Source organism: Capsicum annuum, chromosome 2 (genome assembly GCF_002878395.1).
Source record: "Capsicum annuum cultivar UCD-10X-F1 chromosome 2, UCD10Xv1.1, whole genome shotgun sequence".
NCBI classification, from domain to species: domain Eukaryota; kingdom Viridiplantae; phylum Streptophyta; class Magnoliopsida; order Solanales; family Solanaceae; genus Capsicum; species Capsicum annuum.
The window spans coordinates 151,760,426-151,831,530 of record NC_061112.1 but is presented as its reverse complement, the minus strand read 5'-3'; the positions used below and the strand labels follow the sequence as shown (position 1 = coordinate 151,831,530).

At 32.6% G+C, this 71,105-nt stretch overlaps 7 protein-coding genes across 15 annotated transcripts; 5 read left to right on the top strand and 2 right to left on the bottom strand.

The window, feature by feature from the left end:
• Window positions 1-13,846: 13,846 nt before the first annotated feature.
• LOC107860631 (homeobox-leucine zipper protein HAT5) lies at window positions 13,847-17,447 on the top strand. Its single transcript, XM_047407587.1, has 4 exons — window positions 13,847-14,457; window positions 14,937-15,073; window positions 15,513-15,752; window positions 16,932-17,447. Exons 1-4 carry the CDS (start codon window positions 14,373-14,375, stop codon window positions 17,331-17,333), a joined length of 864 nt encoding a protein of 287 aa, XP_047263543.1. The 5' UTR covers window positions 13,847-14,372; the 3' UTR covers window positions 17,334-17,447.
• A 3,347-nt stretch (window positions 17,448-20,794) lies between these two features.
• Window positions 20,795-24,937, top strand: LOC107860630. Its single transcript, XM_016706052.2, has 6 exons — window positions 20,795-21,077; window positions 22,643-22,932; window positions 23,052-23,158; window positions 23,297-23,429; window positions 23,542-23,736; window positions 24,355-24,937. The coding sequence occupies exons 2-6, from the start codon at window positions 22,657-22,659 to the stop codon at window positions 24,637-24,639; spliced, it is 996 nt and encodes a 331-aa protein (XP_016561538.1). The 5' UTR covers window positions 20,795-21,077; window positions 22,643-22,656; the 3' UTR covers window positions 24,640-24,937.
• Window positions 24,938-25,630: 693 nt separating this feature from the next.
• LOC107858398 (RING-H2 finger protein ATL56-like) lies at window positions 25,631-26,197 on the top strand. The gene has a single exon (XM_016703048.2). The coding sequence runs from the start codon at window positions 25,631-25,633 to the stop codon at window positions 26,195-26,197; it is 567 nt and encodes a 188-aa protein (XP_016558534.2).
• Window positions 26,198-28,314: 2,117 nt separating this feature from the next.
• LOC107860629 (probable serine/threonine-protein kinase At1g01540) lies at window positions 28,315-29,849 on the top strand. 2 transcript variants are annotated; one of them, XM_047407585.1, is made up of 4 exons: window positions 28,315-28,454; window positions 28,545-28,763; window positions 29,057-29,499; window positions 29,582-29,849. In XM_047407585.1, exons 1-4 carry the CDS (start codon window positions 28,352-28,354, stop codon window positions 29,831-29,833), a joined length of 1,017 nt encoding a protein of 338 aa, XP_047263541.1. In that variant the 5' UTR covers window positions 28,315-28,351; the 3' UTR covers window positions 29,834-29,849. The 2 variants fall into 2 exon arrangements, with proteins under 2 accessions (XP_047263541.1, XP_047263540.1); XM_047407584.1 differs by having other exon boundaries at window positions 29,054-29,499.
• Window positions 29,850-30,010: 161 nt separating this feature from the next.
• Window positions 30,011-34,120, bottom strand: LOC107860628 (benzaldehyde dehydrogenase, mitochondrial). 2 transcript variants are annotated; one of them, XM_016706048.2, is made up of 11 exons: window positions 33,787-34,119; window positions 33,100-33,240; window positions 32,842-32,984; window positions 32,434-32,587; window positions 32,061-32,290; window positions 31,741-31,827; window positions 31,350-31,523; window positions 31,133-31,270; window positions 30,743-30,880; window positions 30,544-30,605; window positions 30,011-30,458 (listed from the first exon to the last, which is right to left on the bottom strand). In XM_016706048.2, exons 1-11 carry the CDS (start codon window positions 33,851-33,853, stop codon window positions 30,185-30,187), a joined length of 1,608 nt encoding a protein of 535 aa, XP_016561534.1. In that variant the 5' UTR covers window positions 33,854-34,119; the 3' UTR covers window positions 30,011-30,184. The 2 variants fall into 2 exon arrangements, with proteins under 2 accessions (XP_016561534.1, XP_047263539.1); XM_047407583.1 differs by lacking the exon at window positions 30,544-30,605 and having other exon boundaries at window positions 30,316-30,458; window positions 33,787-34,120.
• A 291-nt stretch (window positions 34,121-34,411) lies between these two features.
• On the bottom strand, window positions 34,412-39,938 carry LOC107860627 (cyclic nucleotide-gated ion channel 18). Of its 5 annotated transcripts, none has more exons than XM_016706047.2 (7): window positions 39,760-39,861; window positions 39,096-39,207; window positions 38,381-38,593; window positions 37,928-38,241; window positions 36,872-36,983; window positions 36,043-36,279; window positions 34,412-35,348 (listed from the first exon to the last, which is right to left on the bottom strand). In XM_016706047.2, the coding sequence occupies exons 2-7, from the start codon at window positions 39,174-39,176 to the stop codon at window positions 34,593-34,595; spliced, it is 1,713 nt and encodes a 570-aa protein (XP_016561533.1). In that variant the 5' UTR covers window positions 39,177-39,207; window positions 39,760-39,861; the 3' UTR covers window positions 34,412-34,592. The 5 variants fall into 5 exon arrangements, with proteins under 5 accessions (XP_016561533.1, XP_047263537.1, XP_047263538.1 ...); XM_047407581.1 differs by having other exon boundaries at window positions 39,763-39,859; XM_047407582.1 differs by having other exon boundaries at window positions 38,381-38,464; window positions 39,763-39,859.
• A 21,278-nt stretch (window positions 39,939-61,216) lies between these two features.
• On the top strand, window positions 61,217-68,672 carry LOC107860626 (potassium transporter 8). Of its 3 annotated transcripts, none has more exons than XM_016706042.2 (9): window positions 61,217-61,801; window positions 62,407-62,564; window positions 62,651-63,134; window positions 63,338-63,391; window positions 65,389-65,649; window positions 65,796-65,848; window positions 66,377-66,500; window positions 66,600-66,854; window positions 67,463-68,672. In XM_016706042.2, exons 2-9 carry the CDS (start codon window positions 62,526-62,528, stop codon window positions 68,509-68,511), a joined length of 2,319 nt encoding a protein of 772 aa, XP_016561528.2. In that variant the 5' UTR covers window positions 61,217-61,801; window positions 62,407-62,525; the 3' UTR covers window positions 68,512-68,672. The 3 variants fall into 3 exon arrangements, with proteins under 3 accessions (XP_016561528.2, XP_016561529.2, XP_047263535.1); XM_016706043.2 differs by having other exon boundaries at window positions 61,234-61,644; XM_047407579.1 differs by having other exon boundaries at window positions 61,637-61,801; window positions 62,174-62,564.
• Window positions 68,673-71,105: the final 2,433 nt, after the last annotated feature.

Genomic DNA, 71,105 nt, shown 5'->3' with positions numbered 1-71,105 from the left:
GATGAAAATTACTACTCCTATTTGCTAACTAAGAACTTGTATAATTAATATCGAACTAGTAATAATGCATTTTTTCCTACACATACAATCCTTATCTACTTTATCCGATAATGTATTAGTAATATCTTTAATCTAACGGTTAGCTTTGGAATGTCATCCTATCAGCACTAACGCATTGGATTCCATCAGAACTCTGAAGTTAAGCATGCTTGGGCGAGAGTGTATTACTAGAATGGATGCTCGTGTTGCATCACTTTGTGGGAATATACGTGATTTGTTGTTGTTGTTATTGTAATGGATATGGCCTTATGACCCAAACTTACTTGATGAGAAATCCTTTTTCGCGAATAAAACACAACCCTTACACACACTTAATTATAAGGATAGAATCATATCCACACGCACACGCAAATTAAATGATCATTGTAACGATCTCTTGAACTCAATAGTCCTCAATTCTCCACATCTCAACTCCGCAACTGTATCTATATTAAAGGCTACTTAAAGACGTGTGAGCATTTCTATATGAAGCTAGACTTTAACCACCAATATTAATAAAACTTCTGCTGGTAGTTTACACAAATTGATGTGTTTTATGGGCGTTATAAAGATGGATCTTGAGCTAACTCAACCCTAAAAGTTAGCTCATGGGGGGATAATTTTTCAAGTTCATATAAGGAGACCAGTTGTCTATCGTGCCGGACCCAGGGATCGTTGGTGCCGGGAGGTTCTACACACATATTGATGTCCAATGCCAATGGCGGAGCCAGGATTTTTACCAAATACGAACTAACCGAAGGAGGTTCGACATCTATTATATATACATAAAAAATAATTTTAACCATGTATATATAATATAATTTTTCGTTGAAGGAGTTCGGATGAACCCCCTATTCTACATGTAGCTCCGCCACTATCCAAAGCATTAAGGTTCCGCCTAAACCTAAAGGTGCTTTTTTTGATCTCATACCATTTTTTATATAATTATATCGAATCTATGTGAGGTTTAATGAGTGCCAGAGTACCATAAAATTGCACCTAGGTCCGTCCATGATTGTCCATCCCTTTTCTGACGTGAAACTCTTAACAATATCCTTGAATAAACAGATATAAGTCCGTGAACCTATATAAATATAGACGAAATTCGAGAGAGCTTAAGTTATTGATGATGATCCGTAATCCGGACAATACCTCTTTCGTGCTATCATATACTTCACTTTATCAAACGCAAAATTTAAATGCTAAAATCGCAGCATAATAATAATTAATAAAATTCTTATTTTTTAGTACATATTTTCTTTTCGAAATTTTGGTTTGCCCACTTATGCTTAATATAATAAGTGTTATCTCCCACAGTATAGTCGGGTAGGCAGAATCTGTATATTACAACAACAACTTCAACTCGAGTTCAAGTATAAATAAGAACACAATGAAGTATCAAATACCCTCAACACAAGATCAAAATGACCTTTCCAAGAAGTGTATTTATTTTTTTAGAAAAATAAAGATGAAACAGAAAATAGCCAAGTCGTCTGAATTCACGGATTTTCCTTAAAGAAAAAATCTCCCCGAGGTTGTGAAATTTTTTCTCCCAGGATAAAATGGCTAACCAAACCAACAGTAGCGGTAACTCAAACGGTTGGAATTTCTTCGAACTCGCAGAACGTTTTGAGTGATCACACAGAATATTTTTGAGACAAGAAGAGAGTTTTTAATGTATCCAAACCTGTGGATGAAACCAGGTTTTTATAGCGACAAGTTGCCTCTTCTGAAAAGTAGCAAAGGTTCATTTAAAAGGTGTAACCTTTTCTGAAAATTCATGTCTATTCGTCCATCGACCAAATCCAAATCCAAATCCAAGCCGGGCTAGCGACGACGACATCGCGAGACATCTCTTATTTCTTGCCTCACTTACCAAGTGAAGTAAGTGTTCATCATTATAAACACTCCAAAGTTCCTTTCTCCCACCAATGTGGGAGAATTAGTGAATTTTCTAATTTTTGGAGTACACTTTTCAAATTTGTATCTCCTCTTCTCCATCATTTTTTCTCCATTTTCCATTCACACTTCTATGAACCCAACAATAAGAAATACTACTTGTTGCAGGGTAGTGAAAAACTCATTAATTCTGTAAAATTCTTAAAGAAACCATCTTTATGCAACCCTACAGAGCCATAAAATCCTATAGAGAGAATGTTTGAATTGACTTTTTAAAAGCAATATATAAAACTAGACGCAGTTTGATCATTATACAACTACCAAAGCTAATTTATAAAACATTATACAATGTTTGACCAACCTTTTCCCAAGTTAATTCCTTATATTGTCATTTAACTATTGATAATATCTCACAAAAGTTATTTTTGTTTTATTTATGACAAAAATGTCACTAAATTATTACTTTATGGCTCATATTGTCATCCTAACATTTTAACCTACTAAACTCACTTAATTAAGTTTAAATTTAATAAAAATTCATTAGATTATACCACCCCAAGTACATAACAAAAAATGAATCTAATATAAAAAGCAATAAAATCCACCAAAATGAAATATAAATTTTTTTAAAAAAAAAAATTAGACATATTGAGATTTAAAAAAAAAAAAATACTTGAAATTTTATAAGACCATTTAAAAGAAAAGTATACTCTCTCTATTTCATATTATTTATAGACTTTTCTCTTTACATGTTTCACTTATGGAATCAGAATTTAAAATTTATGAATTCTGAATTTTTTATTAATATGTATGCATTTAATAAATTTTTAAAATAAATATAAAAATTTTAAAACATATACATTAAATTATCTTAATTTATATTTTGCTTTTGTTCACTTATTTAAGAACAAGGAGAGTATTAATTAATCTTTTTGTCCCATATATTCTAAGTTACTTATCGATTTATAGGACTAAAATTAAATTATTATTCATCATTATATTAATTCATTTGAAAGTATAATATAATAAAGTTCCCAAAAAAATTCTTATATTGTTAATTTCAGTATTTATGAAAACACTAATAGAATGTATTAAAAATTACAAGGTAAATTAGTAAGTTATCTTTCTTATTTATAATTTTTTATGGAACGTGTAGAGAAAAATAAATAAATAATATGAAACGGAGAGAGTGACTCCTTAAAATTTTTTTAAAATGGGTCCTATAAAATCTCATATATTTTTAAAATTCTTAATAGTTTTGCAATTTATGGACCTTTAGATCAAGATTTAGAGATTTCTTTTTAGTAAATTGAAAATCTTACGAGAAAATCTTAGATCACGATCTTCAAGTACGTTATTGTAAATATTAGATCCTAATCTAAATTTTTTTTCTTTTAAATTGAGTAATGTATGACCAATCATTAGACCAGAGGCTAACATTGTCCAAAAGATAAATTTTTAATAACAACATTTGCCTACCTTTTATAAACAAGGACAATATCTAAATGATGGACTAATTAAAGAAGGGACATTTGGATAAAATAAGCCACAAAAAGGGAAAGAAGAAATGAATTTTCATTTAGGTGTCGTTTGCATGAATGCTCCTATTTTGAGATCATCTTAAATTTTGCCCTCAACATTTCAAGTTATAAAAAAGGTGGCTGGAATATTTTGAACATTAAAAAAACGAAAAAACGCAAATTTCAATTTTAGAACCCACCAAAGTTATTTCATAAGGGCATAACTTATTTCTACGGAACTTTTTGTCTTGCAAAATTAGGTCAGAATTAAGGATACTTGATCGGCACACAATTTTTCGTTATGGAAGAACACCGATAAAAATTAAAACCAATAACATAAATATACACCTTAACTTATTATATTTACACAAATTTCACTCTTACAAAGTAACTGTAAAAATCTCAACTAATTATGTATCTTCGTTGGATATATCGAAAGTTAATTATGTATCTCGACAGATCCAAAATCGAAAAAATGCATTGGAAGCTAATTATCTATATTTAGAAATAAAAAGATATATCGTCGTTGGATGTATTATGTATCTCGATGGACTCAAAATTAAAAAAAAAATTGTCGGAAACTAATTATGTATCTTTAAAAGGGAAAAAATGTGTCTTCATTGGATGTCTCGGGAGCTAATTATGTATCTCGATAACTAAAAATTGAGATTTTCAGTAATTATACAAAATATCAAAATTTTCTGTAATTAAACTCCAAATTATTGGATTTTATTTTGTATTTCCAAAAACTTAACGACCGGCCCGAAATAATAGCACTCTCTGCAAAAACTTGTTTATTTGGGCTCTGTCATGGGCCCAACTGGAGATTCTCACCTATCGATAGCCTAGCCCATCGGCATTCTGGCTAACAGTTGGGCTGAACTTAATTTGAATTGGGTCTTAAGAGGAGGTTACCAGCCCAATTAATGTACAGTTAATATGAAGTTGTGGTTATTTGTCAGCATTCGAGCAAAGAGGATAAGGTTCCATCTCATTCATTAATGATGGACGAAAACGAATAAAAGAATTAAATGATCAATCATTAGACTTAACATCTTTGCAAAATTTTACTAAGATTGTCTAGAAACAATGAAGGGGAGCGTTAGGATAACTGATAGAGTGAACTTCATGTGATCAGAAGGTCACATATTCAAATCGTGGAAACAATGTTTACAAAGATATTGCTCAAACCTTATTTATGCATTAAAAATATACTAAATATGTAAAAGAATTAAATTTCAAATAATTGTTGGGTATGTCAAAAACCAATACAAATGGATGCATAAAACTCACTAAAGATAACATAACAATACTAATAATAATGAAATATATACCAAAAAAGAATAGGGTTCCTATTCTTCCTCTCCCAACTCCCAAGTCTTACAAAAGAATACGTGCAAGCCTTTAACTCTCCTAATCCATCACCTTTTTTTTTAATAGTATTTGTCTTCTTATTCAAAAGTAGTCGTCAAATATATAATATATGTGCAATCGTTGTTATGGATCACTAAGCTATTAAAGTTCAAAATACTTACTTTATTTCATTAAAATTTAGATTGAACGTTCAATTTCTTTTTCAAATGTCATTCTCATTTTGCAATAAAATATTTACAAAATATCTCGTAATTTTAAGAAGATGTGTGCACGCCAAACAAGAATAGTGATATTTATTGTGATCATATAAAGATTCTTTGGTCAAAAGGTGTCTCCCATATATCAATTTATCCTCCACATTCTCTTCACCTTAACATATAAGCAATTAAAGTATTACTTTAACATAAAGAGACCCTTAAAGTTCTCTTTAAGCCTTAACCTCTCGTCCACACCTATTCCTATCACACCCACTATACTCCATTACCCTTGGTTCTTTTTCGTGTTTTTTCTTTTGTTTAGAAAATGCTCTATTTCACTCTTGAACTACATCTAAAACGATTGAGATACACCTCAACTTTAAGGGGTCCTATTAATATTCCTTGAACTAATTAAAGGTGTAATTTAATTTTGATACCCTTAGTGCTTATATGGCACATACGTGGCACAACACACTGAAGGATCCACATAGGCACACGTGTGTTCCATGTATGTGTCACGTAGGCACTAAGAGTGTCAAAATTATACTTTTAATTAATTCGAGGGTAATAGAGCCCCCTTTAATTAAGTTGAGGTGTGTCTTAACCGTTTTGGGTATAGTTCAAGAGTGAAATAGGGTATTTTTTTATTTTTTTTTTTCATTACAGGTATTAGGTTTATATATATATATCATGCATCAAACTAGTAATATCTAAAATAAGAAAAACATAAACATATCTTTTGGCCATCTTGTTTATTAATATGCACGTCTTTACCTATATACTTCAGCTATATATGATGGGTATATGTTCTGTATAGATATGTATAATATATGTATGCATTATTTATACACTCTGTATTATATACTTTGTAAACTAGATGACTCAAATTAAAGGTATGCATTGAAATGTAATGTAGTTTGATTTTATATGGAATTAAGTCGCTTCCTTTTTGAAACTTTTCTTCTTAAAAATATCATAATATTCGTAGGAGTATTAAGGAGAAACATATTCAAACTTTGAACTTAATGAGTTCGAGCTAGGAATTCTGCTGTAACTTGAATATATATATAACTTATTTACCATAGAGCCACTAGGTTCGGACAAAATCAATAACATTCAACACTACGTACATATCCACATATGGATATAAAACGCTTAAAACTTATATCCTTAAACATATTGTAATATTTGTGAGTATAAATATTTTTCAGTAAGGTAGCAAAATAATGAATAAATCGTGCTTTAGAAATGGCCAATGGGGATCGTATTACTATTATTTTTTTTAACAAACTAATAATATAAAGATGGCATTACATCTAGGGATGGGCATATTTTGGTTCAAACCGAAAAAATTGAAAAAAGAAAATGAAATTTAATTTTGGTGTCGTTTTTTTGTTTTCTGGGATCGATTTCGATTTGAAATTTTAGAAATTCGATTAAATGGTTTGGTTTTCGATTTTTTCATAAATAAATTCGGTTAAACTGAAAAACCGAAATTCTATAATATATATATATATATATATATATTCAGTATAAATAATATTTTTCGGTTAATTCATTTCATTTCATCCATGTTGAGTTATTTATATTTAGGAATGAAAATTAGGTTTAAAAATAAATTCTAAAAGAAATCACTAATTTTAAATGTCCAGTCATGAAAAAGAAAGGCTCGCTACTTTAATCTTCAAAACCGAAAGAAAAATCTGAAATAACCAAACCGAATTTGTAAAAATTGAACCAAACCAAATTTATTTTGGTTTGTTTAGGGTTATCATTTTTGTCAATCCAAAAATCGAAAAACCCAAACCGATATTAAATAATCAAAGCGAAGAAACCGAATGTCCAGCCCTAATTACATCAACCAAAACGAAGTGCGTACACTTTTTGTTGAAAACAAAAAGAAAAGGGAAAATGTACTCCCTTCTAAGGTAAAGTTGTTCTTCGAGCCTTCATTGAAATATTTCCATTTCCTGTGCGAAAAATATTCTTTATATTCGCCAAAAAGCACATCAGTACAAGCTTAATGTCATATATGATCACTAAAATATTCTTTATATTCCCCAAAAAGCTTGATTTCATATATGATCACTATGCATTAAAGTTATTTTTATCATGCTATCTATAGTCACTGTTCTTTACTTACTGTGATAAGTATTTTTGTCATAATTTTTTTGCATTTTTACCCTTATAGTCGTAATAAAAGTAGAAAAAGTTGTAGTCATTATAACAATAAAGATACAAAACTTTATTGTTATAACAGTGAACTTTTACTTTCTATTCTAATATAGAACGATGCATACATATATAATTTGCATATGCATGGGGAAACAATAATTATAAAATACTTACTACTAATAGGATTGTCCCCTTGATTCCATTAACACAATTAGATGCCCGGCAGAATTTGCGTAAATTAGAAATTAATGATTAGATGTATTAAATTACAACATGTTCAGTCTTTATGGAACAGCTACAGCCTACAGGTTCTTAAATGTTACTACAACTCCTTCCATATGGAGCAGTATTAATATTTGAATACTAGTATATAGTAGTATTATTTGGTGTTAGCTATATATGCTATCTTCTAGGGATGTGTGAAGATCCATTTCCCTTTATCCCATTTCTAAGTTGGGTTTTATCTTAAAAAAAATAAGCTAATGTTTTCTTTGACATGCAAAAAGAAAAGAAGCTAAGCTGGTTAATTAAGTTCGAGGATAATATAACTTTCATGTTTATATATATACACATTAATTTTAAAAAGGCAGCTCGGTGTACTAAACTCTCACTATGCATAAAATTTAAAAAAAGATTCGATCATAAGAATTTATTGTACACAGTCTCATCTTATATATCTACAAGGAGTTATTTCTAAGGTTTGAACGTAACCTTCTGAACACATGACAACAATTTTATCAGTTACTGCAAGACTTCCTTTCAATATACACATTGATAAGAAAAACATATTATTACGTATTTAATTGACCTCATGTCAGTCAATTTTTAAATAGATTTTTAATTCTCTGAAAATTCCCTCATAAAAGAGCATGACCACTTTTCTGGAAAAAAAAAATAATTAAAAGGAATAAAATATGAGCGAAATATCTAAAACATGATGAATTTTTGCAGCTTAGTTGGTTGGCAAACCACGTGAGAATTACAATATAGGAATTAAACCCTCATCAATCAATAAGGTGAAAATTTTAATCTGTTAGTTAAATGAGATACTAAAATTCTCCTCAAACAGTTCGAATATTAAGTTGAGAAAAGGAATTGTTTACTTAGTAAATTAATTGACCGCTAAAATGAAAGATGGCATGGTGCAATTTCATGACCAGTTCTGATAGGTCTCACAGGAGAATATATTTCCCGAATGTTTACTAATTGAGGTTCTCCAACTTTTTTTTTTTGTTGATCGATCAAATCTTCTTATTAAAATTGAAATCATATTTCAACAGTTAAGAATATTAAGAATATAACTATTTATGTCTTCTAGTTTAATCGATCATAAATTATAAGAACATTAAAAAATTGAATATGGTCTTAAACTAAAATACGTGTACTCTTAATTAAATTTTAAGAACAGATCTAAAAGTTGGATGATCTAAAACTTTTGACTTCACTTATCATGAACAGAACTTTATGTTTAACAAGTTTTGACTTTTGACCTTGAAGGTTTGTTCAAGCGAAACTTAAACGTTCAAGAGCACCCATTTTAATATTAGTGGGTGTTATATGTTTAGTCATTTAGATAAAGGATGAAAAAAAAAATCGAGAACATCATAACCAAAACAAAAATGTAACATACGCTCTTTTGAAATTTATAGAAAAAGTAGCAGAACATACAAATGGAAATAACTAGTATTTATAATAATGCAAAAATTGAACCGAATCTCTCTATTGGGGAAGAAATACGAAAAAGTTGGGTCGAAAAGCCAATTTTCCAATTGCTCGAAATGTAATTTGAAAATAGTCATTTTTAAGATAAAAATAATATTTGAAGAAAAACATCTCTAACTAAGGGTGTGTTTGGTATGATGGAAAATATTTTCCATGAAAAATGTTTTTCTGGAAAATAAGTTGGTTTTCTTCTTATTTTTTCAAGTTTGGTTGATGAATGGAAAATATTTTTCGAAAAATATTTTATGGTGTTTGGTTAGTGAGTAGAAAATATTTTTTAGAAAAATCTTTTCTAGTATTTGATTGGTGAGTGAAAAAATATTTTTTGGAAAACATTACTAACTGTTAACTAGTATATTAGTGCCTCTAGCAACTCAACAAATTTATAAGAACTAATTTTAGTATAGCAAATAAGATCAATATCGAATATTAAAATATTACAATCACTAAATTTAATCAACTACTAATTAGCAAATATAGAAGACATTTTTCGATATTTTGTTAGGACAATCTCAAGATACTACAATCAATAGAAATACAACGGAACGACAAGCTTATTCAACCTTGTGAAACAAGCTACATCGATGACAAAATGAAATATGCAGTTAGCAAAAGTAACATAGGTAAGTCTTCTTCTATGCATATGGAAATAACAATACATTCAACGAGTATTGGAAAAGAAAAAATTCGGGCTTCACTATTTTTTATTTCAAGCAGTGAAAAATTGAAGCAAAGTACAGTGAAAAATATTTTCGAGTAATGTGATTTTTTTGAGAAATGTGAATATTAGTGTTGATGGGGTGGGAAAAAAGGGTGGGGGTGGAGCATAAGTCACGTTTGTCATTTTCCGAAAAATAACTTCCCTTGGTCCATGAAGGAAGTCATTTTTCCTCAAATGAGGGAAAATAAATTGTTATGAAAAACATTTTCCCAACATTTAACTACAACCAAACAAAAGAAAATAAGAAAACATTTCCCATTATACCAAACACACCCTAAAATACAAAACAACTTTAGTACATAAGGTTGGAATTTAAAACTTTGAAAATTGGACTCCAATACAATGCGCTGGAGTTTGATAATTTTACAAATGTTTCAGTGGAAAAAATTTACACGCACTCAGTGTATACATAAAATTAATGTTCTTTATTATAGTTATATAATTAAATTAGGTAAAATACATATTGATTAATCATAATTAAGTAACATGAACACTGAATTCAAACACACGACATGCATGTATTGGCTTGGTGTATACACCGACTGCGTATAAGTTTCACTCTGTTTGAAACTCCATTAGCATTCATGAGTTCTAGCATTCATAATTTAAATGTAGAAAGTGAACTCAGTTTCACAATTTAAATAGGTAACTCCATTTATTTTTTTGTCCCCTTTTTTATTTTGAAATATCCTATAATATACTTTTTTGATCTATATAATCAATAAATGATTTATCTATTTTTACTCATTTTATACTTATATTAAATATGATTTATTATCTAATTTATTTTTCAAATTACTAAATTTATTATATGTAAAATATAATATAATAAAATTACTCATATACTTATGAATCCTTGCGACAATAGAAAAATGGATAACTAAAGATAAACTAGAGAGTAATTCCTAGAGTCTAATCATTTATGAATGTGAATACCAAAATTAATTTATGAAGTTTAAAGTTTCATAATGTAAGTATAAAAAATTATTGGAGTGGCTATCCAACAATGACAACTGGATAACACATGGGAAAGTTCACATGTCCCACACATGGCGTACCACGTGTCACTTCCTCCATCTGGGCCTTTTGAAAGATCTAGCTTTGGCCCAAAAGCCATGTGTGTTAATCCAATTTATGAACAATTTTCAGAATTAAATTAAATTGTTTAATATTTTAAATTATAATTTATTTAAAGATCATATAAAGATACTTTAAATATTGTATTACTCTTCTTATTTAATATGAAAAAATATATACTATTTTTAAATACCAAACAAAAATTTATGTAATTAAATTTTCAAAAAGTAAAATATAATGTGTATTTTGAGACGAAAGGAGAAAAAAGAAAAACCAATTAAGCAGTAGATTCTTCTTCCTGTCTCCCACATGGTTTTCTTTCTTTAGTTCCATTAGAAAGATCCACATCATACCTCCATTTGGATTTATAAATTAACTGACCCCATCTTCATTCCCAAGCATTTCTGAATTTCATTCCTCCATCATAAGTAACACTTTTTTTTTTTTTTTTAGTGAGTGACAATGTAACAGTGGCGGAGTCAGGAATTTGACAGAGGACGTGCATATTTTATTCTCAACTATGTTAAGAGTGTGCAAAATTAAATATACACTCATGATGGTTAATATTTAACCTCTATTCACCACATAATTTTTCAGCAAAGAATGTGCATCTAACCACCTTTCGCTAAAGGTGGCTCCGGCCATGCACCGTAACAGCGGTAAAATGTGAATTCAAAATATATATTTTATAGGTTTTGCTGTAAAGTTTTTCATTCTGCATGCACTAAATTTCAAAATTATACCAACACGAAACTTATTATTTATTACCAAATTTAGTGAAATTTTATATATAAATTCACATTTCATGTTAAAAATATTGAATTTTCATTAATCAAGATATAAAATATTGAACTTGATCATAGCATATCTTTAAATCTTTACAAAATAGAGACAAGGATTATGTATATTATATTTTTAGTAGACTCCACTAATGAAGTGCACCAGATATGTTGTATATTGAATATCTTTAATCGTTCTTCACAAGTAAAGTAAATAATTCAAAGTAAAACTACTTTTCAAAAATCAATTAAATTCAGAGCACAGCATCATGTTAAAAGTTTTGCTGTTGGTCACCTTTGATTTCCCAGTTAAGGGAAATGGAAAGGTGTGTTTGATTCCCTGGGTCCCAGTAGCAAAACAAATGCCAATTACTAGCAAAATTGTGTTTTTTGATCACCTGTAACGCACTACTATATATGTCATCGTTGCAACCTCCCCTAGCAAAGAAAAAATAAATCATCTTCTTTTCAATAAGTCTGACATTAGCTACCACTAGTTATTTTTTAAATTGCATGCTTACGTAATTTTCCTCTTGTTCTTGGAAGAGGAAGTTTTATTGAAGATTCTGTATCGACATAATTGTCTTTTACTTAAAGTGATTTTGTAGGATGAGCATTTTGAGTTTATTATTAATTGAGTAGCTATCATGTTATAAATTAAAGTTGAATGACTTTTTTCAGGTAAAAGTTATTAGTAAAATGATTATTTGATCAAAAATTAACTCGATACTTAATACTCACTGTGTATCATTCTAATTGGTACTGTTTTTTTTAAATCCATCCCAAACAGAACGTTATATTACAATAATTAGAAACGATTTAACTTTAAAACTCCTAATGAAATAATTTACAACCACACAAATATCTAAGATTTATTTCAGATCATAACTTATTTTTTTCGTAAATACTTATCAAATCAAATAATGCCACATAAAACCAAACAGAGTTGGAAAGAATAAGTTACACTGCTACAACCTTGGCTTGCCATTATTGTTAATTAGGAACGTATTACGTTTATATATTCGTCTCGTACATCACTTGTCACTTTGAAATTAATGAATACCTACTTCAATATTTCTCCTTTTTTTTTTTCTTTAGTAAATCACTCACAAAATTTCAACTTGAATGTTTTAACTTATGTCCCGATTTGACCGTGAAAATATAATTTTTCAATGTTAGAAATAGAGTTGGAATTAAAGTTGTGTTTGGTCATGAATATAAATTGAAGTTGTTTTTGAAATTTTGTGAGAGAAGTAGGAGTGAAAATGACTTTAGTCTTAAATTGCATTTATAATCTTTCAACTTTGAATGAGTATAAGTAAACATTTAAACTTGTATAAAAATAAATAAATACACATACATATCCTATGTAACATAATACATGTGAAATATCAAATAGAACACAAATTAAAGACGTTAGACATCACATAAAATACATACATCTACTTATTCAATTTATATAAATTAAATGGTTATGTGCATAATCAAATTAAAGTGCATAAATAAAAATTGAACTCAAATTAAAATATATATTTATGTATTATGTCGATATAAATGTTGATTGGTAAAATAAGGATGATGTAGCAGCAAGTAAATATCACATGAGAAAAATGAATTGTAAGGTAAATAGGAAAGACAACCGTTCCACGCATCCGACAAACTCCCGACCACGGAGAATGGCTCCTCTGGGAAGACACAATCAACAGTATTTCTAGAAATTATATTAAAGATAATAAAATTAGCTTTTAAAAATATAATTTACATGATCTATTTTAATTTGAGTTGATTATTAATTCGTCAATTTAAATAATTTGACCATAATAACCTATATATTCAGGTATAATAAAAAACAATAACTTTTTTTTTAGTTTAGTAAGTAGTCAGTTGACCATGAAAATTTATTTTTTTCGAAAAATTATTTCATTTTAGTGAAAAAATGAAACAAAATGTATTTGACCATGAAAATTTTAAATATAATTTTAAAATTATATTTAAAAAAGTGAAAACAAGTTACTTCTTCCATAAAGTTTTAAAAATAACTTTAATTAATATTCATTGTAAAATAAAATTCCAACTTCAATTCAACTCTAATTTCAAAAAATTATAATTTTTATAGCCAAATAAAGCCGAGTTGGGGTTGAGCTATATGTCTTATTAACTCAATCCATTTTAGTCTGCTAAATTCAACTCCAGCCCAAATTCAGCTCGATTTGATCCTTTGCCACCCATGGAGCAAGTTAGTGACACCCCCATTAATATCCTGCTTCATTTTACTTTACCTAAAATACCCTCTGCCATACGCCATCATCCCTTGGACAATTCCGTCATTTCAATGCAGCTAATTCACTATAAAATCCCCATCGTTCACCTCTATCAACTTTAGTTGCAAAATATAAACTTAGAACACAACATTATAAAAACAAAACCGCATAATATTCCCTTACCGGAATCTCATTTCACCATCACCGGCCGTTTAAACTTTCACTTATTGATTTTCCTTTTTTTTTTTTTCAGCTCGGAGGTCATATAATTAACCTCCGATCTGAAGAAGTAGTTAATTTTAACTGCTTCTAATTTTTCAAAGAAAGAAAGAACTCCTGCTGAATTTCGTGATGGGATTTTGTATTTGTCCTTTGGAAACTCCAGCTAGATTGCTGTGGAGTACTAGTTTCTTTCGCCATAAGCTTATGCTTTTCTAAAACTTAGTCAACTCTCTTTTTCATACACATTCCTAATAAAAAAGAAAAGAACTCTGTTGTGGAGTTTTTTTTTTAGCTTTTCTGTTTCGCCGGACACATACTAATAATAATATTCGGTGTGTAAATATAATTTCTACGGCGATCTTTTCCAGATCAATATTATTGGAAGTATGGGATCTGGTCATATATTTTTCGACCCGTCGTCATGTCACGGCAACATGTTGTTCCTTGGCAACGGAGATCCTCTTTTCCGAGGTACTGTTTAATCATTTATTTTCTCTATTCCAAGTTCAGTTTTTTTTTTTAATCCGCTTCATTGTTTGCTATCTTGATGACTCAAATCCACGCTTTTTAAGTTAATTATTGGTTGGAAATTAAGTAACACTGTCTCTAGAGAGTAAAAAAAATATTGTGTTAATAATTGACCGTGCTAATTAGTACTAATTCTAAAACAAATGGTACAAAATGAAACGGAGGGAGTAACTTGTAGGAGAGGTAACCAGCGATGGATGATTTCACGTACAAAGAGAGACGAACAGACGGATCAAATTATGATGCCTAAATTCTCTTCTCTGAAGATGTTGATTGTGTCTATGACAACTGTGAAAATAGTGGTATAGTCCCAAAAAAAATAAAAAATTATATTGTAACACCATTTTTGCATGTAAGTTGTAAAGGGTGGTCTTTTATAAAGTAGTACTATTTAGTCTTATATATATATTACTAATACACAGGACCAAGATCGTCGATGCTGAAGATGGAGGACTCCTCGAAGAGGCGACCCTTCTTTAGCTCGCCGGAGGAACTATATGACGAGGAATATTACGATGAGCAGTCGCCGGAGAAGAAGCGCCGTCTCAGTCCTGAGCAGGTTAGCATGGAGTAATTAAGTTATTTGAAATGCACTTTCTTTAACAGTTAGATGAAGTAAGTGCACGATTCAACATACTGTAACGTGTATCTACTAGATATCAAGCCAGTCAAATTTTCTTGGTTCAAATCTCAATTATTTTGCCGCATGTGAAAAGTTTGTCAAGTATAATTAGTTTAGTAATACAAGAAGATTCTCTCTAAAGTGTTTTTTAATTTTTTAATTGTGTTGGAACATATATATTTATTCACCACTATAGCATCAAATTCTTCACAATATTTTATCCAGGATATATTCGACCTTTAAAACCTGAAAATGAGAGAATTTCTTTTTAGCAACGAGCGTTTTCTTTAAGCAAAATTTTATACTTTTGTGGATTCGCGCTATTAGTTAGTTACTGAGCAATAAGTGTCCTTGGTTGTTGGGTACGTAAATGAAGGTGCACTTGTTGGAGAAGAGCTTTGAGGCAGAGAACAAGCTGGAGCCTGAGCGCAAGACCCAGCTAGCCCAGAAGCTGGGGCTGCAGCCCAGGCAGGTGGCTGTATGGTTCCAAAACCGCCGTGCCAGGTGGAAGACCAAGCAGCTCGAGAGGGATTATGATCAGCTCAAATCCTCTTATGACTCTCTTCTATCTGATTTTGACTCCATTCGCAAAGACAACGATCAGCTCAAGTCTGAGGTATTACCATATATATAGTAGCGCCTTCATCATACTATATATGTTATTTTTCTACTTTAAATCCTGTTGTAATCGATATTAGTGATACATGTTTTTCTAAACTCTGCCGATCTCCTGAGATCAGTTTTCTAGATATGTTTCTGACATTTTTATTATTAGGATGTCCTTAAGGCCTTAACTTGCAATAGTACTCCGTAAGGAAGAATTAACAAATCATGGATACCGGCCACCTGACTTGAAACAATTTGATCATTGATTATGTCCTAGTTCTCTTGAATCCTGATTAAAAATAATCATAACATAATTAGGGAGTCGGTTACCGTGACGATATCTGTTAGACAATTTACTATAGAAACATATATGCATAAAATAATATGATCTTATTCACTAACTAGCTAGCTAGGGGGAGTGCATGATAACCTCTATATAGAATATGAAGGTGTATGTTTGTTGACAATTTTTGTCGTCGGAGTAGGTAATTGGTAGCAATTTTAATGTTAATCTGACTTTAATTAGAGTTCATATTCTGTGTAACACCTGGACATCAAAATTAGTAGTGGGGAACCTCACATACAATATTCTTCCTCACCTAGAGAAGACAATTGTTTCTGTCAATGTCCATCCGAGTCACTCTTGCATCAAGTAAAATAAATAAAGTAGCATCTGTTCTAACCCCCCACTTTGTATGTTTTTCAATTACTTGGATTTCAATTCAAAAAAGAGAATATACTTTTGCTATATAGCTGAACTTGCTTTAAAATATGCGCAGTGATGAAGACCTTACTATAAGATATATAGTGGGTGGATGTATCACTATCAGTTACGGTACTGTTATTTGAAAGTATACTAGCTTTTGTTCTATTATTTCTTTTTTTCAACTTTGTTTTTTTAAAGGGTTATTAATTTATAGGAGTAATGGAGTTATGTTCTTTGAATTAACAACATATAGTTTTTTCTATATATTACGCCTAGTTGACTTATAACAATATCAACTCTTCATAGTTGGATGACGAGTCAAGATGCTTTTAAAATTTAAATTTTATTGACTGATGACTCTTATTCAAGGTTACTAATCCCACTTCTAATAATTGTGACATGTAGTTATCATTTTAGCTGACATGATAGTGTAAAATCTATAGAAGGTAATTGAACTTCACGATTAATTGGGAAAAAATGCAGATTGTTTCATTGATGGAGAAGTTGCAGGGGAAAGTGGTTGGAGGATCGGTGGTAAATGAAAAATCGGAGGCATTGGAGGTAGATGCCTTGACGACCCTTCAAGTGAAGGTGAAGACTGAGGACCGGCTAAGCAGTGGCAGTGGTGGGAGCGCGGTGGTAGATGAGCATAGTCCACAGCTGGTGGACAGTGGGGACTCATATTTTCACAGTACTATTGATCATGAGGAGTATCCAGGGCCTGGAGGATGCAATATTCCTCCACCTGTGGATGGTTTACAGTCAGAAGAAGATGATGGTAGTGATGATGGCAGCTGCCATGGCTACTTCTCTAACGCCTTCGTGGCATCAGAGGAGCACCACCATGAAGAAGGAGAAGAGCCTCTTGGATGGTTCTGGTCTTAATTGAGTTTTAGAATATTGTATTTCAGTTTTTTCGTATCTACGCGCTCTTTGTATGATGAAATAAGTGTTGTAAGTCCTACTTATAATTCAAACGTCTATTAATATGCTTTTGTATCTTTTATTCTCTTGATTTAATTCTGGTTCGTGATGTTTCTTCATATATTTCACATCTAGTACTTAAACAACGTTCCAACGTGCTTCATGCTTTAATACCAGAGAAGGAGCTCATATACTTGTAATTGATAAGTAGGAAGTACATGTCTAATTAACGTTAGGGATTCAACAGTTTATAAATAATCAATAGTGGAGTAGAATTTTTCCCTATTTGCAGACTTGTAATAATGTTTCAATTAAGTAGATTCATCAATTGAACCCTTTGCCTCCCTTTAGCTCAGCCCTGCTATTTTTTTATTATGCCTAGACAAAGTATTAGTGTTAGCTAAGTTGCTCGGACTCTCCAAAAATGTTACCTCACCCGTGTCAATCCGACATGCACCCAATGACATTTGAAAAGAGTCCGAGCAAAATAGAGTGTTAGTGCCGAATACTTTAAAAGCAATTACAGAAAACAGAGATCACTGTTCCATCAATTACTGTTCTGTATACAGTAGCAGCAGTTCCATGTCACCTGTAGGCTTCAGTTGTTGTCTAAATTAATGCTTTACTCACAAAATAACTACTATTGGAATATGGGTGCAGCAGTTGCTGCAGAAGCACTAAATTAGACCTTCTTATAGCCCATGTCATTTTGTTTTTGTCATTGGACCGCGGTTGTGAAAATGATACTACATCACGTTTACATACTGTTGAATAGATAACTAAGATCAATAGGTTAAACTTGTAGTCTGTAGATGAGATTATCACACTTTTCATCGGTACTAACATCCGGGGCTCTTAAATAAATAAATAAAAAGTAAAGATCTGGACAAATAATATGTATGGTCTAAGGTCTTTCTCTCCTGCAATAGCACACCTATTTTCGCCATTGAAGGATATCCTACTATCTTTTCTCAAGTACACAATGTTCTAAAAACAAAAGAACAAAACTGAACTGACTATCAACTATTGCAGCGTCCATGTGCAATGCTGGTATATAGTATGTGAGAATATATGTACTATGTGCCTACTGCCTATATATGCTTGATAAATACTACTGTATCAAATAGTCAATAGATCTAGGATGTGCTTTCTTGGCCAAATCAAAGTTGTTGAAGATTGGCCTAATTTGTGGCCAGTGAGGCATCCCATGTGGTGAAGCTGAGTGCTAAGTCACATATTTTTGTCCAATCATCATATATTATAAGATTAAAATAAGATGGGATGGGACATCATTCATGTCCAGTATGGTTGTAGGGTTGTTGAACTCACGTCTTCAGACTTCAATATCATGTCATCTGTATTATCGATTTATGATTAAATAAGCCAGCAAGACGGTTTATGAGGTTCTACAATTTTTTAATTTTTTTTTTTTTTTTTTTTTTTTAAGTATTTACATTAAAATGTCTGGTTGTAAAATTTCCAACATTCAAAGTACAAACATGGAAATCATCAAATGGCGAGCACCAAGTTGGAATTGGTCGCATCATTATATTAAATCAATCATGACATTGGTAATATAGTGTATTAGTTTGCAAATAACAAAAATCTTTACAACAACAATAGAAATTGACCCAATCTCACTCAATATCATAGTAGAAAAATAGTTAGTACTTATATAATTATTCATTTGTGGATCTCAACATTTACGATCAGATATATAGCATCATGTTGGCATTGGTGCCTGAGAGTATAATCAAATGATCAACGGTCAATGAAGTAAATTGAGAATTGTAAAGTATTTAAATTAGTTGAGATGTGCGCAAATTGCTTTTAACATCATAAATATATTTTAGAAGTTCATCATTGCAGCCTAGTTTTGATTCCCTAACGATAATCGGTAACTATATTTATTACAATACATAATTATCATTTGTGGATCCGAAAAAATGAAGTATTTAAGTATTATTTATCATCAACATTGTATATAATAACATCACGTACAGAAAACTTATATAATTATCATTTGTGGATCTCAACTATCCAGATTATGCCGTTGAATTACACAAACCTAAAAGATAAAATAAGTACTCCATCGTTTAAAAAGAGAATGACCTACTTTCCTTTTTAGTCCGTTTAAAAAAGAATGATCTATTTCTCTTTTTGTAATATTTTAATTTCAACTTTTCACATGACATGTTTAGGACCACAAGATTAAAGAGCATTTTAGTACATTTGACACAACTTTAATTTAAGGCCACAAGATTCAAAAGTCTTCTTTATAGAAATAGGTGATTCTTTTCTAAACGAAGGGAGTATAATATTGGCAGTCCGACCAATTTTTGACTCCTTGCCCTTTTAAACAGTAGACATATTTATCATGTAATCATTTTATTTTTGCTAATTTTAACAAGATCCATTAGTTCCATCACAATTCAAATTCGAATCCTAATGATATGCGAGAATTATTGTCTAATTAAAGTCTTTCCTATGTTTGGTAATTTTTCAATAAATACACGTAGCAGCAAATTAATTAGCGGAGAAACAGTCCTAATTAAATGATGTGGCACCAAATTCAAAAATTGCTTTTCTTCTGCTGAAAGGTCAGTTCAAAATGAAGTCCCAACTTTCATAAGCGGTAGATATATTCCCTCGGTTTCAATCTATGTGACATAATTAATTTTTGAGAGTCGATCAATTTTTTCTAATTAAAGTCCCCTTATGTCTTTTTCCTTTATAACAATAACATATCCAGTACATTCTCATCAAGCGGGGTCTCGAAAGGGTAAGTGTACGCAGTTCATACCACTACCTCAAATGTGAGATAGAGAGGCTGTTGTCGATAGATATTTTAAATTATTAATTATTGTGACTTAATATAATTGTGAAATATATAAATTTTATTTTAAAAATACTCAAAGCCGCTATGTCCAAATTTACAATCAAAAATTTAGAAAATTAAATTTTAAAATTCAAATATTGTCACATAAATTGAAACAAAAACAATAAGTTCCTTTAGATCCATTCTAACTATTCTTTTAACTCAAAAGAATTTATGTGAAAACAATTATCACTTTAAAAATTCAATACTAAAAGTTAGAAAATTTGTTTTCTTTCGTATCCTTAATATTAAAAGTATCACAAAAGAAAACTAGTCTATCTTTACACAACAATAATATATCATGTATTTTCATAAAGTGAATCTATAAAGGATAAAATGTACATAGTTAATATCACTATCTCAAAATAAAGTAGAAAAATTAGTTCTGATCGACTCCCTACTCGATAAAAATAACAGTATAACAAAAAAAAAAACGTAAACAAATTGTTAGATAATATTAAAAAAAAATAAAATTGAAAACGACAATTGAAACGAGAGGGATAGAGAATAAGAGCCCGTAATAATGAGCAAAGAGAGGGGTAAATTCGTCAACGTGAAATTTGCGAATTTATGTCCTTGAAGTCCCTCTGCTCCGCGGTCACATGTACATTTCCCGTGCTGCCGGCCCAAGTTGGGTATATTATACATACATATCATCAAATAGCGCCGTCCCATTCTCCTGTTACTCGCCTGTTACTAATATCTCTTTCTTTTATACTCTCTCTACTACTCACTCTACTATACACATCAAATTCTCCATTGTTTTACTAGGTTTAATTACTGAAGAGAAGAGTTATAAACCCGATCACTTCTCCGCATTTTTTCTGGTATCGTTAATCTTTACTTTTGTATGTTTATTTACTGTTTTGTGAAAGTTAGTGTTGTACACTCGATTACATTGCATTTTTGTGAATTTGTATGTAGTTTTATTGATTGTGCTTTGCTTTGAAGTTGCTAACTGCGATCTGCGAATGTTCGTTTTGCTGCTGAGATGTTTGTTATTCTAATTTAATACCTTTTTTTTGGATGGTTTTGTGTTGTAGTTAGTGCTTGTTGTAGTTGATTTTTCTGATCCTGTAGTGTAGATCCCTGTAGCGATTTCGTTGCTGTTAGAGATGTTATAACGAGGAGTTTTTGCGATAATGATTAGTGAAAAGGAGTTTTGGAGTTTGATGTTTATAATTATTGTTTGAATAGTGATTCAATGTGCTATGTTGCTAACTTGGATGTACAAAATTAAGCTAACTATGTAATTTGGGCTTAACCTAGGGTTTGGTTTTTAATTAATGTGTTTTCCTGTTATTTTTCGTAAAATGTGTTTGCAGCATGATTTGAGTTAATAGTTGTGTGATTTGTACATTGGCGATAACACTCTACTTAATTTACTGGCTGAATGATTTTCACACTAATGCCTCCAATTCAAAGTTAAGTAATGTTGTGCAACCTTAAATGTTGAAGTTCTTCAAATAAAATATTCGATTCTTCATTTAGAAACATTAGATCACTATGTTTGTTGTTCTTGTTGTTCTTGTTTCCTTCTCAAGGAATTAGATTACTGTGTTCTCTTTCCATTTCTCCAGTTTATGTTACATCTTTACTTGATAATGTGAGTGCCCCTATTTCATTTTTGGAATATTGGTTATACTAAATACATGGTTGCCAGGTATTGATCTTTAAAGAAATTAGTATTTTAGTCGTCATAAAACACAATTACCCATATTGATTTACAAAAGGGATGGGGAATGTGATGCTCAAGGTACTATTAGAAGAAAATGTATATCCTATTACTGTTGCCAGGTGTTATCCAATATCGACATTATTAATAAAGAGACATGATAATACGTTACTGATATCTTTTCTATAAAGTGCTAGATCTTGGTAAATTTTGCATGAACTTGGAAACTTCTAGTTGATTCTTCTATGCCTAAACTATCCGACTATCTCGTTGGGACAACATAGATGGTTTTTTTTTTTCAGCTTCAAATCTTTAATAAAAGCCTTAATAGCCGTGTTATCACTAGCATACTTTTCCTCTATGAAAATTCTCAATTCTCATTGAACCCCTGGGGGATGATTGAGAATATCTTCCATCTACTGTCTTTACCCCCCAAAATAATGATATCTTCCATCTACTATAATCAAAAACTTGGACAGAAGGACAAAGTCTCGATATGCCAATTAGTCAGGGGACCATGGAAAAAAGGAATAAGTTACTCAAGTGACCAAAAATATGAGAAAACGTTGTTGAGGTCCAAAAGTTGGTTCTAAAATCTCTGGAGTTCAAATATCTGCTTATTATGTTGCTTTCTCATCTTCTATTCCATGAGAAATGATTTCTTAAGTGCATTGCTGACTTGGCTCTTAATAACCCCCTATGCTGCTGGTGTTTCAGAAGCTAATCCCTATATGATGTCTGAGGAAGCTGCTAGAGATCTCATTGCAATACCTGAAGCTGGGAAGAACAACGAAATTTCCAGTAATGGAAGTGTTCCCGTGACTGGGGTTGAGAGCATTGATAAAAATCATAAAGACAAGGAAAGAGATAAGCCTGCTTTACCGGTTGGACCTGCCCTTAATGGAGACAGCAAGGTGGATACTGGGGCAGATGTGGGAAATTCCGAAGTGGAATACATCGAATCTGAGAATTTGAATGATGTAGAAGATGTTGACACAAGCCTTAAGGTAAATGATTCCTGATATTGCTTGATGTTGCATTGTGGTATTTTGCATCTGTCTGCCTTCTTTATATTAGTTACAGAAGTATCTTTTCAATGTCTTTGCCTTTCCTTTTTCATTTGTAGACACTGTTGACTGGGCTAGACTCCAAGGACTGGGTTTTAGTTTGTGAGGCACTCAATGACGTTCGGCGTCTGTCCCTATTTCAGAAAGAAGCAATGGTTGATATGTTGTAAGTCTAATTTGTCACTTTGGATATAACCTGAAAGATGTTTGATCCTTATGTTCTAGCTGGTTTAGACTTATCTTTCTATATGCTTTCCTTTTGTTTTGTCTGATCTAACTTATGTTCGCTACTTAAAATGAGCAGGGGAAATGTAATCTCCCTTGTTGTGAAATCTTTGAAAAATCCGAGAAGCGCTGTTTGTAAGACTGCTATTATGGCATCAGCTGACATTTTCAAAGCATACTGTGACAGCATTGTTGACTTGATGGATCCACTGGTAACTTTAACTTCTGTTCTCCCTTGTGACTTGTGAATGTCTTGGCAGTATATTTTCTCATAATTTTACCTTGTCCTTGTGCTCATTACGTGACTGTGTCCTCCTTGATTAGCTTGTACAACTTCTTCTGAAATCTTCACAAGACAAGCGATTTGTATGTGAGGCAGCCGAGAAAGCTCTAATAGCTATGACAACATGGGTTTCTCCATCACTGTTGTTACCCAAGCTGCAACCAAATCTGAAACACAGAAATCCTCGAATTCGAGCTAAAGCATCAAGCTGCTTTTCTCGAAGTGTACCCCGTCTGGTGAGTTCTAAGTTCTAAATCTCTTCCTTACTAAGATGCACCCTGACCTGTGAATTTTAGTTACTCTTTTCGTTCTTGCAATTTAGTCCTGCTATTTATTATTTACCCAGTTTGTTTGTTCATCTCCTGACTAAAATCTGTACCTTTGCCTATGTTTTTTATTGATATATCTTGATACAAAACTCAGCTCAAGAAAGAAATACTTCTTGAAACTGTTTTAATAATTACTTTACTGGTTAAGGAAATGACTAGGCAGTTTCTCAGTCGTTTGAGTGTATTGCTTGATAATCATAGTTAAATAGTTAATTATGGTTTCACCAACCAGTATGTGTTGTTCACAATGCAATAATTAGCCTCTTTCGTTAGACTATCCCCTCTTGGTGGTTTGTTGGTAGTTCAGCAATACATATTTGTTCTTGTTGAATGAAAACAAGAAAAGACGCTCAGTAAGTGAGACATTTTATCAGGCATTTGTGTCTTTTTATGTATGATCATATCACTCAAATATGATAGAGGAATAAGCTTTGTTTTGTTCTTAGTTTTTGTTTTGTAGGTGTTTCCCCTATTTCCTTTTACTACTAGATGTGGCCTTTACTAACGGCTTTGCATGCTTTGCAGGGAGTAGAGGGAATCAAAGCATATGGAATTGAAAACTTTATCAGAATAGCTGCATCCCAGCTCAGTGACCAGCTTCCTGAGTCAAGGGAGGCCGCTCGTACACTGTTGTTAGAGCTGCATAATATCTATGAAAAAGCACCCAATGTTGCCCCGCCAGACGTGAGTGAAGACCCAGAAACAATTTCCTGGGAGCATTTCTGTCAATCAAAGCTCTCGCCTTTGAGTGCTCAAGCAGTTCTTCGTGTAACCAATCTCACCAGGGAGGGTATTGTCTTTGGTTCATAGTATTTGTGCAAGCAATGAGCTATATAGTTCACCTTTGTACTTCCCGATTTTTTGGTTTGGTTTCTTATACCTGTATATACCATGAAAGGTTTGAGCTGTTTGCGAGGCAGTTAGACCATATATAGAGCTATAGATTTTATAGTGTCTTGAATATATGGTTTAGATTACATTACATTATACTTTTAAGTGGTGCACGAATGCTTGCTTTGCAGTATGCTGTAAACGTGCAATTGCTCGTTCATTGGTTCCCGTGGTATGTTTATGGTTGAAAAGTAAAAATGCATTGTTGTGAAGTCAAGGAAGTTTTTCATGATGGCTATGTTAGTTTCCCTGTATCTATTGCTTTGGGAGTTGCGACATTTCATCCACGGATTCCTTGTAACGATTATCTGGAGATCTCTTCGCTATCATCTTTTGTTGGATTAATATCTCTAATAGATTTGAAGATTTTCTTTGTCAACTCTCTTCAATTTTTTAATTTCGTGATGTATAAAGCTATGCTTCCGAGCTTTTGTTCCCTATGAAAAGGGGAAGTCTTGTTTGAACAGACGTGATAGATTTGTAGCATTTCTCCTTGTTGAGGTGATGGAGCCTTTAGGCAAGAGTTAAACGGCGTACAAGTGTGCTGAGATTTAGACAGCAAATGTGAGGATCAAGTGATTAATGTAGTCCATCAAGCGTCATATTCAATTAAGACTCATCCTGGATTCCAGGTCAACTATGCAAAAAGAATTATTTTTTGTTTTCTAAGGAACTCTAATTGGACCAAGTGCGTTGAAGTACTGTCTGTACCTTCATATGTTACGGGTCAACTACCTATGCCGTCCGAAATTCTTTTAGCTGATAGGTCTATTGTATATATTTTATATAAAAGTTCATCTCAGTCCTTAAAAAAATAATCATTCAGTAATTGTAATGTGTAAGTAATCTCTTATCTCCGTTCATCATTTCATATTTAGATCATGAATTTTCTGAAAGTATTTACCTTATAATGAAAAACCATGGACTAGGCGCTACCACCCGGGTTATAGTCTTGGCAATGGTGATATCAGTGATATTGCTACTTGTTATAGTCGTTGTTCTTGTCCTGCTTCATATCTGTGTTGTATTGAGGGAGTACAACAGAAGAATCGAGAATGTTAATATGGCAGAGAGAGAGAGCAACAGCATGTCCCAGGAGGATATAGAAAAGCTTCCTTGCTTTGTTTTTCAAGCCAAAGAGAAGGGAATTAGCAGTAGTCAAGTGGACTGTGCAATTTGTTTGGATAACTTCAAGGTGGGTGATAAGTGCAGAATGTTGCCACAATGTAATCACAGTTTTCATGCTGAATGCATCGATTCGTGGCTCTTGAAGTCCCTCTTTTGTCCAATTTGCAGAACTAACACTGATATTCTGACGGACTGTTCAATATCCATAGGAGAAAGCAGCGGATGCCATGAAAGTGGAAGGAATGCTGCAACAAATATTCCAGGAGGGCCTAATGAAAATTTAGAAATCCGAGGTTTAGACAATGGAACAGTTTCTGGAGATAGTCAAACGAGACAAGAATTGGGTTGAGAGAGGACCAAGAAATTGATAATTTTAATTAGTTGATAGCAAGTTAGCGACTATCTGGGCGTATAGAACTCATCTTTATTCTTGGTTTACCCAAACTGCAAAGAGATCCATTCAACGCACCAGATATTCAGTTCTCTACTTAGGGGACTCGATATTGAATTGGTGCTTAGCTAAGAATTTACTATTACCAGGATTGACACAAATTTTCTGTGATTGCTTGTAGTTTCTTAATGAAAAATTATGGTGTGTAGAGACTGGAGAGTGATGTTCTTTCTTTTGTATATATTCAGATACATTTAAACATCATATTACACAATTATATTGCACTAACTTGTGAGCTATATATGTGGAAAAGAGTAGTAGTAAGATGAATAATGATGAATTTGGGTGGTTCAAATTTGAGTTTATCTCTAATATGGTCAACAGTTCCCTCATAATCTTACCCATGCCGATGGTCACCAAATTAATGTTTATTACAAAGATTTACTTATAATTATCTTATAAATAACTTGATTGTCTAAATATTTGTGAGTGCATAAAATTACTTAAATTTGTGAACATATATTATTTTATGGCTTGACACCGATCTCTGTCCTCTAGTTATTGGCTTCTTTCTCGAATACAAAATGAAAAACTAACAGCGAAAAAATTCAAAGTGACAACATAGTACAATCTAATACAAACCTCCTTACATTTTTATCATACGTATGAGCAAACGTTAGCCGGCGTTCGACGACTTCTAGTTTGGTTTAAACCAAGAATATTCTCTTCTTTGTAATTAAACAACTACACATCAAAATCCTACCTCGTTTACCTTTTATGTACAATATTGAAACTTTTTTATGTCACATCACGCCCCCTCACTACTGGCCACCTAACACGTAAAAATACCTCTGACTTTTTCATGTTTCAAACACGTGAAATTATCGTTTGTTTTTTCGAGTGACAATGTGAGTTGAACCCTGGACCTCTTGGCTAGGCTGACATGACATCATATCGCATTGGGTCACCACCTCATATAAAAGCTCACACAACTTTCTCCGTGAACTGACAGAAGAATTTCTAATGGGAACTATACATTTCAATGCGGTTACTGCTATCTGCATTTTATACTTGATCAACACAATCTGCCTTGCATTTTCACAGCCTTCTACTGCTGAATGCATCCTTCAACTTGGAAAATTTTCAGCAGCTGATAACGCGGGGGGTGAATGCGGAAACTGGGGTAATTTCTTAAATAATGAAGCCTGTAAAGGATCATTTCAAGACTACCTCTATGCAATGGGAATCAGAGCAAATGAAACAGGAGAAATGTACCTGAATTCGACTCAGCAAACGAACTGCTTGACTAAGATGAATGATGAAGGAAATGGAGTTGATGTTTTTGGCTGCGGGATTGAGAAGCTCACAAAAACTGGTGGCAGGTGCTCAGATTTTTCTTTTGATGATGTTAACATGAAGTTCGGGAACAAACTCAGAAGTTTGAGTTATAAATGCCAATTTCAGGACACTGCTCATGACAGCGGTCATTTGTGTGAGTCCTGTGTAAATAGCTGGAACGATATAAAGGAAATGCATGCGGAAAATGACAAATACATGGAGGTTGAATCAGATATATGTAGGTTTTCAGTTTTGGTATCACTAATAAGTACTACAATTACCGATCAAGCATGGATCAGAAAGCTTTACTATTGCCTTTCGAAACAACAGCAACCTGTGAACTCTGCACATACGGAAGAAAAAGATCAAGAGGCAGAAGAGCACTCCGAGCTGACAGAAAAACACAAGCTTAGGTCTGGTTACTCGACTTGCAGAATACTGTTTTCGTCATTAGAAGATGGATTAATTCAAGTATAATGTACTATTTGGACTTGAAACAGGCATATCAGTTCTAATTGGAGGAGTCTTGGGCCGTCCTGATAACTGTATTTATCTCTGTGTGGACTTTCCAACGTAAGAGGGCCAATGTAGATGCATATGAGAAGAAATTTGGTAATATTCTTCCTACTCGGTCTAACTTCTAACAGTGTAAAAGAATTTTTACACTATCAGGTCACTTAAAAGATAATTGCCACCTTTTTCATTTTGCAACTCTTGAACATGTGGCGTATAACAGACTGAAAAGGTTGATAACTTAAATTGGCAGCTATAGATATGACAATGCCGAAAGGTTCTAGTTTGGAAGTTTCCATTGAGGAGGTCTACTCTGCTACAAACTATCTAAATGAATCAAACTTCATCGGTGAGGGGACAGCAGGTTAGCACCTGTATTAACTTTGCTCTCCATTTATACGGCCTGATTTTTACTGTTGGAGTTTGAAAATTTCCACTGATTATATTCTTGTAGGAAGGGTGTATAGAGGAATTCTCTCAAATAATCAGGAGGTTGCAATCAAACACATAATCCATGAAGAATGTATTGAAACATTCCTCAGGGAAGTCAGAAGCCTAACTAATGTCCGACATCCAAACCTTGTAGCGTTGCTTGGCTATAGCAAGAATGCAAAAGAATGTTTCCTAATTTATGAAATTTGTCCCAATGGCAATCTCTCTCAGTGGCTCTTTGGTATGTGCTGTTCTCTCTGCTTGAAATGTCAATTTTTTTGATTTCTTACGACTTCCCTCAACTGTTCCGCATAGCAGCTCTCTTCGGTCAACACAAATATCGGGTAAATCTACTCCGCAAGGCTCAAGTAGATGGATAAAAATCAACTTGCATTTTTTGTCTTTGCTAGGATTTGAATGCTAGGTCACGCCATTGGGTGCTATTGGAAACGTTATTTGATTTCCTTTTTTGCCTTATGCTTTCCCTCTATTGTGTACTGATGAATGATGAGATTAGCTTTGCGGAAACAGCAGATGATAGAGTACTATCGTGGATCCAAAGGCTTGAGATTGCCATTGATAGCGCTAAGGGACTCTTGTTTCTTCACACCTATCATGAAGGAAGTTTAATCCACCGCGATATAAAGGTAGAAAATGGTTATGAATTCACCTCACTGGACATTCCTGAAATCAATTGCTTTGTATTAACTCCACAGCCTACTAACATACTCTTAAGCCAGAATTTTGAAGCTAAGCTTTCTGATTTCGGATTGTCCAAGGTGCTAGACATTGATGAATCCTACATGATCTCAGAAGTGAGAGCCACCTATGGCTATGTCGGCCCTGAATATGAAACTAACCACCATGTAAATTCAGCAGGTGATGTCTATAGTTTCGGAATAGTACTTCTGCAGATCATCTCCGGAAGGAAAGTTATCAATATGGACATGGACCAACCAACGCGGTTGGACAAAATTGTAAACAATTATCCCTTTTCACGAATCTATCATCATTACTCGTAAAAATTATACAATTGTTAATAAATACCAGTCATTTCAGGCGAAATCACTGATGAGGGAAAGAAGGGCTATGGAATTTGTTGATCCAAAACTTCATGGAGATTACTCATCAAACGCTTTCCAGCTTACGCTGGAGCTAGCTATTTCTTGCATTGCACCAAAGCAACAAAGACCCTCCAGTGAGAAAGTTGTTGACAAACTGGAGAAGGCCTTGGCTATAACAAGAAGGGAAAAAACATCAACACCTCACTCTACACCAGTGTGTGGTTTTCATACTCTAGGAACAATGTAGAACAATAGTCGAAAATGTTACCTAATCTGTCTCATCCTAGACAGTTCATTGAACAAGATATATACCGTAGTAATATAGATTTGTAACATTAAAATCTATATACTAATTCATTACATTCCAACAAAACTCAAAAACAAGACCCTCTTTTGCATTAGAGCTACAGAAATACCAGAAAGATCTCACACAAACAAGATTACATATTGTATCAGATAAAAAGAATGTTACTAACAAACAACAACACAAAAACAAGAGTGTTTTGGTCTTATCTATGAAGTATGCAAGTGACCTCAAAAAAACAGGATTGTCGTGTTGCATGGTATCTCAGAAGTATCATAAAACAAGGTGAAGGAACTACAGCCATGCTGGATTCTTCAGAGGGGTAACAATAGCTTTGACTTGCAAGTAGTTACTAAGGCTGTAGACTCCCTTTTCTCTTCCATGTCCGCTCATCTTATAACCACCAAAAGGAATGGCAGCATCAAAGATGTTAAAGCAGTTGACCCACACTGTCCCTACTCTAAAGGCTCGAGATATTGTGTTGGCAGCATCTAAGTTCTGGGTAAAAACACCGGCAGCCAATCCATAATGTGATGAGTTTGCCCTTCGAATGACCTCTTCAACATCCCTGTTTGTTACAAGGTCAAGTTCAGAAATTAAGAAACGAGATACAAGAACATCTAGAAAACGCAAAAAATGAAATGTAGTCTCACTTGAATTTCAAGAGGGACTGGACTGGTCCAAATATCTCATCTTTGGCAATCAACATGTTATCCTAAATAGTTGGAAAATAATTTTGAACAAAACCATTAGATGTCTCACTACCATGCTAACCATTAGATGTCTCACTACCATGCTAGTCTTTTTTTCACCTTATGTATGGATATATTCTATAGACAATGGCAGTTGTACCTGGACATTTGAGAAGACAGTAGGTTGGACATAGAATCCCTTGGAACCCAATTTTTCCCCTCCAGACTCGAGAGTAGCCCCGCTTTCAGCACCAGACTTTATATACTTAAGGATCTTCTCAAATTGCTCGGTATCAATCTGTTGATATACAAAAAAATCATGTTACAACTAGTCCAGAAATGTAAATAGAAGTCTGCAATTACTATTTTACTTTGCTAGAATTTATGATTTAAGTTTATGTATAAACAATAAAGGTACCATTGCCTGAAAAGTTGGCTGTCTAAATTGGTAAAGCTATATTATTCTCTCTTGTCCTTAAGAAGGAAAAGAACTTACTCTTTTTCTTTCTTATCCATGACAGAGGGGACAGAGATACGCGAAAAATAGTACCTGAGGACCTTGTTCAACTCCCTTCTTGAAAGGGTCTCCAACTACACGTTTTAAAGCACGGGCCTTGGATTTCTCCACGAATTCATCATACACCCTTTCATGTACAAATGTCCGAGATCCAGCACAGCAGCATTGTCCCTGCAGATACTTGAAAATTATTCCATTCTGGACCAAACACCAGAGTATGCAATTTTTCGAGGGTGGACAGCTAAGCTACCTGATTATAGAAAACCGCAGAATGAGCCAACTCAACAGCTTTATCAACGTCTGCATCTTCACAAATGATGAAAGGAGATTTTCCTCCAAGCTCCAATGTCACTGGCTTCAGGTTGCTCTTTGCAGCTGCACCTAGTACAGCTTTACCAGTTTCTGTGGACCCTGTAAAAGCAAGCTGTAGGCACCGAAATGAGTGGCGTAGAGATACATTGCATTTAGGCATCACAGGAAAAAGTTCAAAAAGAAACAACATAATATGCAGGGAAACATATATAAGAAGTAATGTCGAGGGCCAAACTGTTTAAATCTATACAAAAACAAGTGCTAGTATGTTATAGGGTCATAAGGTCCTTTCTTAATATCAGGAACTAAAGCTGAAACTCAGAAAATACCTTATCGACATCCATATGACTGGCAAGATCTGCACCTGCTTTACCGGAGCCAGGAATGACATTCAGGACTCCAGGGGGAAGTCCAACCTGTCAGACGGAATAAAGCACAAATAAACAGGCTATAATCTTTTATAGATGGAGCAATCTTCAAGTCGAGCTGTACTAGCCACTAACGGTGAGAAAGTTTCCACTCCTATGTTTGAAAATACTGAATTGTGAACAACTGATTCGAAAGAACTAAATGACAAGTACAACTGAGGACAATGCTGTGAAGTCATGGCTGATGCAGACAAAAAGTACAGTTACCCTCCGATACACACCTCGTGGAATAACTTTGACACATACAGGGCAGAGAGTGGTGTCTGTTCTGCAGGTTTTAGTACAACAGTGTTCCCACAAGCAAGTGCAGGGCCAACTTTCCAAGCAAACATTAATAGCGGAAAATTCCAGGGTATTATCTGTCCTGCAACACCAATTGGCTCATGCAAGGTCTGAACATGGTGCAAAGTATCAGCAGGAGCCGTAAGGCCATGAATTTTATCAGCCCAACCTGAAAACAAGAATGTAATCAGAAAAACAAAAACTTAGAAAATCATTTGTGCGATTCAGCAAACATTAGAACTTCACTGGATATACAAAAAGTGGTTATTAAACTGTCGACAGGAAACATGACACTTTTAAAATTTTCTTAACCAGCATAGTATCTGAAAAGACGTATGAGCAGCGGTATTTCTTCATTTGCAGCTTGTTCATAAGGCTTCCCGTTATCCCAAGTCTCAAGTGCTGCAAGTTCATCACTGTGCTTCTCAAGCAAACCAGCAAAACGCAACATTATACATGATCTTTCCTGGAGAAAAATGGTAACTTAAGCACATTACAATACATGCTTATGTAAGACAAGGCATATAAACGAGCAGCAACTGTCGGCCGAGGGGAGTGGACCACATGATACAGGACAGATATATATATATGAAAGTTACTAAAATGAGAACCTTAATGTTTGAACATATCAAGTTTAAATTTTGAATTCACTTCTGATGATTGGACGAAGGGAGAGGATATGGAAAAACAAGAAGGCTTGATTACTGTACGTATGCTTACATAAGCAGTCATTTTAGGCCATGGTCCTTCATCAAATGCATTACGGGCAGCAGAGACTGCACGGTTAACATCTTCAGTGTCAGCCTCTGCAACAGTAGTAATAGCTTCTCCTGTTCGAGGGTCAAATGTAGGAAACGTCTTTCCTGGTGACATAGTATATATTCTCCATGTTACTCTTTTAAGGTTATCAAATGGAGCAGAAACAACTTTAGATTAACATATAAACTGAAAGATTTTAAGGGATATTAAAAGGTCAACCTGAGGCTGCATCAACAAACTGTCCATTAATAAGAAGCTGATTATATTTAACCTCAACCGGTGGAGTGATTGGTTCTTCGTGCACCGCGGCGCTGCTACAAAATCTTCTCATTCCATTTTTCCAGTACTTGGAGTATCTACCTTTAAATTGAAATTTGAAAAATTTAAAATTAGCTAGCTCTTCTTCAAGAAAATCAGAATTAAACAAACAAAAGGTATCTGAAAACATTGAAGTCCAAAAAAAAAAAAAAGCAAGAGGATTAATGTTAAGACAAAATTAGCTTGTTCAATCATCAAGAGTTCAAAACTGTGACGTGAAAATAATTCTTCTGATTAGAAAAAAGACTACTTTTGATCATTAAAAACTTTTTAATCATAACATTTCCTTTTTATCCCTAAGGAAAATTGTCGAAGAACGTAATTTTGGTATATTAGAGAAGTAATATATATTTAGCTTACGTTCAAAATTTCTTCTTAACTTTGTTTAGCCACGTACAATCACGAGTTTAACTTCGGTAAATTAACATATTACTCAGAACTCGTCATATAACTGATTAAATTTTAGTGTTGGTAAAAATTATTTACACTGTCAATATATATAACTGCGAGAGTAGAATTAAATGTAGCGAAGCATCAAAATTATTTTGTATTGTACACAAACAAAAGTTAAAGAGGTATTATATATACTTGAAGAGAGAAGAGAAGAGGAAGGACAAGGACACAGAGATAAGAACCGTCGAGTAGCAATAGCCATGCAGCTGGAGCAAGGGAACACTTTTAGTAGAGAGAGGAGATGGCTAAGAAAATATAGCAGAATCGGTTATACAAGTAGTAGAGTGATCGGCGACGGAGTCAAAATTTTTCATCAAGAAGATTCAAAAAATATAAAAAAATAAACGCACCAATAACACAAACACAAAAGAAAAAAGTTAAATAAGACAGATTTGCTGGTGTTATCATTTGAGAAAAATTGCAGGCATGCAGAGGTAGCATGTCCAACTACTTGCACGTCATCAATTGCACAGAGCCCTCTATTAGATGATTCATTTATTAGAAATCTACAACAACCTTATCCCTTTGAAGTTTTCGTCTGTGGCTCAATTCCACTATTCCTTTCCTGACCCCTATGAAATGAAAATATTATTGTACCAAACAAACAGGAGAAATTATTGTTTAATAAAACTGGAACTTTTCTTTTCTTTTTTTTTTCCTTTTTTTGATAAGGGAAGTTGTTCGATAAAACTAGTTACATAAACAGATTTGACAATCGAGTATATATGTACCTTTGAAACTGCACAATTTTTAGGCACAATTGACTAGAAAAGAAGGTTGATTGAAAAAAGAATGTTGTAATCAAAATTGTCAAAAGGTCTATTGCTCCTGAAATTTACAAAAATATGAAGAAAAAAAAAAAATGGATACTAGCTTTGTCATTACTCACTAGTACCTTTCAGTAATGTAGGGTGTTCTAACTAATTAACATAATGCTGTCTTCATTCTGCAGAAAAATCAGGCTCATCTGGCTTAAACAACTTGGGCATTTTTAAGCTGGAAGAAGAATCAGACATTTGAATCTTCTGTTGTTCTATTCCTCGTTTCGTATTATGAGCAAATCTTTTGGCCAAAATTGTAGCTCCAAGTTGTTGGGAACCACGAGAACCACTGTCTACTAATGGTTGCTCAGGACCAGCATCTTCAAAACTTTGCTCATCGTAGTAATCCTCATCGTTAGGATCTTGGGTAAAATAATAGCTCTCTTGTAGAGACAACTCGTTTTCAAGCTTTTTCTTCCTATACCTTCTCCATGCAGCCTGTATAAAGCAAGCACCCCATGTTCTCCACTGATGAGAATAGTACCTAAATGCATGCTGTAGCTTCATGCTGTGAAGACGTTTAAATTGAACTGCAAAAAATTTCAGGTCTTCAGCTCGAAGTGCAAATGCTTCGACTTCAGTAAGTGTTCTCACAGTTCGAGTTGAAGCAGGCAACTGCGTTGAGTTAGGCAATAAGGCCCAAGTCAGTAATTCTTCACCACAGAAGTCATTAGGTCCGAGTGTGATAGAATTGAAGAATCCAGATCTTCCTCCATTTGTTGTGGAACTCTCTAGTTGTCCCCTGATGATAAAGAGCATCTCATTCACTTGATCACCTTCTCGAACAATATAGGTGCCCATTATGCTCAAGGACGAAACTAGGCGTTCACATATTGCACCAAGCAGCTGGTCATCCATTTGCGCAAAAAATGGAACCTGCACAGTCGGAAGATTTTGGGATCTCTAAAGCTTAGCAAACAAAAGTGGATGGCTTAGGCATTTACAGAGTAAAATTTACAAGTCCAAATATGTGGCTGATGCAAATACAAAATGTAAGACGCATTACAAGTCAAAAACCTAAATTGATGGACTCACTTATGCTACTTATGCATTTCTTTTGCTCAAATCTTTCATTTTTGTTCAACTTGTGGCCAAATGTTTCTGTCTGCAGCTCTTTTCCTCTATGTTTGCCTCTTGAAAGTATTTCAATTCCAAGAGAAGTGAAATACTGCAAAGGCCATGTATTACATCTTCAGGCTATCCCATGACAAGGGTAACTTTGACAGGAAATACTTGTCTTATAAGACGTCAACAAGAGCAGAGGCAAATGGCATAATCTATGCATAATGATTATTTCTCATTTTCGAGTTTTAAAAATGCAACTTAAATTATGAAATGTGCAAATATTTTATCAAGACTTGCGAAAGTCGGTATGTACCATCAATATCAGTTTTACCAATTTAGGAAAGGATTTCCTGGGAACCAGTGATAGAGTTTCTGCGTGACACAATTCCAAACCATCAAGTGTCAAGAAGAAAAGAATGCCGCATACATAATATGTCATCATAGTCCAATATATAATGAGCGAGCCAAGCAAAACAATGATATATGTAGTGCCAGAAAGACATACTCGTCGGACAAGATTGAGGCATAGGTGTCTTTGGATTTGGTGTCGAAGATCCAAAGGCAAATCTTGCAAGATATCTTCTTCTTTAACTCCTCTTGTTGCAAGCCATTTATATTGATCAAAACGTCGAACACGTTCTTGCAAGTCTTCAGGCAACTGGCGGTGCTTCATCCATTCTTCTGTATCTCTTTTTCTAATTCTCCATTCCTCAATTTTTACGGTCATAGATTTACAATAAGTCTGGAAAGGGCAGAAATTCAGGAGTATATCAAGGACAGAGAAGCATGTAATGTACTAGCCACTAGGTGAAACAAATGAAAAATGATAGCTCAAATTTTAAACAAACCTTACCAATCACCGACTAACCTAACCATAATTTAAAAACAGACATCACAGCATTCAACTCAACCCAGAATTAATGTTGATTAATGACTATACTATTAATCCCATGGACCTATGCTGCAAATAATTTGAGAACGTTAGGGAACATATCCTGAGTAATGGCACATAGCAGGAATATTAACTTGAAAAATGAAATTGAAGGTTTCTGATTACTCTTGAAGGAACTGATCCAACTCCATAAGATATTTAGCTGGTAACTAATGCAAAATTATGTAAATCAGTTATCACAAATTAACAATGTCATATCAACAGTGTTATCACGCTTAACATTGTTCTAGAGGTGAATAATTATAACAACGTGAAGGGATCTAACATAATATTTATTGGTGACCATTCATGTATATAAACAATGATGTAATTGCTCCAGATAAATGCACAAGTTGATAATAATAATGATCAATTCTGACTAATATCATGCTCAAAGTCTTACCTGTATGTTCCCAATTAACTGTGCAAAGAGAATTAAACCAATGATGCATATGGCAATGCTGAATAAGGTTTCGCCAAGGTAAGTGCTGGTATTCAAATTCTGTCCATATGAACTGCAAGACAATATTTATAAAGATAAATATAAGATTCTCTACCCTGAAAAAAGATCTGAAGAATATGCTGGTATCCTAAGCAACAAAGGAAACAAGAAATTCATTTTCATAAGATCATTTATGTAGTCCAAAACGACTAAAATCTTCACTGTTACATTTTATGTAGTAGTCATACATGATCCAAAACAAAATCTTCAGAGGATCACTATGAAGTAGCAGCGAACATACTTTATCATTTGCAATGATTAGCAGCAGTGGAAGTGATTGCCAAAAATTACGTAGCTGAGATAAACAATGGTGAATATTTATGAAATCCTAGTCCAATTCTTAGCTGCCTGAAGAATTAACCAAACATAAGAGACTGGGTACCAAACAGACAGAGTGACTTGCATATTCAGGATGCAGGCCTAAATGCAAAAAGCCCTTTAAAAGCCAGACTAGATTACATAAATTCTAACAGTTGTATAAGCTGTACCTGAAAGCAGCTAAAGTGAAATAAATATACTTCCTCGGTTCCATCTTATATGACATTCTTCCCAATTTCCATTTCAGGAAGATTGACACCTTTCAATATATGGAACTCCTTCAATTCTGATGCTCCCATAATATCCTTAATTATACTCTTTTATTATAGGAATGGCATGGCATTAAGACAAAAAGAATTAAGGATTTCTTTTGGTATGTCAACTATATATAGCATATGTATAAATAGTATTTCTTTCTTAAATTACATCTTGATTAAGTTATATACTGTCATATAAATTAAGAAAATGAAGGAGTATATCTGAAGACAAATGTCTCTGCAATTATAGCCACAAAGGGGAATTACTTTGAGATACCAACCTTCAATTATAATCACCAACAACATGGATTATGTAAAACTGACAAGGAATGAAGGGACTGAAGGAGAAGAAGAAGAGTAAGATTGCAGTTTAAAATCAAACCTCATATTTCTTAGACCCCACCATAAACAATACAAATATTTGTCCAAGAATGTTGATGTAGCCACATTATTAGTAAAGGCATCAGCAAAAATCCCAAACTTAAAACCAGTATCTTTATCATTAATAGCATCACACTTTGCAAGTACTTTCGTGCTGTTTCGCCAGTAATTGCGCACATAACCATACTCAGTACTGCTACAGTCTAAAAAATCAATTATGCAGGGTGGAACTGCATCATGTTCCTTCTGACATTCATTTGACCAACAAGAGAACTGTCTTCCTATAGATGCCACATACCAGGAAGCTCCCGCCACCTTCACACAGAGAACAAAAAAAAAATGCACAATTCTCAAATCAGGTGATTTCCGTCTGTGTTTTTGACATCAAATTCCAGCAAATATCTTGCGTTGGCCTAGGTATATTATTACGAAATGAAAGGGAATAAGTGCTTACATGACTCGCTAACATGTAAAGGAGGAGATTGTAAGCTGCTCCTGCCCATGCTGTTTTAGCAATAAAACCAGTAGTTTTGATAATCTGCTGATTTAGCGGGAAAATAACGAATAACCTTGGAATATATTGGATGAGAACGATGAGGGCAAGTGTACTTTTTGAATGACCAGATCCTTTTTTTTTAGCTGCGGGGATTACATACTTAATGACAATCTGAAAGTAACAAGGTCATTACAACAATAACATTACCAACTTGAAAGAAAGCTATATATGTTGGTTACCATTTACACTCCACGTATGATACGCTCTCCAAACATTCCCATTTAATTATAACTACTGATTCCTGTTCAAAAAGTACCATTTATATTTCTACTGATTTCTTACTAGTTCCAAAATATTCATATTTTAAACAAGTTGTGCTGATCATTTCCCACACTAACTAACTTTCTAACTATTGATTTAACAATAAAGTAACATACTCCCTCTGTACCAATTTATGTATTCAAACTTCTAAACTTAAAACGTGAATCCAGACATAGAAATTTTTAAAGTTTTTTCGAACCAAAATCCATACTTAAAAACTACATTATAAAAAAAGATTCCAATCAAAGAAAAACTTGGTCAAATCTCAAATTCCAACCGTGCCACATAAATTAGACGCACATTAACTTTGTGCCCGATGAAAGTGCGTACAGTTTAATGGATATGCTCTCACCTGAGGCAGGGGAAGAGCAGCAGTAAAATCAACGATGAAATCCGTCTTAAGATATCGTATAGCAATTTGTCGAGGATCCATAACAAGCTCGCCCCGACCGAAAACTCTGGAGCTGGGAGCAACAAAAGCAGTACGGAACTTCATAAAAATGTGTAGAAAATAAAATACATCGTTTAGAGAACGAAAGACGGTAATCTTATTAGCGGCCTCATCATCAGTAGACATACAAGCTTTGTCACTGACGAATGGGACGTAGAAATAAAGAGGATCGATGAAAAGAGAAACGAGACATGTTAAAAGGAAAACGTAATTCCAGCGATTGACAAAGTCGCTGCTTGGATCGACAATTTGGTGGCTCCATAAGGAGGCTTCGGTTTTGTTAGTGGAAGAAGATTTGCTCTTTAAGGATTGCTGAAAATGGCGGAAGTGAAACGCTGGTTTTGCAAATATTGTAGTCATCTTCCATCGCGGAGTCCGATATCGTTATCGGATTCCGGCTCTGAAAAACAACAAAAATAATGACCAAAATGCAATATGATTCAAATGTGTTACGAATATTGTGGTAGTAAAAGAGGATAAGGAGAAGAAGGAAGAATGAATGAAGAGTGTTGTTGTTGTTCCATGAGTGATGAATGAAAGTCGGTTTGATCAAAGCTTTGTTTACCACCATTGAAAATTCTGTGAGGAAAACCTCTGTTTCCGGAAATTTGTAAGATCTCCCTCTCTCCGTTACATAGAGTGAACACATGTCAATATTTGTCACCATCTTTATCCTTTTAGTTTGTCAAAATGGTCGACGGATACTGTACTCTATGATTTTATAACTCGGACATTTTTATTTTCATATTTGGATCTCTAATTCATTAGAAAATAATATTTTAAATATTTTTTTTTTTTTATGTGTAAGTTAGCTGTCACATCTGTTACGTCATCTTTCATATTATTTTTATATATAAAAAATAATATAAAAAAAAAAAAAAACTTTTTATCTTCTCTTTTTCTTTTTTTCTCGATAAAATATATCTATTTTGTAATGTGAACACTTTTTCTTATATGATTATCATCTGAATTCTTAAACCCATTAAAAATTAATATTTTAAACTCTTTGACCGTTGATCAAATTTATGTGGCATTAAAATAGTTGATTAGGACGAAGTGCGTGATCCTTGAATTCATTAAAAAAATAATATTTTAAACTCTTTGATCATTGATCAGATCTATGTGGCATTAAAATGACTGACTAAGACGAAGCGTGTGCAGACACGCAGGTGCGAGTGGAGATTAATTTTATATTACGTAAAATAATTTTAAAAAATCCCCCACCTACAACTTTTAAATTTAAATATATTTTTAAAAATTAAAAAATAAGAAATTTAAAAACAATAAAAAGGCCCCTCCCGCAACCCCCTCCCCGTCCAGCCACCCCCACCCACGCCCTCACCCCGTACAGCCCGCCTCCCCCAACTCCCTCCTCCCGTCCAGCCACCCCTCACCCTCGTCCAGCCCCCTTTCCCCCGTCCAGCGTCTGCAACTCCGAGCACGTCCACGGTTGGGACAAGACGCCGGTGCATTTTCAGCTCTCGACATCAGACGGCCAACCAAATTTCCAAAATCTAAAGTCCCCTTCTGTAAAAAAAATCAAACCAGCAACAGTTAAACCCAAAATCTTCTATACCCAATTTCTTCAAAATTCAAGTACACTTACGTTTGCTATTATTAACTTCATAGCACAGTAGATAAGGTAAAAAAAAAAAAAATCACAAAAATCTCATATTTTTTCTTGAAATTTTCAAACCAAAAAAAACGGAAATGGTAACTTATTCATTCAGATCTCTTTGTTTTTTCTAAATTTTTTTTATATATACACATTCTTTAACCCCGTTGTGTATTTGGGCGGGTCTCATTATTTTTTTTGCCTTGACCGACAACTGTAATCTGCAATAAAGAAAAAAGAGGGCGCCTTTTTAATGTTAATTTGTTGTGTAAGTTATAAAGATGGAGAAGAGAGAAGACGGAGAAGATGAAATTAAAAATTCACTTCATTTTCTATTTTTTTTTAATTTAAATTTTTTATTTTTTTAATATTTAATTTGTTATGTGGATTTTAAAAATGATGTGAAATTTAATGTATTATTTAAAATCATGTGGAAGCTGGCGTGGAGTGAGTGTGTTACATTCACCAAAAAAGTATTTAAAATATTATTTTTTAGTGGATTTAAGGGTCAACGTGACAAACGTGTAAGTAGGAATATCCACATTACAAAACGAACATAATACAAGGATCCATCGAACCATTTTGCCTTCTTTCTCTATGCCTTTCTTCTTCTTCTTTTTTCTGATTCTTCTTCCTCCTCTTCTCATTCTTCTGTTCCTTTATCACCTTATCTTCTTATTCTTCTTGCTCTACCAAAAAATTAAAAAGTGAGGAGAAAAAATTTAAGAAGTATGAAAAGAAGAAATTTTTGGAGATTTTTGTGATTTGGGTGATTCAAGAAACTTAAAATTCAATGTAAAAACTCATTTTTTATACCTTCTTTAGACTTTTTATCATTTGGATAATTCAAGAAAGTTTGAAATTCTTAAAATTCAATATAAAAACTCAATTTTTATGAATTTTTTGTGATTTGGATAATTCAAGAAAGTTGAAAATTCTTGAAATTCAAAATAAAGATTCAATTTTTATTCTTCTTAAAATTTCTTGTGATTTGGGTAATTCAAGAATGTTGGAAATTCTCGAAATTCAATGTAAATATTTTTGTGAATTGGTTAAAATTCAATGTTGAGAATTCTTGAAATTTTTGTGAATTGGTTGAATGAAGGTTTCTTTGTTGAGGAAATAGTGGTAGGCAGCAGGGGAGAAGGCTGGGGTTGGGGGAATGGGGGGGTGTTGGACGAAGGCTGGGGTGGGGTTGGGAGGGGCTAAATGGGGAGGGGGGGAAGGATAAAATTTATTATTTTTAAAAATATTTTTAAATTAAAAAAACTGGAGGAAAAAAAAGACCTTTTTAATTTTTTAAAATTTTAATATTATTTTTAAAATTATTTTAATATAAAATTGATCAAAAAATTGACCCCACTCGCACCCTAGGTGCGTGCCTACACGCGCCTCGTCCTAGTCAACGTTTTTAATGCCACATAATCCTGGTCAACGATCAAAGGGTTTGAAACATTATTTTTTTGTGGGTTCAGGGGTCCAGATAACAAACATGTAAGTAGAAGTGTCCAACTTACAAAACCGACATAGTACAAGGGTCCATCGAACCATTTTTCCTTTTAGTTTTACTAGTTTAGGTGTAGCGCCTGGCGCGTGTATTCAACATCTTTATTTATTTATTTATTTACTAGCTTACAATAAATAAGATATTTATTTAAATAATAAAAATAAATATAATAATTAAATTTAATATTTTTTAAAAAATTTATTTAATTAAATCTAACATTTACCAAAAAAAATTGTTTAGCCGACTGACATTCATCTATCACCTGTAAACAATAACAAAAAAATACGATAATATAGATATCAAAGTAATACAACTAAACTTAATCATTACACAAAAATATTCTCCAAATAGATATATAAATATAATATAATTAAACCTAATCTTTATTTAAAAAAATTCTTAAAGCTGACTGACATTCATTCATCTACCACCTATAAATTTATCCACGACCTGTAAACTACAACAAAATAATATAATAGTGATCACAAAGCTTCAATTTTGATGAAAATAATTCTTGTCTAAGCACAAAAAATTGATTTTAAAGAATGACTTGAATGAAAACAAAGAAAACATATATATATACACACACGTTGAATTCTATTATGTTGACAAAAACAATGAAAAAGTTGAGGGTTAGAAAATTAAGCATCCACCAACCTAGACACACAACCGAATCAAGTTAGATGGGCATCAATCATATTTTTTCAATAAGTAAATTATCGGATTCTTCTCTAGTTTAACATGCATCTCAATATTTATAGAAGTATTTCCTTAATAAAGTCTTATTTTAGGAATATTTTTCTATCTTATTTTAAGAGTATTTTTCTAATTGACCAGTACAAAGAAGAATATTAATTGATTCTCCTTCCATATATTTTAGGAGCCCCATATATTTTACAAGTCTAGTTAATAAAATAAAAATAATTAAATAATAAATTAAAGAAAATAGTGAAAAGGCAGTCTTGTCTAAAAAAGAGTCTTTTAATAAAGAGCAAAAAGTTCAAATTACTATATATATATATATATATATATAGATAGATAGATAGATAGATAGATAGATAGATATTATAGATACTCAAAAGGCTTTCCTATCTAAACTATCATCAATTAATCAGTAAAACACACCTAAACTATTAATGACTCACATTTTCTATTAAAAGTTCAGTATAAAACTCAAACAATTAATAATTTAAGTGTATTTTACTAACTAATTGATGATAATTCAAGTAGAAAGTTCATACGCACGATAGTTCAGATATGCAACTCAAAAAATTGGAATAATTAGGTGTGTTTTTCACCTTTTAACTCATGTTTAAAATTAATAGTAGTAGTTAAAATTTAATTAATCTAAATAAGATACTATTATGGTTAGGTTTAATATACATTCATGTATTTTTATTTGTACAATTTAAAAAATCAAGGCAATTTAGGCACAAAGCATTGAATTTATTTTATATACAAGACGTTTATCATTCTATTTATTATTCTCCCTCAAGAGTGTTTTTCTGTCACGCCCCAAAATTCCATCGGGCCGGACTGGCACCCGAAGCCGAGAAGGCCCGAGAGAACCCGTTCAAATACATGTACTTTCACTTATATGTCACCAAAAATTTGGACAGCACTTCGTTGCATATAGAAGGGTCTAATTACCTGTATCAGCACAACACGCACAAATATATATATATATATATATATATATATATATATATATATATTACTTGGCCGTTGGGGCCACCACATATACAAATATAACATCACTATATAAACTTCCATGACTTTACCCTTCCTTATGTCTACAAAGCCTCTAGGATATACATGACATAACTAGGGTCGGGACAAACCCCCCGCCCACATATGACTCCTGTACAATAACAAAACATAAGGAACCGACTCGGAAAGCTCCGAAGCAAACTGGAGCTCACCAACAATAGCTGTATGACCTGGCTCCTATCTATGCTGTGAATGAGCTGAGGTACCTGTGCCTGCAGCATGAAATGCAGGTCCCCGTGGGGGATGTCAGTACGAAATATGTACTGAGTATGTAAAGCTGTAGATAATCACATATGATATAGGAGCTCAATAGAAATCAGAAACAAGTGAATAAGTCGTAATAGGAGTGGACCACACTTACTAGAACTTGTGACAACCTGTACATTGTATTTATTCAATCACTTTACCTTCGTTCTTATCGTCTTTGTAATCATTATTGTACTGTACTGTGACCATTAGGCTACCTCCAGTACATATCAACTAGGATCGACCCATGCTAGGCTTATGCCCCTGGGATACCACCCATAAACATATAAATAGGGATCGACCCATGCTAGGCTTATGCCCCTGGGATACCACCCGATAAGAGAGAACTTCCATCACTTAGTTCAATTAATCTTTGAGATTGTTATTTCGGTCGCCACCACATTTTTGATACTTTGAAACAATGATACATCAATAGGAACTAAGTAATAGACCTTCTACATAATAACGATGTAATAAAGACTCATTGGTACATCAACAATGTGTTTCAGAATCATCAATATCACAACAATGAAATAGGAGCCTTTTGGTATATCAATGAAACATTTTGACACTTTATAGAATGGAAACAACTTCGTTGGTAACGTAGAACAATATATGTTTTTGGACAACCTCGGAATCTTACTTGATGGAACATTGGTGTTTTCATGCCAAAGAACATTGTTAGAGTATGCTTTACATACCTCGTCGTAGATTCGGATACCAATTCAACACAACTTCCCGCCTTTACAAATCACTTAGCTACAATGAAATGTTTGGCATCTAGTATTAGCAACCCAACACCACAGTTCTCTTCCATAATTCCATACAACCAATATTTGCAAAGCATTCCAAAAACCAACTTGAACAATAGGTTTATGTGTGTATATATATATAATCATCATTTCAATACCACATCATCACACCAAATTCCTTCACAATTCAACATAATCCAACCATGCACAAGAATAATCCAACATCATTTCGAATCATCTTTCAACAACAATCAAATAACACACTTCTTATGCTCACATGCATATATATACATATCCATATAAATAACACCAACATAATTTACATCCTTACCATAAAATGGCCCTTTTGATTTCGAAGTCCTGTTGGCACAAATAAAGGGTGCTTCTCGAAGTCCTCGAGACGGTGAACACAACTACGGAATCAATTTGGATTTTCTACGGTTGAATCACAAGATAATTGGAGTTGAAATTTGGCTAGGGTTTCTTAGTCTTCAATAATGGATGATAAATAATGGATATGAGGCTAAGTATATGTATATAATAACCAATTTTCGTTCATGAGGTGATGGAAAATGACCATATTGCCCTTAAAATTTTAAGTAAATCCGAATCTGTCCATGGTGGACTGTTTTGACAAGTTAAAGTAGATCGATCATAACTCTTTGCTCCGATATCGAATTTGGGTGAAATTGGTATCGTTGGAAAGATAATTCAAAGGAATTTCATTTCATATAAAGTAGGTCACCCAGTTCGTCCTGTACAAGGAGTTATGATCGTTTGAAGTTGACCCTAAAAATCTGTTTTGAGAGGTTAAAGTAAAACGAGTATAACTCCTTACTCATACGTTGGATTTGGATGAAACCAATTGCATTGGAAAGAAGACTCAAAGATCTTTCTTTTGATAGGTCGTATCTCTCCCAGTTCATTATATTAAGGGAGTTATGAGCATTCAAAGTTGACCCAAAAAACTGGCAGACCTCAGTAGTTTGTGTGCAGGAAATTTTCCTGCACATTTACTATTCACCATATCCCGGCCACCGTTTTATAGTTTCGAACGTGCTCGATTATATCCGAAACTTATCCCTTTTTGGAAATCTTTATATCGTTGGAAAGCTTATTCAATAACCTTCGTATGGAACCATCGACGGGCAAATTCCGGTATAAATAAAATAAAAAATTAATTCCATATAAATAAGACCAATACACGTACTTGAATACGCCAATACATGTACTTGAATACGGGGTGTTACATTTTCTATCTTAATTATGATAAATATCTTATTTTAGCTTATTAAATTTTACTAATTTTTCTATCTAAAATTTATATATATACACTAACTAAAATTACCTAATTACATTATATACCAATTTGCTAAAATATTTATACATATCTCAAATTATTTATATAAATTCCTTTATTTTTAACTTTCTCTCTCTTAAACATTATACATCTCACAATTTCAATATCTCTTTCGTAATTTACTCTTCATATGCTCCCACATAAATTCCTTTCCTTTTAACTTTCTCTCTTTTAATCATTACACATGTGAAACACGATTTTGAGAAAAAAAAGTAGTACAATATGTTTGAGGTATTCTTCTTCCTCCTCTGTATAATTATTTCTTGAAATTATTTATTTTTCTGTGGTAAAGTTGAGATCTTTACTGGGATTTGGTGTTGATTTTTTATATGGGGTTTATTCTGTTATTAAACTAATTGTATTTGATCTTTGGATTTATGTAAATATTTAAGCTTTTGCTTCGCTAATTTTCCTGCTCCGCTAAAGGAAGTGAAAGTGGAAGTGGTTGCCCCACGGAATCAGATTGAGCCAGATTCTGTGGTGGATGATGATTATAGTGATGAGGAGATTGATGTTGATGAGCCTAACTTTGATGTTCATGATTAATTCTATTTGCTGAGCTTATATTCTATGGTAATTTGCTCTTTGATGTTTTGAAGGTGTGTTTGTTCTAAAGTTGGTTTGTTTGTTGTTGTTCCAGCTAAATATACGAATGTATAATGTTTTATTATACTTGCATGTCAATAATGTCTTTTGAGGTTTAGATGAAGTGTTTGTTCTAGATTTTCAATATTACATTTGCTTCCTTTTTTGTATAATATGTTAGCATACATTAAAGCTGAGATATAATATGAAACTGTGTCATTCCAGTTAACTTACGAATGTATAATATGTTGTTATACATTAAAATCATTGTATAATAAAAATTGTGCCAATCCAGTAAACATTCGAATGTATAATATTTGATTATACATTCATCTATGTGTGTAATGAAAACTGTCGCAATGACAGAAATTGTATTTTTTCTTGTTTTATTATTTTTAACATGTTTGTTTAATCCACTGACTCAGTTAAAAAAATTTATGCAGCTATGTACTGATTTGTCGTAACAAAGACTGCAAATGGGTGTTAAGGGCGTCTTCTATGAATGAATCGGAAATAAATGCTTATATGAGAAGTGGGTGTTGAAGGCGTAGGCATCTTATCCTTATTCATACTCCTTATACATATATTGTGGGTGTGTATATACTATGTAATTTGGCAACTATTATAGTAAATAGTTGTTGAAACGTAATATATATTACACAATTATATACATTAAACTTTCATATATATATAATGTATGATATACTATTATACTTTGTTAACATGCATGATGTTTTATTGACAACAATGACTTTTAACTGACTGCATGTGTTATTTTTTGTTTAAACAATATAAGAAATGACAGACTTATGTAACATAATTCGTGATAATTTAATTTGCCTTTTCCATTTTGTTTTATGTGTATGGTTATAGATTATACTTTCATGTAAATGTATGATACGTTCACAATGTATTTAATGTAAAAAATACATTAAAAGTATGTTAATAATGCATGATATAGTGTTATAGTTTATAAATATGTATGACGTTAAATATTTTATTTATTTTCTATTAAGTCATGAATGCTTAACAACATGTATGATGTTATGTAATACATATGTTTTAACGTATGGGACACTTGTTCAATGTATTATTAACTTATAACATAATTTACCTACTGTTAATATGTTGATATACAGCAACACATTATTTTGTAATTTAGTTTTATACGTAATATATAATAAAATATAAGGCAAACTCAATAACTACCAAACTATATTAGTAACATTACAATATAGTGTAAGTAATTGCACAACATTTCTTCAGACTTTATATATATATAATAAGAATAAGGACATCCATAAAATGTGAATTAACATCCAAAAAGTAACATTGTAACTGTTTAACATCAACTACAAAATCAAGAATTAGTTGTTTCAATGCCGACTATTATAAAAAAATGCTACTCTAAAGCAACAAGTGCACTTTCATCAATTGTTTGGAGATAACTATTCCACGACCGATGACAATCCTCATTATTACTTGTGTACCCACTTGTAGTCTTTGTTACGACAAGTCAGTACATAACTGTATACATTTTTTTAAATTGAGTCAATGGATTAAACAAACATGTTAAAAATAATAAAACCAGAACAAAATACAATTTTTGTCATTGCAGCAGTTTTCATCATACACATAGAAGAATGTATAATCAAATATTATACATTCGAATGTTTACTGGATTGACACAATTTTCATTATACAATGATTTGAATGTATAACAACATATTATACATTCGTAAGTTAACTGGAATGGTACGGTTTCATTCCAAAATCTACAGATTATTCTATTTTCTTCCAATATTCAGAGTAGAATCTATTGAAATCTATCCAATTACATGCGTCTGCAAATAGGTAAACAAGTAAATCTAACTAAACATTTTCAGAACTGAAATAACGCAAAATAATAAACAAGTGGAGTTCAATCAAATCTGCAAGAACACACCAATCATCAAAAGAAGCATAAATGTGCACAAATGAGAAAGAGTCTAAGATTTTCTTAGGCATCCCACTTTCTTTGAAGCTCAACAAAAATGTTGTACAAGCTATCTTCAACAAAAATCCAAGAATTTGGCATAATTTTCTAGATCTAAAATATCAAAAAATACAACGCAAAAAATTAACCAAACCACAAAATTGTTTCTTCAACTTAACGTAAACCCTCACTCCATTGTTGTTTCTTATGACAATTGGAGAAAAATTTCCTTCAACCACATATTTAACTTCTATTTTTTTCGTACTTCGTCGATATCCAATTGCATGGCGATCGTAGAAACCAATTTCAAGAAAGTAATACTTTCCGAAACAATTATTGCGTTACTTTTGTATGACTCATAACTTATTTTTGACTCCCAAATTCCAGCATATCGCAGCAATATGGGGATATTCATATTGATTTAAGTAGTACTAAAAAACGTATGTAGAGAAAATTTATTGTTTTTTCCTTCCAAATCTTGAATCTAAGATTACAAAAAAAAAAAAAATTGAACTTTCAGAAAAGTTTTGAAATTCAATATCAAGATACTACTTTTATCCAGGAAAGAGTTAAAGTTGCCCAATTATTGCCTTCAATTAAGAAACTTTAAAATAAGTAATTATTTCAATTACCTTAAATTTAGAATTAGCTGTTACATCGTACAGTCGACTAATGTATAATACGTGACTGAATGTATGAGTATGTTTGCAAAAAAAGGAAGAGAGAAAATAAAAAAAAAATTTGTGTAATTATTTCATTATCTAGAGGATTTATATTGTTTACACTTCTTTTTAATCATGACACGTGTTTTATCATTCAACGAAAAACTTGGGAAAGTGAGTTCAATGAGCCCATCCAAATTTGTCTAGGTCATGCAAGAGCGCGGGAAACTGAAATGGGCTTACTATTGATAGCACAAAATGGGCCAGGGCCCATTTGGATTCCTTTTCTTTTAGGAAATTTTTGTTGTTAAGTCATCTTTGGGGGAAAAAAAAATCTTAATATATAAATATAAAATTAGATTCATATTTACTAAATATTTAATAGTATTATTTTTTCGTTTAACAAACGTAATAGGAATTTCATTTAAAAAAATATAGTATACGGTAGATAGGTAAAAGTTGTTATCTCCGGAGATCACTAAGCTATTGAAAATTATTTATCCAAAGTCCTGTTCTTTCTTTTGTAACGAATAGGTTAACCTAACCAACTTTGTTTATATCACTTCAAAAGTTATTCTATTAAAATTTGATCAGTAAAATATGACGTGATATTTTATTTAATCCACATGAATCTCAACCACATAACATTAATAATTCAAAACTTAACATAAAGAGAAAAGATATCTTTTCCAACTTGTACTCCAAACTCACTTTAGCACTTAAAGTTAACTTCTATTTATTTACCCCCTTAACATCTTTAAAGTGTATTTGTTTCACCCCTCAAAACTGAATATCACTTTCACAACGGAGAGTGGATTACACATATGCCATGTCAGCGCCAAATCAATGCCACATCAATTCCAGGTCATTGCCACATAAGAAATTAGGATTTTTTTTAAAAAAAAAAATTCCATACGCATATTATTTTTATGTATTTTTGTTTTAAAAAGCAAAAAATATATATATATATATATATATATATATATATATATATATATATATTTTAAATAAAAAATGCCCCCACCCCACCCCATTTTCATTTAAATAATATATATTTTATATAATTATTTTTATGCATTTATATTTTAAAAATAAAAAATATCCATGTACTATTTATATATATATATATAATAAAAAATTCAAACCCCCCCCCCCCCCCCCCCCTTCCTTCCCCCTCCCCCCCCCCCCCCCCCCCCCTCCCTCCCACCATTCATTCTTTCTCCCCTTTTTGCCCCACCTCTACCCCACCCTTCCAGCCTCCCACCCCCGTTCTTTCTCCCTTTCAGCCCCCCACCCTCCTCTTTTCTTTCTTATTAAAACACAAAAATACTTTCATCAAGTTAAAATTAATTTTTTCAAATTGTCTTATTAACAAAAAAATTCAAAAGTAAAAATCAAAAGAAATCTAATTAATGATAAGTGATTCAAAAATAAAATCATCAATTTAATTTCATTTTTTTGTAAATTTTGAGGGAGTTGGATTGAAGGTTGGGATGATGTTCCATGGAGAAAATTATTTAATAGTGTTTTCATGTTTGTTCTTGGGTGGTGTTAATGGAGGAAAGTGAAAAAAATTAAAGGAAAAGGTTGTTCTTGGGTGATGTTGTTAATGGAAGAAAGTGAAAAAAATTAAAGAACAGTGTTGTTCTTGGGTGTTGTTGTAAATGGAGGAAAGTAAAAAAAAATTAAAGGAAAGTGTTGTTCTTGGGTAGTGGTATTAATGGAGGAAAGTGAAAAAAATTTAAGGTTGTTAATGGAGGTTTGAGTGTTGTTGTTGATGATGATTTGAAGAAGAAAGAAAAAAAAAAGTGTTCATTTTTAATTTTAATTTTAATTTTTTTTAATTATATTTTAAATATAATATTACTGAAATTAGGTTTTTAAATAAATAAACGCACTCCTTTTTTTAAAAAAAATGTCACGTCAGCTTTAGGAGTCAAACAAATACACTTTAAAGATGCTAAGGGGTATATAAATGGAAGTTAAGTTTAAGCGCTAAAGTGAGTTTGAAGGACAATTTTAGGGGGAAAAAGATGTCTTTTCTCTGACATAAACCATCGATCCAACCCGACCTTAACCATAATCCAAATTAACCCGACTTTTGGGTTTGATTATTTATAATATTTTTCAAGTAATTTTTTAACTATTTTTTTTTTTTAAAAATCCTATGTTAGAATTTTCAAAGAACATTAATTTGTTTGACCCTCTACTTCGAAAGAAATTAAAATAAAAGGAGTATTCTCCCTTAATCAGAGAACAAAAGAAGTTTCCTTATGTATAGCTGCCAATTTTTTAATTTATTCCAAACAAACACAGCTTATGAGTTTAGCTTCTATATATATTATATTCCACGTTTTCACTTTTTTCTTAAAAGAGAAATCCTTTAATGAAGAGGGAAAGGAGGTCAGCCTCACCTTTGTACTTTAGAAAAATATTTATATTTATCTTTTATTTAAGCTTTTGAATAAATTTTCCTCATTAATATTGCTTTTGGATTACTTATTAGGGTAAACATATTCAAAATTTCAATTGAAGGATAAATATAAGGAATTTCGTAAAATGCAGGATTGAATTTGACAGTTCTTCAAAAAACAAAAATGGGGACAGATATTATTTTATTTCCAAGCAGAAAGAAGAGAAAGGAATCTGATAATGCGAATCTAAAAGATATACAAAAACATGAAATGGATTTATTTGCAGAAAATAGGTAGGCCACTTGATTTAATAAAAGTGAGAATTAATGATGGAAGATATTGTTTGGATACAAAAAATAAAATAAAAATAGAGATGCTACACGTTTCCTACAACTTTGTTTCTTTCAATCCTCATAATAATTCGCTGATAGCGATCGATGTGATTTTATTATATCCCTTTCCTTCTCACGTACAAAATACAAATTGTTAATTGATCCTTGTTGTTTATCAATCCAATAATTGATCGAATTATACATTGTTGTTTTCTAATAGAGAAATTTTCATCAATAGTTATACATTAAATTAATTTAAGTGTCAGTAAAACGTAAAAAATAGTTGAATCAAGCTTATTCACACTTGTTTAATTTGCCAATATTATCTCGGTCACACCTTTTGAAACAAACAAAAAGAATAAGAAATGCAAGTTTGGTGCATGTACTTATTGTGTGATCGCAAATGATTGAATCTATAAGTAGAACTGTAGCTTTGTTTTTAAAGTAAGTACTACTCATTCTTATACTAGTAATATTTTATTTACTATTAATGCAAATTAAATATCAATGAGAATAAGGTATGGAATCGAGATCTATTGATTAACTCGAACTCTTATTCCAATAATTTGATTTGTTCCACAAAAATCCTAGGAAGATTAACAATGTTACGTTATTGGTTTTAGCAGCCAATTTGAACTTCTCAAGAGTCGATATTCATCATAATCATTACATATATATTCTTCGCCGTGTTTCTATTTTACATGTTTTTTTAAGAAATTAAGTGCTCTCTCGTTTCAAAACAAGTGCTATTTAACGAAAAAAAATTATCCCAAAATAATTATCTCTTTAGGATTCAAGATAATGACCAGAAAAACTATTTTTAAGTACACTATATCCTTATTTTAAAGGACTACTTCTTGATAGTGCTTATTTTTAAGAAATAGACAGGGACAACTTAGTAAATAATACTTTGTCCGGATAGTGCTAAATGACCACAATAATAAAAAGACTATATTATCCTTTTCTTTCAAATAGAGTATTTATATCTTAGAATATAGTCTCTATTTATTTATGTGCCATCTTTTTACAATTAGTTAAACTAATTACTTATTTAAGATAAAATTTTTAAAATGATTAATTATATCTTAGAGCAGGGATTAGAGGTGCAAATAATTATTTGGTGTTGAGTGATGGATGGTGATACTATTATTTTGCATTGATTTGACACAAATAAAATCCAGTTGGGACACGTTACTTTTAACTCTGTGGACCAGAGAGAAGGCACTACATTTATCCGTTCATGGCGCTATTCTCCCACGTAAGCTTTTATTCCACCATATTATTATTAAAAAATAAAAATAGATCAAACAACAGTATCATAAAGTTGATACTCTCATCTCATCATCTCCAAACTCTCTTATAATAAAATAATTTCAATTATTGCAAACTGGATTGGTCATGCAACTGAATGTTTCCACTAACTCTTTCTTTTTCCTCCTCTTCTTTGCCTTTCAAAAAAATAAGTCTACTAAAGTTTTCGCTATATACGGGGGCTGGAGAAGGCTGTTACCACGACTTGAACCCGTGATCTCCTTGTTACATGACAACAAATTTATCAGTTTCTCCAAAATTCTCATTCTCCTTTCAGAGCTCTAGTTATGATGCATAAATTATTTTGTTTTACAATTTGGACTATGCCAAGGTTTGAGTTATTTCATGTTTCATGCCAATTGGGAACACCATTAAATTTATCGTGGACGAGTTGTTGACGTCAATATACAAGAGCGTCAAATTTCTAAAATTTGCTTATTTTAAAATCAAAACTATTTTTTGAAAAAATACGTTTGGAGAGTAAAAGTTTGTGTTTGACAAATCAATTTTAAAAAATACTTTTATCAATATGAGACAATTTTTAATTTATGCTTGACTAGTATTCCAAAAATGGCTCTTCATACTATTCAAAAGCAATTATTTTTAAAATTAAGCACTTGGTGAAATAAATTATTAGTCACTAATTTCTTAGGTCAAAAAAGTTGACTTGAATATTCACCTTTGTCAAGAGACAAGCATGGTATCTTTTGGGGAGATGCTAGCTAGTAATGAGTGTATGTAAATGGGAATAAACACATTGTTTTTTACTTGCGTTTACGTAATTAAAATATTTAGAAAGTTAGTATTATATTTATTTGTGAAGATTAAGATTCAAAAAAATAATACTCCCTAACAAAATGAAAAAGTCTTCGACAGGATTAAGGTAACTATATACAGCAGCAGGCACTCGACAAGATTATAGAGTTGCTCTGCTTTCTTGGAGTCTGCTTTAACCACCGGCCGGACATCAACAGATACAACATATTTAAGTTGATTACTTGTTCGCTTTTACTTGTCCGGTCACTTTAAACTTTCCACGACTCTTAAGAAATACTCTTTCCATGCATCTTAAGAAATACACTTTTTTTAGGTCGTATAAAAAAAAAATATATTACCTTATCATAATTAGAGAAAAAAAAGTTACTTCAAAATTCTTCTTTTATATATCCTTAAATAATTGATTTACAACCACACAAACAAACATTCAACAATTATTTTTGATCATAAATTTTGAAAGCCAAGAGTGGAGTAATAATCTTAATTATTGATATGAATGTTATGATGATATAATCATATTTTGTCTCGTATTCTGGCTTTTCTTTGAGCTAACATAATTTTGTGGAGCATGGGACAACATTCTTGCAAGTTGAAACACCACTAGAACAAAAAGAGAAAAAGAAAAATCCCACCCACTTTTTCAAAAGCTGAGTAAATGGAAAAGGATGAGAGAAACACTACCAAATATGTAAAGCCTAGATAATTATTTTTTCTTTTGTGGCCAACAACCTAATTTTTAAGTTTTGTTTGTTGATTTCCTCCTCTCTTAAATTTCAATTTTAAAGCAAAGTGTCCCTAACAACTTTTGAGGTCCTAAAGCCATCTCTACAAAGATTTTTTTCCCTCTATGTTCTTGTTCATGGTGAAAATAATTTGTTTGTCCAAATACGTAAAGGAGAATTTCAAAGTGTTAGGTATTTGCAAATATTGACAAATTCAACTTATCAATGTTCATAAATGTGGTTATAATTTGGCTTGGTTAGTATCCTAACTTTCAATCTACAGGATAAGACAAAGTTTTTAAAATTTATGAATTCAGAATTTACTACGAAGTTCGTAATTAGTTTTAATTACTGAATTCACAATTATGTATTTAAATATTGTTATAAAATAAGAAAGAATAAAGAAGAAGAGTAGAGAGAATAGAGAGAGTGATTCTTATTTCTTCTCTTGAGGGATGAGAGATCATCAGATTGTCAATACAATGAACAAAACCCCTCTATTTATAGGGAAAATTTACTCCTAGTCTGAGTAAAAGACGGATGCTTCAAATCCAAATAGATATCAAAGTAGATCTTGATAGACATTCACTATAATGTAAATACATTTATAACACTCTCCCTTGAATGTCTAATTGGTAGATAATGTGCCTCGTTAAAACTTTACTAGAAAAAATCCAGTAGGAAAAAAATCTAGTGAAGGAAAAAGAGTACATATCTCTAATAATAAGCATTTCGCCTGTCTCATTAAAAACCTTACGAGGAAAACTCAGTGGGACAAAACCTCATAAGGGAAAAAGAGTACAACACTTATTAACTCCCCCTAATGAGAACATTCTTGAACCTTTGCATCCCGATCTTGTGTACCATCTTCTTAAAAGTTGTAATTAGAGAAGACTTGGTGAATAAATCAGTCACATTGTCAGTTGAACGAATCTGTTGCACGTTAATATCATCATTCTTTTGTAGCTCATGTATGTAAAAAAGCTTTGGCAAAATGTGCTTCGTTCTATCTCCATTTATGAATCCTCCCTTAAGATGTGCTATGTATGCTGAATTATCTCTGTATAAAATTGTGGGTAGATTATCATATTTTACACCATATTTTTCTCGAATGAGATGTATCATAGACCTCAACCATGCACATTCTCGGCTTGCTTCATGAATAGCTATTATCTCAGCATGATTCGATGAAGTGGCTACGATAGCCTGCTTTGTATATCTCCAAGATATGACAGTATCCCCACATATGAACACATTGTATGTTTGAAACCGAGATTTATGCGGGTTAGATGAGTACCCAACATTAGCATGACCAGTAAGATCGGGACTGCAATATTTAGAATAAAATAAACTCATGTATCTTATCCCACTTCGATGTCTCCTAGTAGGAGTAGAAATATACCTTGCTAACAAATTGAGCGAAAGACTATATTGGGTCTTGTAATTTTTTATAAGATACATGAGTGCACCAATTGTACTAAGATATGGTACTTCATAACCAATCCAAATTGGTATACTTCTCATTTCAACAAATAATCTTATTGCTTTTGAAAACTCTCCAAGAGTTTCAATAATTTTCAAGCTATAAGCTTATACAATATAAAGATTATCAATAAGTTTCCCAGAAACTTTTATATTTTTGAATCCTTAAAGAAGTTTTCATACAAATTTTGTCAAAGTGACAATATTCAACATTTTATGTGTGACATCTTCAAGTGTCTGGACTGCAAATCAAATAAGTTTTCACTTACCAAGATGCATCCTTTCATGTCACTTGATAAATGTTTATACGTCAGCATACTTAAATTAACGTAGAATTAAGATCCTCGTAATCTTTCACAATATTGCATCAATATTGTGTCAAAGATATTGATGATATATCATTTAGTATCGGTTCACAATGCGACATAACATTTTGAGATCTCATCACTTCATTATTTTCAGGTACATGAACCTCTTATAAGGTTTCATGAAGTGTTATGTCGTAGGTTCTTCAAGAGCTCATTGCCTTCTTATTATGATTATTTGCTCCTTATTTTTCAAGGACTATTTCATTTGGAACCGATTAGTCTACCACACTTCACACATGCATAGACTTTGTCCTTTAGGAACACAAAATAAGAGCACTTGCGCTTAATATAAGATGCATTCGGCATTTGACTTAAATTATCTTTTGGATGAGGATTTGTTGATAATTCCTAACATATTTCATAGCACTTATAATCTCCCCCTTATGTTAGGAAAACTAACATACATCCTCTACTTCATTGAGGAATCTATTTTTGTGTATTATGGTATATTCATTAATCGTATATTGCACATCAAAATTATTAGATAGAATAATTGGTTCCCGACCTTGAACCAATTGAGAGGAAAGAAATAATCATAATTTATTGGTCTAATGCATACAAGTGTTATTGTATTCAAAATATCATATTTCAGACCAACACATGAAGTTTTGTTCTCATTAGCGATGGTTTAGCTATTTATAGAAGGCATTCAATGCTAAATCATTATTATCAAGATAACTTTCTTGATTGTACAATTTGAAAATTATGTTCTTAACTCAATTTTATTGAGCAAGCAACTTTATGAATGTCAAATTGCAAGTTGACAATGAATGTACATGTGATCATCTTATTGATGCATCTTTTCAACATATCACATAATAGGTGAACGGGTCCTTATTCACCTTTTATAGTTTTCAGATTTGAAGGGATTCAATCCTAATATTAGTTGATCCAACCAACTTATCATGAGAACAAACGACATAAATAATTATTGAAGAATCTTCTAGTTCTTCAATACATACACATCTCATCTCGATCGTTCATATCAATTTATGAACTTTTATTCTAGTAAACTCAAGTTTACCATGACATGTACTTTTTCTTTAGTAAATTTCAGATTTACTATTACATGAATAAATTTCAGATTTACTACTTCAGAAGTAGATTTCAAAATTATTCAACTTCTTTGGAGGTGAGTTGTGATACAATCACAGTCAAGTACATGTTTGCATTAATAAGTTTCTCATTCCCCAGGAATGGAATGTAATCGTGCCTTAAGCCTATCAAATCATGATAGCTTATAACCTCTTTCAAGATTTTGCTACTTCAGAAGCAAATCGAGGCATACATATGATGTAGATATTTTTTTTTCTTTAGCATATCTTATAATCATATAAGCGTGTGAAAATATCATCACTTTTGATGATCATTATCATATTATCTCTCCATGCGTATATTCGTGCATTCAATCACTTGTCTTCTTTCAGACATATTATGCACTGCTACCACATACACCTCAAGAATGAAGTAAGTTGTCATATTTCAGACTTATCATATATTGCTACCACATTCACTTCATGGAATGAAGCATATTCAATGGATTGAATTTCATGACTTTTCGTCAAACACCCATTATTTTGTTTTAGCCATCACAATATTATCAATATGGTGTTTTGAGATTCAAACTCAATATTTGATTCATATAAAAGTGTCTTAGGCATGAATCAATGGGACTTGAACCCAACATATTATCATCGTTTTTGATAATATTGTTCTTGAGGAATAAATTTAAAATATAAATGGTTCCAAACCAATTATTTTTTCTCAAATTTAATAATAATTATATTAGTAGTAGCAAAAGAGATATATCATAAAGAATTACTAACCTTAAAATCCATTTCAGATTTATAATCTCATCTTGTTTGGCGGAATTTCGTGCTAATAATGTGTTATAAAACAAGAAAGAATAAAGAAGAAGAGTAGAGAGAATAGAGAGAGTGATTCTTATTTCTTCTCTTAAGGATGAGAGATCGTAAGATTGTCAATACAATGAACAAAACTCCTCTATTTATGAGGGAGATTTACTCCTAGTCTGAGTAAAAGACGGATGCTTCAAATCCTAATAGATATTAAAGTAGGTCTTGATAGATCTTGATAGACAATCACTATAATGTAAATACATTTATAATAAATATGGTATTTTCATAATTTTTTAAATATAAAATTTAAATAAAAATTACTAAAACTTTTACAAAATCATACCTAATAATCTAATATTATAGCTCTGCCCCTACTTCAAGAGTAGCTCTTCTTCATTTTTTTTTTTTTTTTTTTTTTTTTTTTGTGATTATAATTTTATTTTTCAAAAGAAAAGATGATAAGTAATCAAGTGAAGCTAAAGCTACTTTATAGGTAGGGGATAGTTGATAGCCTCCTTTCCTTCAATTTAGTTTGTCAATTTTCTCTCTTGAAGTTTCCGATCCTAAAAGTTGTGGTCCACATTTTACATAAGCTACCAAATTTTGCCCCAATTTTATTGTCATTTCGCATTCACATATTTCAACATCCGAATTAGTCCATGACAAACAATAAAATGACGAGTATAATTTGCTTTATTTGTGGAACTCATGTCACATTAATGTCAAAAATTACTAGCCCAACACTCATTAAAACGTTGGATAAATTATTTGTGGTATGATGAATAACTATTTCTTTTTATTTGTTTGTAAATTAGTGATTCTTTTTTTTTTTTTTTGAAGTTTTTAAACTAATTTTTACATCGATATATAAATTCCTATCGCATTGAAAAATACTCATCTAAAAGAAAAACATGTATGAATAATTTGCTTCTGGTGTTGTATTCTTAATTATTTTTGTGTAATCTCAACTAATTATACATATTTGAAAGTAATAATCGCTTTTCTGTTTTCATCTTTATTTAATCTTCATTTAGCATACTCCACTATCCTAGTATCATACGTAAAAATATCCCTACCGACCTGCTCATATATTATTCATTATATGCACTTGTTTGAACAATTATTTGATTTGATCATCCCAAATTTTGTTCAATGATAAATGTTATGTCCACAATTTATATTAACATAAACCTAACGTTATTAGTTATTAGGCTTATTAACATTACATGACATGCAAAAAGTAAAGGAAGACATTTTCTAGCTCATGAATTACGAGCAACTAATATATAATCTTTATATTTAATTTAATAATACTTCAATTATTGTTTTCATCAGGGTATCTTAATAAAATTAGTGGCCTAACGTCAAACTTTAATAAAAATCTTAAATATATAAATATACATACAAAAATAATATTATGATAATCTAGAGTCATCTTTTTTTGTTCTTGCATATTAATATGATTATTTATAAAATGAAGTTTGAATTGTTTAATTTAAAATATTTTCGATAGAAATTATATAGTTTTTTCCTTCCTAATCTTTTTAAATATATTTTACAATCTTCATTATTATTTCAAGCGATATTAAAATCATCATATTTATTATTAAAATTTTTGAAACCTCAAAGTTTTAAGGGCCTAAAGCAAAATTCTACTAACCTTACCTTGAACACCATGTTTATTATTCCCTCCATTTCAAAATAATTGAATTATTGGAGTATATTTTATAGAGTGTAAAATGATTGAACTGCTCATTATTCAAGATAGATGCTGGATTTTTTCTTTTTTAATTTTACCCTTCATTAATTAGATTTTCAAAGATGAGAGTTCCAAAGATCATTACTAATATTTTAGAGTTTGAAAAGGATAAAAATAAAAAACATAACTAATTTATTTTCTTAAAATGTGTCTCTAACTTAATTATTTTGAAAGGAGGGAGTACCGCATAAAAGAGTCACGAATATTAAGATTCTTTTGATACTACAGTATTTCATTTTTCATAAAAATGGGTAGAAGTTAAAATATATTTTGTACATATTGGCCCGACCAATTCTGTTCTCTCTCTTTTCCCATTGTCTATTCTCCTCCCTATATATATATATAGTAGTAGATCTGTTCTCTTTGTTTTTACTTTTATTTTATTTTTCTAATGTAGCAGCATATAACCATATTCTTTCATGTAACTGTCATTGCCCCAGCCAACTGTTCGAGTTACTTTAAACTTTTCATCTTACTCAATAAAATCAATATATAGATACAAATATAACTTGTTTTAGATCATATATTAAAATTTGTCCCTCTCTTTTAATTTTATGCCCAGGCAGAGGCGTATCAAGTGTTCAACTGAATTTAAAACTTTGACGTGGAAAATAAATTTATATGTAAAAAATTACTACTCTACTATAATTGTGAACCCCTACGTTTAGAAGTATAGCAATAAAACCCGCCTATGTACCTCCTATACCAAACACCCGACATAAGTATAGAATAACAAAAAAGGTCTTTATTATTTAATTTAGTAACTCCAACTAAATTTAAATTTGTACTGGAGAAAAATTAATGACTCAATGATGTACAGATGGAGGAATTAGTAACATGTTGTTTATAGAAGCTTGTGGTGGAAATGAAGGTTGCTTTCAATGGCCAGTGCGATTTTGTCAGAACATCAGCTAATTTGGTGCCTCTCCAGTCAATACATTCATTCACTGACAAGTACTCACTCACCCCACCTTCCCCCCACCCCCTCTTGCACCTTACGTGTTAGTTGTTACCGGTGAATTTTCATACCCCCCACCCTCCAAAATTCACTCAGAATATTCTACTACATCATAGAAGCTTCAGCCAAGAAATCCGCATATAATGCAACTAGGTGCAGTGTTCTTCTTACGAATAGTCATAGTGCTATGTTTGTAGTTTCTTTTGTTTTTTTTTTTTTTTTTTGAATTTGTTGTTTCGTATAGATCAATTGTAACATTGGTTTGTGATTGTATTATTCTGTATTTCTTATGATTCTTTTTATCGTCTCTTGTACCTCTTGTCATATATTTTCTTAACTGTTTTTCTTGTCTCGAGCCAAGGCCTATCACAAACAGCCTCTCTCGTATGTTGTTGCCTTGTTGTATTAAGGCCAGCCTTCTTGTTTAAACGTATATATTGGGTTCTTGAAATATTAAGTTAAGATTTTTATATTCTATAAACAAGTTTATTAGGTGTGTGATATTGATAATGCTCTTTCTTGCAGGAGATAGTGTCATTATTTTAGGTGAACCCAAAAGGTGTGCCATATATATATATATATATTTGCAAAAAAAAGCAGTTAGCACCAATTTCCCACCAACTTTTTCATCCTCGTCCCAATACTATCATCTTTGTTTTTTTCCTCATGGTGTTTTGTGTCTGTCCCTTAAATGTTCTTTCCTGTGGGTCGCTCAATTGCACAGTCCACTCATAAAAAAATCTTGGATTTTGCTGCAGTATCTTCAACTTAAGGGCTTGTTGCTCAACCACTAGCCATTTATTGACTCATTAATGTTCAAGATTCATATTTTCTTGCCTACTATGAGCTTTTCTTGAAGTGTTTGATTAGCTTAATTATGGATATTGAGAGTTGGGGCCATCAAAATCCAATAAAGGTCAGAACTTTACCACTATTATATTACCAATGTTTAAAAAAATTGAAGTTTTGAGTCATTTTTGATAATCCAAAATTTTGTTGCAGAAAGAATCATGGAGGACAGTTTTAGCTTTAGCTTATCAGAGTTTAGGTGTGGTTTATGGAGATTTGAGCACTTCACCTTTATATGTATACAAGAGCACTTTTGCTGAGGACATTCAACACTCAGAGTCTAATGATGAGATATTTGGAGTTTTATCATTTGTGTTTTGGACATTAACTCTTATTCCATTACTAAAATATGTGTTCATAGTGTTGAGAGCTGATGATAATGGTGAAGGTGGGACTTTTGCCTTGTATTCCTTATTGTGTCGATATGCCCGTGTTAGCACTTTGCCTAATGGACAATTGGCTGATGAGGATCTGTATGAATACAAAAGTGATAGAAATTTATCAGCTGATAGGATTGGGATGAGCTTGAAATCAACTCTGGAGAAACACAGATTCTTGAAGAAAATTTTGCTTGTTTTAGCATTGATTGGTACTTGTATGGTTATTGGTGATGGAGTCCTTACACCTGCAATCTCAGGTATTATTATCAGAGAGATTTAAGTATTTTTTACGTGGAGCATATAAATATATGTGTGATAAATCGCTAAAATTTAATTTCTGGATCTCCCTTTATGTATGATCTTTGTCTGACTTAGTTTATTTGCCAGATTGGAGATGTGGTTTTGCTGATAATTAATCCTCTTTTTTTTAATTTGATTTTATGGTGCATTGAATCTGCAGTGTTCTCTGCTGTCTCTGGACTAGAACTTTCAATGGCAAAGCATCATCACCAATGTGAGTCCATATCTTTTGGCAGATCTATTGTTCCCTTATGGCCCCCTTGCCCATATCCCTTTGAAGAAAATGAAGAATCAGAAGTCAAATCTATTTTATTTTACAGCTTATTTTCCATCACATATTAAAAGATGCTCATTCTTGTTATTTCAAAATAGTATTAGATGATATTTTGATGCTCTAGCTCACTGATTAACTGAAAAGACCTAGGAGTGTTTATGACCAAGTGTAGAAAATAATAATTTCAGTTATGTCTGGTTAAAAGTGGCCATTATGAACTATTCCCTCCATTCACTTTAACTTTTCAGTCAATTTGACTAATCTTAGAAGATAAACTGAATTAGATTAACTCAATATTTAAGTTTAAAATTTAGATGTTCGACGAATCCTTGTGGCTGATCTCAAGTTATTGTCTTTAGTTTTTCCTGATCCCACTCTCTTATTATAATTTAGTTAGTGCATAGTCTAGTCAGATGTATTTGGGTTAAGATTTAACGAGGCTCAGGGTAGTTCCATCATGAAGTTGGTTTGCTTTATCTCGAAACTTTTCTAATGGACGTGCAATTTGTGACATGGAGAAGTTGCCAATATCTGATGAAATGAAGATGCATTATTGTAATTTGTGGGTCCCTTGATACTAAATTAAAGACTAAAATGTATATGGTAATCAAAGTCATATCAACATCAACAAATAAATAAAGTTAGGTGCTTTCCCCATTGTGGTAGACCGCGTTGATGTTATCCTAATTTTTAAAGTGAGGATCCAACTTGAGAATAGTTTGTATTCCATAAAGGAAGAGGCTTCTGGATACTGTTCTGTTTTATCGGAAATTATATAGAATTGGTGGAAGAAAGTTAAGTTAGTTAGGTAAATCACTATCATAGCTATAAAGTATCTCGGTCTGACTAAAATGCTTATTCTGTTGAACAAAATATACCACTGGCATTATGTCTCTTGGAGCTCCTTAAAGAGCAAGTGCCCTCTCTGTTGTGCTTGCATCACGATTCGCATATCTGGTATTTAGAATGTGGCAAATGAGAGAATAGATTCGGAGACTGCATTAGACAGGTACATGGAACATTAGAACATTACAACACAGCAAAAGATTTACTGATTTACCTTAAAATTGTGGATTGTGATTATGATAAGGAACTGTAGAAATATTTGTCTAAACAATTGGGTGCAACCATTTGGCAGCGTAATGATAATCGATCTATAATTCCGTTGCAACTGTTTGGAGAATAAGCTAGGAGATCTTATTATTCATATAAATATTGCTTATGACCCATAACTTGAATATTCATTCTCGAAGATGAACTGCCACTAGCAACTTATGGATTTCTGTGTCAGAAATAATTTAATGTGGTTCAAATCCTTCATATAATTACCAGAATAATTCCGTTCCAATTGTATGAATGAAGTTCTCCAACTTTGTGTCACACTACATCCGTCTGTGATAGTTAAAAGAATTTGTAGATAACCATTAGGCCAGGAGGGAACCGAAGAAAAAAAGTCTGCTGATATTTAAGTATACCAGCACTGCTTCATTTAGCTTCAATAAAGTGTAATTGCTTTCATTTCCATCTAGCCAGAGATATAGAATAAGACGTGCCAGATCTTATCTTTTACCAGTTCTACCCCTCGTGAGTTCTGTTTCCTTGCCTTTTATAGTTTATTTGTCAAATGATCGCCTGTAATATCTGAAACCATTGTTGCTAATCACCCTTGTTGTTTAGATACGGAATGGATCTCGGATGATGATTGCTTAACTAGTCTGGAGTTTCAATAATTTCTCCAGTTAACTTTTGAAATTATGGTAGTACTCAGAAGCAAACTTATTTTGTTTCCATAGATGTTGAATTTTTGTTTCGTCTCCTGAAATGATGTCACTGATAATTGGTATTCTCTAGATCGTACCAAAAATCTTTTTGTTGAAATAAGAAGCAACAACAGTGGAACTAATGAATAATGTGCTGAAATGTTTATTATCCTGCAGATGTAGAAGTTCCAGTTGCATGTGTCATACTCGTGTTCTTATTTTTCCTCCAACATTATGGGACGCATCGACTAGGGTTTCTATTTGCACCGATTGTGATTACATGGCTTTTGTGCATTAGTGCAATTGGCGTGTACAACATCATCCACTGGAACCCCCATGTTTACCAAGCATTATCTCCATACTACATGTACAAATTCTTGAAGAAGACCCAAAAAGGAGGATGGATGTCCCTGGGTGGGATTTTGTTATGTATAACAGGTAGGGCATTCGTCGATGTGAAATTGTTCTCTTCATATTTTTGGGGGAAACTTGACATTTCTTTGTGTGACCTGTTCTTTTAACAGTGGATGAGCCTCCTTTCTCCCTAGTTAATTTGATATTCTCTCTGCTTGTCCATCTTTTAGGGTCAGAAGCTATGTTTGCTGATCTTGGACATTTTTCACAGCTGTCTATTAAGGTAATTAACTCGAGTAATTTTGTTATGCAAGTCTTGAAGCGCTTATTATTTGTAAGATTAATATTTCAGACGGACTCTACCATCAAGCATGGAAATTGTATTTACAAGGTTAAATGAAAATAATGGATTAACTTATAAGTTGTGAATGGAAGTTAAACTCTTGATCATTTAAACCCATATTTCACATTACTCCATCTATCCGTAACGTTCGGCACTCTTTCACTTTTGTTCCTTCCAAAAAAATTGACATGGGATGGTTTTGCGAACTTGTATCCTAACTTAGTAAGCTTAAAAGCAGTATCCTAAGATGAACTAGTTTCAATTTTGCTTCCCGTCAAATACGTACCCCACATTTGGAGGATACTAAGCTGATCTGTGTGTTAGATTGTTTATAGTCAAAATGATATTTTCTGCTGATGTTTTGTTCAATTGTATAAAGTTCCTACTTGTCAAGGTACCGAGTTAAAATGCTTTATATTGGCAACTGCGAATTCAACCAAAGTCCTAACAAGAGCTGCTTCTATGCAGATAGCTTTTACCTTTGTTGTTTACCCATCATTAATTCTTGCTTATATGGGACAAGCTGCATATCTTTCCAAGCATCACATTATTGAAAGTGATTACCACATTGGCTTCTATGTATCAGTACCTGGTAAGTACTGTGTTCCTCTCGTGGCTAGTGCGTTTATAACTTGCTGCATGTTATCTTTTTTAACATGTCAACTAATTCATATGCTTCTCTTTGTCCCAGAAAAACTACGATATCCGGTTCTTGCTATTGCAATACTTGCTGCAGTGGTTGGAAGCCAGGCCATCATCACTGGGACGTTTTCCATAATCAAGCAATGCTCTGCTTTGGGTTGCTTCCCAAGGGTCAAAATAGTACATACATCATCCAAAATCCATGGCCAGATTTACATTCCAGAGATAAACTGGACGTTGATGGTGCTGTGTTTGGCAGTTACTATTGGCTTCCGTGATACAAAACACATAAGCAATGCATCAGGTACCATCAACAATTTGAGTATGTTATATAAAAGCCTCACTAGATATCATCGTTTTAATTGCTTATTCCTCCTTTTCTTTTCTATCCGGAACAGATCCCTCTTTTAATACAAAACACAGAGAAAATTCATTTTTCCTGTTATTTTCTGGTTTTAAATTGGTGTTGTTGGTTTGTTATGGCGATAGAATCAGTTGAATTAGTTACACATTAATAGGGGATACTGCAAGGATAAGTTTGCAAGTCACATAATTTTAAGAGATAGACATGTTATTCAGACACTGAGATCGAGAGGAAGTTAATTTACTCTAAACCTCATAGAGAATGTTCTAGACAGACAATGACAATGTTGGCTTAGTGTCTGCAATGCTTACATGGAATTAGATTTGCAGTTTTACCTTTTCCAGTCAGACCCTTTTCTTGAATGCCTGTGCATTGCTAAGGTTAGAAGAATGTTAGCCTACTAACAAGGTCTCACTGGGACGCTCAATGTTACTGTGGTAGGTAAAAGCAGGGTCCCGTTGGTATTTGAACACTTGGCTTGGTCCTTTACTATATTTCTCTTGAGATCACTACGGATATTTGTTACAGTGCAACCTTTTCTCTTTCAGGTCTGGCAGTTATAACTGTTATGCTAGTCACTACCTGCTTCATGTCTCTAGTCATTGTCCTCTGCTGGCACAGAAGCGTGTTGTTCGCCATTTGCTTTATATTCTTCTTTGGTTCCATTGAAGCCCTCTACTTTTCAGCTTCCCTAATCAAGTTCCTTGAAGGGGCCTGGGTACCGGTTGTTCTCTCTTTTATATTTCTAGCTGTCATGTACAGTTGGCATTACGGAACCCTGAAAAAGTATGAGTTTGATGTTGAAAACAAAATTCCCATCAACTGGCTGCTCACCCTGAGTCCGAACCTGGGTATTACCCGAGTCCGTGGCATTGGCCTCATTCACACCGAGCTTGTTACAGGAATTCCAGCTATTTTCTCCCATTTCGTCACCACCCTCCCCGCTTTCCACCAGGTTCTTGTTTTCCTTTGCATCAAGTCCGTCCCAGTACCTCACGTGAGACCTGAAGAAAGGTTCCTGGTTGGAAGAGTCGGGCCCAAAGAGTACCGTGTCTACCGATGCATAGCACGATATGGTTATCGAGACATTCACATGGACGACGTAGAGTTTGAAAAGGATCTAGTTTGTAGCATAGCTGAATTCATCCGCTCAGAGGGACGAGGACTGAGTTTTGAAGCCATAGAAGATATAGACGAAAGTGAAAGGCTGACAGTTATTGGGACAACTTCAACACACATTGATGGCATAAAAATGTGCGAGGACAACGGCGAGTTGACTCACGTAGATACAGAAATGATAGAGATCAGGTCTCCAGAAGTGCCGCGAAAAAGAGTTAGGTTTGTTGTGCCAGAGAGTCCACAAATGGATTTAAGCGTTCGCGAAGAGTTGCAAGAACTTACAGAAGCTAGGGAAGCAGGGATGGCATTTATACTTGGACATTGTTATGTAAGAGCTAAAAGGGGTTCAAGTTTGATTAAAAAATTGGTGATTAACATAGGATATGACTTTTTGAGAAGGAATTGTCGTGCTCCAACATATGCATTGAGCTTCCCTCGAGCTTCTACTTTGGAGGTTGGAATGATTTACCATGTATAATTTCTGCTTTTACTTTTTCTTTCTAATTAAAGGATAGAACTGTAACATATGTTTTTTTTTTTTTTTTTTTTTGTATTTCAAATGCAAAAAGCTTTGTAAATGTTGTACTGGTTTATACAAGGCAATAAAATACCACGAAGAAAAATGAAATATTAAGCTTAGAGGCATGTATGTTTGAATAAAGGGTTGAAAATATGAGGTTAATAACTTGTTCATCGTGTTGCTATATACTCGCTTTCTTCAAAATAGTTGACCATCTCTATAAAAATATTTGTTTTAATTTAGTTATTCCTTTTATCGAATGAATAGATTTTTTATTATCTTCTGTCAATACCATTCTTATCATTAAACTACTAAATTAAGTGTATCTACTCAAACTTATATTTTAATACATAATTAATAAAGCTAATTTGATAAAATAATTTTTTAATAAATATTTTTTGAAGAAGAATATCGAATCAATGCCCGGGATTCTTCCTTGCCGAGGGCCTGTGCACTCCCGAGATTAGTCGGGGCTCGAAGAGTCTCGGACACCCGGTGCAAGTCAAAAAAAATAAAAATATATATATATATATCGAATCAACGCTTAACAAAAACGGACGCGGATGTTCATTTTCGCGCACAAACAGTTTAACTTATGATGTCAGGTTAATTATTATTTTTATAGATTTATGGGTTCTTTCTTGATTGAAAAAAAAATAAGAAAAGAATAGAAAATTGGAATTGTGGGATGAATATGAATCTTTTACTTGAGTGCAGAAGACGCAATGAATCTTTTACTCTAAATTCTTTCTCGACAAAACGTGATGATAATTGAGGGAAAAGGGCAAATTAATCATCTTCCTTTTTTAGTCTCCAATTGAACAAAAAAAACTAAGGCAAGTTCCTCGAGGTTCAATCCTACTGCTGGGCAAATAATGTTACTTTTAGCATGTTAATAGAAAAACATATTTTTAATGTTTTATTCTTAATTTTAGTTAATTATTTCTTCAAATTGTTGTTTTTTTTTTTTTAAAAACAAGATGGGGCAACGAAAAGAGGTTAAAATGGATTGAATAACTTTCAATAATTTTATTAAGCATTAAGTAGCTTTAAATAGCCAACAAAAAATAAAAAGCTGCATAATTTAAAATTTAAAACAACCTAAATTATTTCAATAACTAAACAAACTAACTGTTAATACATAAGAGAGATAGGGACTGTTTAGTCATTTAAGTCCACAACTAAGAAACTACTTAGTTAGTTAAGTTAGTTATTACATGAGCCTTAATCAGGTGATTAACTCTCTAACTAATTAGGTAGTTAGTTACTGATTATTTCAGCCTATATATACACACATATACCTCATTTGTAATCATTCAATAAAAGATCAATATAGTAGATAATGACTTCATCTTCTTCCCTCTGTTTCTTCCATTTCTTTGTAAATTGAGTACTACTGCATTGCAGTTACTGTTTCATTCTTTTACTATACAAAAACCTACATGGTATCAAAGCAACAATCGAAGTCTGAGTAGATCGAGCTTTCATGTGCTGAAATCGATCATCGTTCTTCTTAGAAAGAATACAAAGAAAGCTTCCGCAAAAGATCTTGGTTTCAAGATCAAAGAACAATTCTGATCTGAAGATTGAGAACTGTTTGTTGAAATTACTGTTCAGTTCATTCAAGAATTTGCCCAAATGGGGATTGGAAATGAACATGCCAATGCAGATCTTCTACGTTAATTAAACTCCCGTGGTTATGCAAATGGATCAACATCAACCAATGGAGGGAATTCTAACAGTTCCAATCCTCAGATGAATTCGAGTCAAGGTATTGATTATAATCATCCCTTGTTCTTAAGTCCTACTGATATTAGTGGTCTGAATTTGATCTCATTTCAGTTACTTGGGACTGAAAATTATGCCTTATGGAGTCGATCTATACGTTTAGCTTTACTTGGTAGGAATAAAATTGGTTTAGTTGATGGTTCTTGTACAAAAGAAAGTGTTAATGAAGAGCTATGGGGTCAATGGGAGAGAGTTAATGCAATTGTACTCTCTTGGCTGTTAAACTCTGTCTCCAAAAGTCTTCTTGGAGAGGTTGCTTTTGCTTCGTCTGCCTATAGTGTTTGGGAGGACTTGAGAGAAAGATTTGATAGAGTAGATGGATCAAGGACCTTTAGTCTACATAAGGAAATTATGACTCTACAGCAGGGTACTTCTACTGTGTCTGTGTGTTACACTAGACTTAAATCATTGTGGGATGAGTTTGAGGTATTGGTTCCCTCTCCTGGCTGTAATTGTGATAGATCAAGAGGGTTTTTGGCTCACTTGAATAGATAAAAGTTATACCAATTTCTGATGGGATTAAATGAAAACTACAATCAGGCAAGAAGTCAAATATTACTTATGGATCCAGTTCCTAGTGTCAATCAAGCCTATGCTATGATAGTTAGTGATGAATGTCAGAAATCAGTGACCTTCAGCAGTGATAATCTTGGCATGAACACAATGATGTCAAATGGAATAGACCCTATGGTTATGTACTCAAGAACTAGTGGTAACAATGCTAGAAATCGAAATGTAGGAAACAACTTAGGTTCTGGTGGTTC

Bases quoted from the DNA above. Each gene is read 5' to 3' on its own strand.
- LOC107858398 (XM_016703048.2), top strand. From the start codon at position 25,631: ATGAAAAACCATGGACTAGGCGCTACCACCCGGGTTATAGTCTTGGCA.
- LOC107860630 (XM_016706052.2), top strand. From the start codon at position 22,657: ATGATGTCTGAGGAAGCTGCTAGAGATCTCATTGCAATACCTGAAGCT. The intron at 23,430-23,541 runs GTAACTTTAACT...CTCCTTGATTAG, and splicing joins TTGACTTGATGGATCCACTG to CTTGTACAACTTCTTCTGAA. The intron at 23,737-24,354 runs GTGAGTTCTAAG...CATGCTTTGCAG, and splicing joins CTCGAAGTGTACCCCGTCTG to GGAGTAGAGGGAATCAAAGC.
- LOC107860626 (XM_016706042.2), top strand. From the start codon at position 62,526: ATGGATATTGAGAGTTGGGGCCATCAAAATCCAATAAAG. The intron at 63,392-65,388 runs GTGAGTCCATAT...ATTATCCTGCAG, and splicing joins GGCAAAGCATCATCACCAAT to ATGTAGAAGTTCCAGTTGCA. The intron at 65,650-65,795 runs GTAGGGCATTCG...TCCATCTTTTAG, and splicing joins GATTTTGTTATGTATAACAG to GGTCAGAAGCTATGTTTGCT.
- LOC107860628 (XM_016706048.2), bottom strand. From the start codon at position 33,853: ATGGCTATTGCTACTCGACGGTTCTTATCTCTGTGTCCTTGTCCTTCC. The intron at 33,241-33,786 runs GTATATATAATA...TTCAATTTAAAG, and splicing joins CTCTTCTCTTCTCTCTTCAA to GTAGATACTCCAAGTACTGG. The intron at 31,271-31,349 runs GTAGCTTAGCTG...AAGTATCTGCAG, and splicing joins CTGCGGTTTTCTATAATCAG to GGACAATGCTGCTGTGCTGG.
- LOC107860627 (XM_016706044.2), bottom strand. From the start codon at position 39,554: ATGACTACAATATTTGCAAAACCAGCGTTTCACTTCCGCCATTTTCAG. The intron at 38,242-38,380 runs GTAAGCACTTAT...CTCTGTGTGAAG, and splicing joins TTTACATGTTAGCGAGTCAT to GTGGCGGGAGCTTCCTGGTA. The intron at 35,349-36,042 runs GTATGTCTTTCT...CCGACTGTGCAG, and splicing joins GCCTCAATCTTGTCCGACGA to GTTCCATTTTTTGCGCAAAT.
- LOC107860629 (XM_047407584.1), top strand. From the start codon at position 28,352: ATGACAATGCCGAAAGGTTCTAGTTTGGAAGTTTCCATTGAGGAGGTC. The intron at 28,455-28,544 runs GTTAGCACCTGT...ATATTCTTGTAG, and splicing joins CATCGGTGAGGGGACAGCAG to GAAGGGTGTATAGAGGAATT. The intron at 29,500-29,581 runs GTAAACAATTAT...CAGTCATTTCAG, and splicing joins CAACGCGGTTGGACAAAATT to GCGAAATCACTGATGAGGGA.
- LOC107860631 (XM_047407587.1), top strand. From the start codon at position 14,373: ATGGGATCTGGTCATATATTTTTCGACCCGTCGTCATGTCACGGCAAC. The intron at 14,458-14,936 runs GTACTGTTTAAT...ACTAATACACAG, and splicing joins CGGAGATCCTCTTTTCCGAG to GACCAAGATCGTCGATGCTG. The intron at 15,753-16,931 runs GTATTACCATAT...GAAAAAATGCAG, and splicing joins ACGATCAGCTCAAGTCTGAG to ATTGTTTCATTGATGGAGAA.